General features: G+C 43.7%; 1 protein-coding gene and 2 long non-coding RNA genes across 7 annotated transcripts in view; 2 read left to right on the top strand and 1 right to left on the bottom strand.

Annotated features, from left to right (window-relative positions):
- Window positions 1-35,753: 35,753 nt before the first annotated feature.
- LOC140689145 (uncharacterized) lies at window positions 35,754-56,484 on the top strand. The gene is made up of 4 exons (XR_012064019.1): window positions 35,754-35,978; window positions 50,703-50,900; window positions 54,925-54,976; window positions 56,199-56,484. It is a non-coding gene; the product is annotated as an uncharacterized lncRNA (long non-coding RNA).
- On the bottom strand, window positions 38,264-57,595 carry LOC140689146 (uncharacterized). The gene is made up of 5 exons (XR_012064020.1): window positions 57,355-57,595; window positions 54,879-55,362; window positions 50,682-50,778; window positions 40,379-40,484; window positions 38,264-39,643 (listed from the first exon to the last, which is right to left on the bottom strand). It is a non-coding gene; the product is annotated as an uncharacterized lncRNA (long non-coding RNA).
- Window positions 57,596-68,149: 10,554 nt separating this feature from the next.
- Window positions 68,150-72,089, top strand: part of LRATD2 (LRAT domain containing 2) — a 5,849-nt gene continuing 1,909 nt past the window's right edge. The window contains exons 1-2 of one of the 5 annotated variants that reach the window (XR_012064221.1): window positions 68,150-68,585; window positions 69,130-70,362. Coding sequence is in view for 4 of the 5 variants with exons in the window: in XM_072949702.1 (XP_072805803.1) it covers window positions 69,226-70,164 (939 nt within the window). In the remaining variant the exon portion in view is untranslated. The other 4 variants (XM_072949702.1, XM_072949705.1, XM_072949704.1 and 1 more) reach the window with 4 other exon arrangements.

Genomic DNA, 72,089 nt, shown 5'->3' with positions numbered 1-72,089 from the left:
AGTAGTGCTTAATCCAGGACCTGGTATCTGAGGGCAGGAGGCAGGAGGCAGGAGGAGCAAGGAGGATGGAGAGTCACCATGACATCTAACCTCATCTCACCCCTTGGACTAGGTTTTTTGCAAGAGAAAGATTAAAAGTCACTTACTTTAGATTTAAATAAAATGCCGCATCATTTTATATTAAAAAAGCTGGGGGAACCAAATGACATCTGGGCTACAGAAATTTTATATTCAAAATAAAAATTCAGCAGGCATATGTTGAGAACATGAGAATCTGCGCCAGGGGATTGTTCCTGAGCTGAACATAATAATGCTTCAGTTGTAGATAGTAACTATCCTGTTTCCTAACTAATTTGCTAATTCAGTTATACCTCCTATGCTTGAGATCTGTCACAACTCTGTTTAAGAACCTTCTCCACTACCTAGGAGATCCATTCTAAATGCCTCGGCTGGCATCAAAGGCTTCCAGCTAAGAGCCCAAACTAAATGTCCTGCCTTGGCTGCCTTGGCTTCTAATGTTTCTCTTAAAGAACATTCCATCCCAGTCTTTCTGGTCCCAAAGTCATGCCTCATACATTTCTACTTCTGTGCCATTCTCATCCCTCCGTCTCCCTCTCCCTCTCCCGCTCTCTCTCCTCTTTGCTGGCTGCAACGTCCCCACACTAACTACAGCTTAAGTACACTTTTCTTACTCTCATTTCTCCTACATAAGCCTGACATAACCCTGTCTTCCCATGGCAAGCCCTGTGTGTCACTCTAGAATGTACAGGGACTCAGTCACCCAACAGAAGACAGACCTACCTAGGAGCAATAAAGAGCTGTCTGAGTGCTTTACCAGTCAGAAATCATTGCTCCACTCTCCAACTACATGTTAGCCTATCTGCCTTCGCCCCTAAGAAATATATAGACCGACATGCTGTAGTCTCAGCCACCATGATGGTCCCGTTAGACCATTCAAGACAGTTGCACAGCAAACAGCTCCAAGCACTGGCCAAGTGAGGCAGCTCGCTGGGAACTTTATGTGGATTACCTCACAGTGATCCTCACAACGCCCTGCGAGGTTGGGATTAGGTGTATCCTCAGAGATAAGTAACTCAAGCTCAGTAAGTTTAAGTGACTTGTCCGAAGTCACGTAGCTGGAATGGAACCTGGCAGGCCATGTACTGCTTTACAACCCTTGCAACTACTGAAAGGTGACCCCTCCATCAGTCATGGCAGACCATTCCAACAAGAGCATGGCTCTGAGAAAGTCTCCCAAAAGCTGGCATGGCTCCATGCCTGCAGTGCCCTGACAGAAGTCACAGATTCAGGGAATGAGGAAACTTGTTTATTCTCAGGGCAGGCTGGACTGGATGGCTTCATGCCAAAATTCCTGGAAGAATGTTAACCAACAGATTGTCTCATTCAGAGCACTGCCCTTTTACCTACATTCTGTCTTCCCAAGGCAGTGAAGGCCTTAGGGATAACCTCAAGCAAGATGCCCTTGCAGGCCTCATACATCAATCAAACTGAATGGCCATCCTTATCCACATTTTCAGAGCTTTCTGCCACTTACAAGAACAATGGTAACATTAACTCAAGTGATTCTCACAAGCATATCATGAGATAGGAAGGAACAACGATGTTACGATTTTCAATGTCCTCAATTTACAAGTAAGGAACTAGAGGCTCTGAATGACAAAAAGCATCCATCAGCTTGTAGTTAAAAAGAAAGGGTATAGATAGCGTTCTATTTCTTGATCAGATTAGCCATTATACCATATTCATTCTGAGCTGTGTATTGTCTTGTGCACTTTTGCATATGTGCTACATTTCTAATTAAAAAGGTTAAAGATGGGTATGAAAGAACATAATTTATTTAATTGAATACTAAGACATAAGAGTAGACCTAGTAGACCATATGTACATATGTATATTTATATATTTCACATACACACATCACTCTTGTATTTATCAGAGCTGTGTAGTATTCCATTTTACAGGTTATACAGTCATTTAGTTCACCATATTTTCCCAATTGAATTTGTTGCTAGTCTTTGGTATTACTTTATATTCTACAAAAAAGAATCTATGTGCGTGTTCATATGTGCATGTGTATCAGTAAGATAAGTTATTCAAAATGTATTTAAAATATGAGTCCATAAGCAAGCATTTTTATTAAAGTTTTGATAGTTATTGCAAAATTATCCTCCAAAAATCTGCACCAAGCTTTGATGAGAACACTTATTTCTTCACAATTCACCAATATGATGATCATCAAATTGATATCTGCCAGTCCAACCTGGACAAACTCCTTGTTGGTGTTGTAATGGTCATTTCTTTAATTATAAGTGATGCTGAACATTTTCTCCATGTGCTCATCAGCCAAATCTATTTCTTTCTCATCAGTCAGCCTATTCACATTTTTGCTTATTCACGTTTCTTTTGACCAAATGGTCTCGTATTGATTTGTAATAGCTCTTTATCTATGGGAGAAATTAGTCCTTCATGAGTCATTCTTTATGCTTCTTCTCTTGGACAGAAATGTTCTACTTTTATGTAGACAAATTTGTCAGTCTTTTCTCTTAGATCTTTTGGGTTTCATGACTTGTTTAGAAGAACCATCTTCATTCCACAATTGTTTAAGGAAATATTTTCTCTAATGTAGCATTCTTAAGGGAACTTTCCTAATAAGACTTTCCTCTCTCTGGGCAACAGAATGTTATCAACAATATTCAGGTAGAGTCCACCCATGTTGAGTTTAATATCTAAAGGGTTCTTTAAATTTGAGACTCTGCAAAGATGAGCAAAAGAAATAATTGAACAAGACTAATGCCACTGTATAGTACGACAAATAGACAGGGTTCACTGGACAACTGACTAAAATTATATATTGTGCAACAGACTATATTTATTATTTAGTGGTTTTTCTGCTACCCACCAACAATTCCTCATCAGGAGGAAAATGAGAACAGTTAGCTAATCATAGTCTAAGCTCTCATCTAGTTCCTCTTCTTTTTGACTTTTCTAAGTTATTTTTTAATTGAGATATAACTGGCATATAACATTGTGTAAATTTAAGATATACAATGTATTGATTTGATACATTTATATATTACAATGGAATTGTCATAGTAATCATATTAGCTAATACCTCTGAACTCAAGTCCCACTGCTCTGCTGCTCAAAAATCAATGCCCAAGAGAGAGAGGCAAATGTTGGTAGAAAGGAAAGTTGCTTTTAATCAGAATGCCAGCAATATGGGGAGATGGTGGATTCAGTGTCCCCCAAAAACCACCTCTGAAGATTCTACTTGGCCATGAAAGTTTTTAAAGGGAAAAAGGGAAGAAATCTCAGTTAAACATTGAGACAGGTCAGCATTGTTGCCATCCCCCACTGCGTGCAAGCTTATTGACTTCTTGTGATCTTTTCTTCAGATGCTATCTCATTGGCACAGTTGGGAGATTACTGAAGAAGCAGCTAGGGAAGAGATCTGGTCATCTGTTAATTACTTAGCCTTCATTTCTATGTATTTGATCTACTGAAAGAACCAACAGGTTAAGCAAGGTATATGTGATCAAAAGATCTGAAAGGTGTGCTTGGGCCAGAGATGAGTAAGGCATGGGGGCACCTGGTTTAAGGTTAGCAACAAGACCAAAGGGGCCTCTTTTCTACAAGGAGCTCTTTCCTGCCAAAATCTGCCTATACCTCTAATACATCACATAATTATAGATCCTTAAATTCTTTTAGTTTAACGCCACACCTCCCAGGACATCCAGGATGGACTATTTCTTCATGTGTTGAGATCTTGTTTACTTTTCGGGGGTAGATCCTCAGTTTCTACTTGTGCAAAAGGTTCAAAGTTCACTCAGTGAATAGAGGCTCCACCTCGAGTATTCCAAGGAAGCTTGCTTCCTTCAACAGGCTCTGAAACACCTGTGCTGCTAGTAACGGATTACCCCGAGATGCTTCCACTTGCTGTCATCCCTTCAGCACCTTGCCCTCTGCTGTCTGATTGAGGAAGAGAAAGAGAACGGGCTGTGGATCACGCCAGCCACTGCTGTTCAGGCCTGAACACAAACTATCTCCTCACCACTACTTACATTACTGAGAGAAGAGGAAACAGGCTCCCAGAGGTGGACTAATTTGCCCACCATGGCAAGGCCAAGAGAGATACAGACGGGATTTAAATCTAGGTCAAAATGCAGACTGAGCTTTTAAGCATCAGACAATATAGCCACGTGAGAAATTAAAAGGTACAATAGGACCTCAATAGAGAGGCAAAAAAACTTTGCCTGAAGAGATCCACAAAAAAGAGACCCTTGGGAAGAGTCTCAATAATCCCAGGTGCCCCCCAGGTTTAGCACAACAACACCCTTTACAGAAAATATCCTCCACCTACTAACAGTAACAAACAGGGCGCCGGGGGGCTCCCCTTTCCCTTGCTGGCCAGTTCTCTGATGGCTGCAGATGGCAGTGTGGCTGGCTGACTTTTTGTCTAGACAGAACCTACTCTCCACAGCTCTCATAATTTCTCAGAGGCTGCCAGGCCACCTCCACCTCCTCATTTCCCTCCTCCTCCTATTCTGTATTCTCTGCGCTGCTCCCGTCCTGTGCAAACGAACACATCAAAGCCATATGGAGTCATTCTTTCTGGGCGCCGGTGTCCTTTCTCTCTTCTCCTTTTCCTGGAACATTAATATTAATAGCTTGTTTCTTCGCAGTTGCTTTCTTCTCCAACCTCAAGGGACTGGAACCTTTTCTTGGTCTTTGTGCCAGACGGAGGAGGCCTCGTTTGAAGGCATGGGGAGGCGCGCTGGGAAGCACAGGCGTGGATGGAGTCTCTGATGTAATCCTGGACCATGCAGTGCAAGCACGTGATGCTGCTCCATTGCCAGCCTGGTCCAGCCGAATATTCTCTGCAATAGGTGTCCTTTCAGAAGAGGAGGAGAAAGAGAGATGCAAACAACCTAGCCACAGCCCAGGGAAATCATCCCTAAGTAATAATCACTGGTTTTGCAGCCAGGCTCAGCACTAATTTTGCATGTCTCATCGCATATAGTTATCTCAGTTCTACCAGCTTAATACTGGTATCCCCATTGTCTAGATAGGGAAACTCAGGCTGAGAGAGTCAGCCACTTCCATGTCTAATGTCACACAGCTTGTAAGTAGATATTCAAATTTCCTTCTAACTAATTTCAAAACCCATATTTTAAACCCTCACCATCAACTATTTCCTGTCCTGGAGCCCCTACTGGGGGCTGAATTTCCAGAAAATGGAGACGAAAAGAAAGGGTTCTTTTGTTCTCAGTGGACCCCAGCAGTATCTGAGCCCGAGAGATGGCACAGCAGGACCCGGCCTTTGTGAGTCTGTCTTCTCCTGTCTCACGCCCACACCAGCCAGGCTTGGCACCATCTCTGAGGTTCATGGCAGCCCTGGCCTGGAGAGCTGTGAAGCCAGACACCGCTGGCCAGGTACGTGCTCACCAGCCCTTGGAGAAGGCCCGCTTCCTGCACTGTGCTTTCCACCGTGGGCCGGAGGGCGGCAGCACATCAGGAATAACAGGAGATGTGCCAGACTGACTGGAGTAAATCCCAAAATGTCAGCAGTCACCTTGGTGTGGGGAAAGGTGACAGTGCTTCATTTTCAAGTTCATGGACATAACAAGGTGTGGAAGTAACAAAGATACCACACCTCTGCAGTTTTTTAAAAATTTTAATTCATTCCCTGGACACTGAAAGTCCACAGTGGTCAGAATATCTAGAAACTTCATCATGGTTTACAAAGCTTTATTTGATATGGCTTTGGTGGGCTTTTTCAGCCTGACCATGAACAACTCATTCCGACTTTCTGTTAGTTCTGATCAGGGCAGCCTACTTCTGGTTCCTCAGATACTCAGATTCCTCCCTGACTGAGGGCCTTCCAGCCTCAGGGCTGCTCCCTTTACCATTCACCCAGCTCATTCCCACTTATCTGTTAAGCTTCATTGTTTCTGCCCTGTCCCAAGAGCTGAGTCCATCAGACTGGGCTGCCACCAAGCACTAACTCACACAGGGCACTGGAACAGCGAGCGGCACAGTTTCCCATGAAGGACCAGACAATAAATGTTTTCAGCTCCATGTGCCATACAGCGTCCATCACATCGACTCAGCCTTCCTGTTGCAGTGTGAAAGCCAGCACAGGTGACACACAGGTGAATGGGTGTGACATGAGGGCCAATATGACCTTCTTTCCTAAAACAGGTAGCTAGCTGGATTTGACCTGTGGGCCATAGTTTGCTGATCTTTGCTCTAGGACAGCACTGAAATATAGAATGCAGTTAACTCAGGTTTCCACAGCAAACTAACAAAGCTGGCAACATGTGAACCAGTCTTGATTCCAGAAAAGTAAATCATACCTTGAGTGCAAACTGAAGCAAACATTTCTTGATGGACTGAGCCCACCCGTGATGTGTATTTTTTAAAGAGATGTATGTTACTAGCAGTCACCTGAGATCTGGCATCCCAACAATCCATAGGTGAAATGGGAGCAAATTATTTACTTTAATATCTATATGTTGGATCCTTTAACCTGCTTCCCAAGATACTTTCCATCTTGGGAACTTGCAAAAGAAAACTTAAGTGAGAACAAGATCTACGGAAATTAAGACAACATTTTGCCAGAAATGTTCAAAAATATCAATTCTGTTTCACTCAGTGGAAGTGAATTAATGGGTGGAACTATTCTGGTATGCAATTTTGATTAATTTAAAATAAGTTTCTCAGAAGTCTGGTACATGCATGGCTGTGCCCTCTGTTTATACCGCCCACCTCTCCCAGCCCAGCAGAACTGAAGCTCTTCTGCTACCAGTGTTTTCCTTTTGGATATGCAGACTCCCCAATAGCTTCAGTGTCTGATGGAACCCAGCAAGGGCCAGCAAGAGTAAGTTTTCTTTATTTATTCTTCAACCACTTATTGGACACTTACTATGGGTCAGGGGACACTTGTGAATAAAACACAGACCCTACCTATAAGGAGCTCCCTGATCAGGTGAGTAAGGAGGTAATATTTATATATGTAATACAATTCAAAGGAATCAAAATAACATGTAGCACTAAAGAATGCCCCTACATCTGAGTACCACAGCTACCTGCACCATGTGGCCCTCAACCATACATACACATCTTTGTAGTCCTCTTGCCGCCAGCGCTCCGGGCTATCTGGATACAGGCTGCGGTTAGGCTGGGGCATTAGAAGACATCAAGGGCACAGAGTAGTGGTGCTGCTGGAGAACATGGGTGACCAGAGCAAAAGAAAGAAGTGTTTAGACTTTGCATGAGTTCAGGCTCTACAAGACCTTTCAGAAATGCCCATTTCATCACCTGGTTAGTTGAGTTACGATTCTTCACTGGCCCATGGGTTATCGATGGAGTGATACTGCCAGTAACAGAATGTATTTCTTTCTTCTCTCCCACTCCTGCTAATTGGGATGATCTTCAACAACCTCCCCCCGCCCCCAAATATCTCACCCAGTTATAGTGAGATAGTTGCTGGGAGTCCCTAGCAATGTTACATGGGGCCCAATGGATGCAGCAAGAACTAAAAGAGGAAAGTTATTAGGTTGTGTGAGATGCTTGGAAGCATTCCATAACCTTCCCAGCTACAGCATAGGAAGAAACGGTGCGCCCAGAACCCAGATGTAGGGACTAGGTCACCAGCCTAAACAAAGATGGAAGGCAGGTGGCTAGCAGGTCTGTACTCCTTTGACCCAGTGGATTTGTCACTCTGCACTGACTGCTAGTAACAGATCTAATATTGCCCCCCAAACACGTTCATAAAACCATGCCTGTCCACATCAAACATTATTCTCACTCTCATACATATCCTGAAAAGAGTCTGTTTGCTGTTTCTTTAGTAAAATGGAGTGAATTTTTAAAAAAAAATCAGTGTCTTCCTGCCTCCATTAAATAAAATGTGAACAGGTATTTATTTTAGTCTGTTTGAAAGCATACCAAATTACTAGCCTATGTGGGGCACCTACATTTTTGAGTCTCTCTGATATGTTTCCTCATTGTTTCTTACACTTTTCTTTCATGACACTTTTCAAAACTTCAATTAATTAATGTTTTGCTAATTCTTTCTCTAATGTCTCTCTTCTGATTGTGTACCACATGAGGACAGGGGCCATGTCTCTTGCATCATTTCAATATTCATTTGTTGAATGAACAAAGGAATGCAGCTGACTCTCCATGGCCTTTTTCATCACACCTCTGCTGGGAATGCCTACATTTGGGCTGATTATCTCCGACTTCAACCACAAGCCTGTCAGTATCAGATGCTCCATCTAGAAAACCCCCTCGCTGACGTGGGATGGAAGTATCCCCACTGATCCCTGTAGTGGGAAAACAGGATGAAAGGGCAAAAAGAAAAGGCTGATTGGGAGGAAAGGCACTTACCCACTTTCAAGTCTGATTATTAATACTGGGAAAATAAGAAAACTATTTAATATTCTATGGCAAATAGGAAACCCAACATGATAACAAATAACTTCTTGTTGGACATTTCAAGTAATCCAGACTCTAATTCTGCTGCATGAAAAACTATCTGAGTCCTGGAGTCAGGGAGCCAAGGCTGAGTTACAGTTTGCAAGGCCAACATATTTCTGAGATCACTCCAGGAGACCTAATGGGAAAATTCAAATGAGGCCACCTGCTTTATTACATGTCAAAAGGAGCTTCCCCCCTCCTCCCCGACTGCAATTTATTCCCCTAATCTTACAGCATTGAAAAATGGGATTTTTCAATGGATTTTTTTCCCTTCAAAAGTCATCGCCTTTACAAAGCCACCAAGCTTTTCATTGAAAATGGATTTAGATAATTTGGAGTTTGGTGTATCAGGTTTTTTTTTTTTCTTTCCCTATTCAATTTTCTTTTTCTGTTCAGGAAGAGACCCATTCTGGTGTAGTCATGCCCCACTGAATAGAGCCAAACCTGAATATAATTATTTCCTCTGAGATGAAAGCAGCCTAATATGGAAGAAGCTATTGAAATTGAAATCTCAGAAAACCACCAACCCAAGGCAGGGATATTTTTATCAATGATGCATTCTCCCAAGAGGCAGGTTATTAAAATTTCAACTTTATATGTGTGTGTACATATATATTCACATACATATGTTCACACATATATGCATGTGTGCATATAAATGCATATACAGTTTTATATATATAAATTTATATGTGTATATATATAGTCTTCAGGAGGAAGATATGCAGTAATTAGCAGAGAGAGCAGAATCACTAACATCTAATTAGGATGGAAAGAGAAGTCATTTTAGAGAACCACCATATATTTAATTAAGAAAAATTAGCATTTGGACGCATGGCTACCAGTTGGTAATGAGGTGAAGAAGAGCAGGTTTCAGGAAAACTGGGACGAGTTCTAAATGTACACTCTGCCCCACACTCAAATAACCACAAACAGACTGGAGCAGCCATGTGCCAAGTTAAAACTCTTTTCCTATCAGGTTTCTCTTCTTGTTAAAGAGCCACTGGAAGCACATCCAGCCACACACCTTGGCTTTAAGAGGTTTCTGTCCTTTAGAAGTGAGAACAGCAATGTCATGTAGGTGTGGCACCGTCCCCTGCTTCCTTTCCAGAGACTCACAGAGGCCATGAGATGTGTGAGGTCTGAATGTGAAGTTCATACACAAGCCAGGAGGTCCCCCTGGCTCTCATCAGGCAGGAGTCCCCAGAACTAACAGATTGTTCCTTCTTCCAGCTGTGCTTGGTTGGTCACTGCTTGTGTCTGTTGTATTTCTATCTTACTGTTTTTTTTTTTAAGCCCTGATTTGGCTCTTACAGGAAATCCACCAGGACAGTAACCTCAGTCCATTCAGGCTGCTATTACAGAAGTCCACAGACTGGGTAGCTTACAAACATCAGAAATATATTTTTCACAGTTCTGGAGACTGGGAAGCCTAAGACCAAGGTGCCAGAAGATTCAGTGTCTGGAGAGAGCCCGCCTTCTGGTTCACAGAGGGCCACCTTCTCCCCATCACCTCTCATGCGGAAGGGATGACACATCTCTCTGGGGTCCCTCTACTACAGGCACTGTGCCCACTCATGAGGGCTCTCCATCTCCAAATACCACCATACTGTGGATTAGGTTTCAACACATGCATTTGGCAGGGATACAAACACACAGTCTATAGCTGCAGTGGACTCTAAAATGTGTACCTTGTACTCTGTGCTCTAAAATTTCTTGGCCTAGGAAATGTCAGATTTCCTGGTCCTCACAAGGGGGCAACTTGAGGCCTGGTTAAGGCAGGGCTTAATCTCCCTATATTGTTCCTCTGGTTCTTTTCATTGCCTGCACTATCCTTTCCCATCTTTTTAACCTGGCTCTCCTCTAGGCATCTTTCCAGAATCTGTTCCGGCCTTTTTTACCTTCTATACCCCTCTGGGCTGAAGTCCACAGCCCTTATGTGTGCTCCCATGAGAGCTGTGTTCCTCTCTTTCACGGACCACATGGAATCCAGGTGACTGGATCGTAAGTCTCTTTCCTCAACACCATGTTTGGCAGGCAGAGCGCCTGTCTTTTGAGCCCTTCTATCCCTAGCACCTAACGCAGAGAGGGGGAGTTGTAAATGAGTATTAATTCAATTTAATTGAAGATGCCCTTTCCTATTTTGTAGCTATCACAGTGGGCTAGGTTATGCCGCTGTAACAAACACCCCATATCTCAAGAAAGACCAAAAAAATTATCTTAAAACAAAAAAGTATCTCTCACTTGTACTAAATGTCCTTTATGTGCCCACTGGGGCCTCTTTTCCACATTGACCTCTGAGGTAATAGATAAACACCCAAGTAAATACTCTGACCTAGAAGTGACACACGTCTCCCTTTCACAGCACACTGGCAGGAAAAAATAACATGGTCCCTTCTAACCACAAGTGAAAAGCGTTACAAAAACTCCTTTGACAACCTTATCCAGAACTTTGCTATCAAACCATTTCATAAGTAGCTAATTTTAATGTTAGGATACATAAACATTTTGTGTTATTTTGAAAAAGTAAAATCCTCTTCATAGCCATTTTCTTTTGAGAGTAGCACTTGTTAAAATGAAATTCCAGGTCTCTAAAGTCTTGGTTGAACTCACAACTCAAAGGTCTTAAGGTACCCTTACCTAATCTTCCATTTGTACTCTTGCTACAATTTCCCAGCTAAACAACTTTCCAACAACTAGCTAAATGTTTGAAGTGAAAAAGAGAAATTAACAGTTGTGTGTCTGATGAACATATGGAGAAAGCCAGAAACAGGATCTGGACTTCACTAGTCCTGGCCGAGTACTGAGGCTGCTGGAGTGTCGTGTAAGGCACTGCTGAGAAAATGTTCCAGTAAATCTCATCTGTTATTTCATATGTGTAAACCTGAGTGCATTTAGCAGTTCCCAACTTTTAAATGCATTCAATTCTGAAAGCACATTTTTCTGTCAGATTCTTTTAAGACTTTGAAGCCATTTTCCCATAGAAACAGCATTATAAGTATTTGTAAGTTTTCCAGGCTAGCTCATTTCTTCCATAATTTAGCTGGAATACATGTTCAATTACAAAAGTAGAAAGCAATGCTGTAAAGGTGCCGGCTTCTTTTAAATGCCATAAAATATATCTAGACATGGAGAGTAGAGCAAAATTACATTTAAAAGCCATGATAATTTTTCAGGCCTCAGTGTGGTTAAGATACAAAACTTAAAATAAGGAAAATAAATAAGAATTCACTTTTACGTTGCCTATTTGTATTTGTAAAGGCAGCGTGGAACACATGATTACACCTGTTTCCTAACGTCCAGTCTCTCCCTCTTCCTTTAGAAGTGATCATCTGTACCTGGAAACAAAGCCAATTAGAACAAAAAGCATATCCCTGTGCTTCCAGGCACGGCACGTGACTGATTCTGTCAAAGGGAGGTACCTGGAGTGCTGCTGTAACTTCCAGGTTACGCTCTTAAAGGCCCTTAGCCTCCTCAACTTGCTGGAACACAGAAATACTGGGGGGCCATCCTAAACAGTGCACATGAAGGTGGTATCCTGGGGAATGATGAAGCATAAGAGAAGTTTCTTAGACACGCTTGTGGAGTAAATCCTCCCCATCAGTTCTGAACCATCTACTTAGTGATTGCTATGTCAGAGAAAAATTAATTTCTAGCTTGTTTGATTTTGAATCTCTTTATGATAACAGACACATACATCTTAACTAATATAAAAAAAGAATGATGATGTGGTGGAGAATCCTGTGGAGGTTCTGAAGAAAATATCTCAGAACTTCCAGGATGGGGCTGGTATTAAAAAACTCAAATTTTTTCCTTGAAAAATACAAGATTTTTGCCTCATTAATATTTGTCAAAATCGGTCATGGGGGTATTTTCTCTGGACCATATCCTGCAGACTAAACCAAAAGTTCTATTACAATTTCCTTCTTTCCTCCCTTCTCACTTCTTTCTTCCTTCCTTACTCTCTTCCTTCCCTCTTTCAGTATTTGAACCCCAAGATACTCTGGGCATTAGGCTGAAAGTACAGCTATAAACTTCAATAAGGCACAGGGCTTTGTCCTCAAGGAAGTTACAGATTCACAGAAGAGACAGAAAAAGAAGGGAATAAATGCTACGATGCAGTTATTTCCAAAACCCTGGGGGAGTCCAGAAATAGAAATGTCTTTTGAAAATTATCGGGAATCTTGCCTCAAAAAACTGAGAAAAGGGTTTTTCTGGAAGGTTGGTTTAGCTCAGTGGTAGAGTGCATGCTTAGAATGCACGAGGTCCTGGGTTTAGTCCCCAGTACCTTCATTTTAAAAAGGATTTTGGGGAGTCACAGCTAAATGGTATAGGTTTCTTTTTGAGTTGATGAAAATGTCCTAGAATTGATTATGATGAAGGTTGTACAACTCTGTGAATATATTACAAGCCATTGAATTGTATACTTCAAATGAGTGAATTGTATGCTATGTAAATTCTAATTCAATAAAACTGTTAACAATAAAAAATACTGAGGAGAGATTCAGAGTTTCACTAGAAAGAAATTTTAGTTAGCCTGATTTTTCCAAAATGACAGAATACGTGCACATATATGCATTTGTACATACATGATTACAACAAAACAATGCTCAAAAGATGTTTGTTTTGTATCCAAATTTGTTTGATAAGAGTCAGAGACTCAGGTACCTCCCATAGGCAGTCTGATTCAGAATGTTATGCACAACATATTTAACAGAAGACTTCGGGAAGAACGCACTGATGGCTCCAGTTCCTCACCCTTCCTTGCACCTGTGCTCCTTGCCATGGAATCTCAGGGGGCCCTGCAGTCAAAGTTTGGAAAGCACTCACACACTTAAGACTTATTCTTGCACTTTTTGACATTGTCGAGAGGAACCTTTGTCCTAGCTAAATCACTGACCCAGAAGGATGAGAGACTTGTGGACCAGCTGGGCCCAACCCAGAATAGATGACGCCCAAGTGACAGCAGATTCACGCATCAGCCCAGCTGAGACAGGAGACCAGAGAACCTGTGAGCCAAGCTCAAGCCAGATCAGCTGACCCCTCTCCACTTGACAGAAGGCATGTAAACTAAATAAACTCCACTGAAAGGTGGTTGTTATACAATAGAAGTATGGAAACAGTTAACTGATGCAAGGCCCAAGCAGTATTTATGATCAGACAAGGTCCTGATCACCATACTTCTCTGGTCCTTCCTCCCACCCTCTTTTTTCCTCTCTTAACTCAAACACCAACAACTGCTCCTGACACTCCACATATAACCTTGTCACTTCTGGGAGGCTCGCTGTGCAAGGTGCTACATGTACAATTGATCTAAACTCTGAGACTGGAGGAACTGAGGTAAATCAAAGTCTTCCTATCATAGACAGAGAAACTTCAAGTCATTTTCTCTCATTACCACAGCTGTTATCCTTGGCCTTTTGCTGCTAGTCAACATCCACATCTCAAAGCCACGGCTCTTACGTGCCATACAGCAAAATCGATAGCATTGATCCTAAGAAACAATAGAGGCCTCTGCCCACGGAGACAAACTCATTTTTCTCTTTCTAAAACCCATGTTTCATTTTCAAGTTCATGTGACTTATTCACTCAACATCGAACATGTGCTCCAGTTGAAGTAGACAGAGGTGGCTGCTGTACCATTTTTTCTTTTCTTTTATATGTGCTTTTATCTGGGTCTTCTCCATAAGTAATGACATGGGATCAGTAGCTCATACTGCTCTTCAGATACTTTCAGGACTAACACAAGTTAGGACTCATCTTAATTTACAGCAATCACAGAACTGCAAGTATTTAATTTGATCTCTGTAATTGTTTTATTAGACTGCATCTGAATTCCCAATTTTAGGTCCCCAGTGTTTGCCACAATGTCAAACACAAGCTCAGTGGACACTTATTATGTGTCTGAGGACAAATTAAAAACTTTATAAAGAAAATTTATATTATAGATTCAAGATCAGATATTCTCTAAGCGGTCCTGAAATTCAGATGATGAATGACAATCTCCAATACTATATGTACATATATGTATTTGTCTTTTTGGCAAATTATTTCAGCTATTTATGTCTCTATGTCCCCATTTGTAAAATGGAGACAATAAAGACCTCACAGAATTACTGTAAAGTTAAAATCACTTATGTAAAACACTTAGCATATTCTTCATCCACAGAAACATAATAAATAGTAATAAATTGGATGACTTTTAAAGACCTTCCAAGTTGCTTTTGGTATTTTAAAAAGGAATAGAAAAAACATACCAATTTTAACAGAAGAGTGTATCAGTTCAGAGAAACTATTCCGTTAGGCTTTAGAAATCTACTTTTGATGAATGAATCACTCTAATCACATAACTATGAAAATAGCATACACGTGGCTGAGTTAGAAGCTCCCAGCACCACCCTACGGGAGCTACGAGACTAGATTAATAACCAAAGTGCCTATGGGGAATAGAGGACTTGGAAGAGGTACTGGACTTCCTGGTACTAGATCCACTTTACTCTCAAGATGTTCCACTTTCGTGAACACTTTGTAAATGATGGTGCTAGAGAGCTGAGTACAAATTCCTCCTGACCTCATTGCAGTGGAGCAACAGCCTCTTGACTTGAATGTATTTCCATACTAAATTCAAAGCTTTGGTGGTCCGATATGCCAAAGGTTCAGGCTTTAATCATCTCTGAATCCCTAAAATGAACTTAGTACAGTACCTGACACACAGCTTGTGCTAACTAAATATTTGTTGACTTTTTTATGGAATCAATAAATGCCTTTTATAATAGTCCTACAAAGGTCATGATGGCAAATAGTGTTCTTTTCAGATCAACAATAATAACCTATAACATTGAACAAAGCATCTCACCCTGTATGGTGCTCTGCCTCTCATCTGTGTAATCCAAATGAACTGAGAGCCCCCAACACTGGGCCATATCAAATAACATCTGAGATTACTAGGGCTCAAACCATCAACTCTTTGAAAACAACTGCTGAAAACACGTGTGAACATGCTTACACACACACACACATTCACTCACTCACATATATTTTTCTTACAGAAATAGTGAGCACCTTAACTAAATATTCATCCTAGGATTAGGAACAGACATTTTATTTCCCAAACAGACACAATCTTAAAAGTATTCTGATCCTGTTCCAGGAATCAAACATTTACAGAAAGTATTTAAATCATGATTTTCTAAGGAATATTCCAGAAATGATAATTATATTTTAAATAATGAACAGAATGATGGCATCCACCACAAGAGGCTTGACTGGCTCATGCTTGCCCATGGACTCCCTTGACATGGGGTTTAGTCCAAATGTATAAAAATATACAGATTCCAATCCCTATCTCTTGAGATTGTCCTAATTCTGTCAGTAAGTCTATGCCCTGAGTACCTCTATTTTCGCAAGTTTCTACGTGATTCTTGTTCAGGTATTAGAACCACTAGGCTTGAATCAACTCTAAGACCTTTCCATTCCTAACAGTCAGTGAGTCAGCCAGCAGAGGCTGCAACATCTGTCGCCCCACAGATCTCGACATGACTGATTTTGCTACCTGGGAGCTTCTTTAGCTCCCCTTAGATGTCCATCTGAAAGCTGCAAGCCAGGTATGAGGGGATACCCATCCCAGCTAGATGTCAGCTCTCTGTCAAGTGTATACTTTTTACTGGGATCCCCTGCACAAACTGCAAAGATTTTCTCAGGGTCCATGTGTGAATCTGATGAGTCTAGATGTCAATCACCTTCCATCCTCTGAGTTTCTCTGATAACCAGAACTAAGCCAATCACTCAGAGGCAACAGCTAAAGGTAGACAATTCTGCCCCACTGTTTCCAGGTTCTTTCCTTGTTGGAACTCCAAACCCCATTTCACCTAGATCCGTGATCTGAACATCCCCCTTTGCAAAGATTCCAGAACCAAGAAATGAGATTGCAACTTTGTCATGTGGGATTGAATGAGGCCTTGGAGTAAGTACAACTACACAATTAAACCAATCACCCTGAAGTTTTCACTGGCATCCCACATCAAAATGAGTAAATAATTATTTGCCCAGACATTCTTTGATAGCACCCAACACAGCTGTAATGATAAACATTCATGTAATTTCTTAAGTAATAAGTCTCCCCCCAAAAAACTATAGTGTTAATACGACAGAGACCTTGACTTGTCTTGCTCAGTCACATCCCCAGCACCTAGCACAGAGCCTGGGACACAGAAAGTACTCAGTGAATTCCCACTCAATAATTCAGGGAAATGGGTCTGACTGTTGTTGCAGAGGATATTGGTTTCCAAGCCCCCAGTAAAATCCTCTTTCAGAATCCATTTGTAAGTATTTATTGCTCATCCCAACCATGGGGATTCTGAGTTCCCTTGCCTGGCTTCAAAGAGGATTAAGTAACCATACGATGCATAAGGTACCTCAGGAAGCTGCAGACAGTTTGTTGAGTTTAAGTTACAAGTCAACAATCAACAGAGACAAGCTATATGTACTGGTTGAGGAGAAAGGGTGATAGACAACTTTACAAGACTCCTGTTCAGCGCCTCTGTTAACTACCTCACCCTGGACACTGCAGGCAAGTATGAGGTGTAAACTGAATGTGCTGCTTCTGGCAGAGAAGAAGCATCCAAAGCCTATATTCTGAAGGGTATTGATTGGGACATGAGGGATTAGGGGAAGAACGGAAACAGAGGAAAAGGATAAAAGGAGAGAAAAATCTTTAGGGAGAAAGAAAAGTGAGTCCAAGAGTGTTTAACCAATCAATCACAGTATATTTTTAGCCCGACTTACTCACAAATCACTCCTTCTTCCACTAAGCTAAAGCATTTTCTTAAATCCTCACCTAGTAATTGAGCAATATAGTGGGGAAGCAATCAATTCTTCATATTTTACCAAGCCAAAGAGAGTTTGTAAGAATCCAGAATAATCCAAAATCATAGGTTTTAGAACTAGGATGGATTTTCCAGAAACCCTCTGGTTCAAATACCTGATCTTGCATAAACAATGTTTAATTTCCGTCATTATATAGATAACACAAGCTGGAGCTAGGCCTGTGCTTCTGTCAGAGAGATGTGAGGGGCCGAAGAGAGCACACCTGGTCCACTAAACACAGCACTTTGCAAAAATATGGCCATGACTTTGATAAGCCAGGACCTTATCTAAGTGACCCAACAATTCCCAGACTCATCAGAATTTATTTCAAAAATGTAATAAGTAATTTCCATATGCCAGATTCTGTTCAAAATCCTTTAATCCTCCCAACAAATTGGTGAAGTAAATACTATCAGTATTTCCATTTCACTATTGGGAAAAAAAAAAGTAAAGAGAGGTCAAGTGACTTTCTTGAATTTCACAGCTAACAAGCGTCTGAGCTAGAACTACGAGCCCAAATATTCTACTCCCTCAACCTGGACTCTTAAGTCTTTCGGAGATCTAGGCTACAGTGCCTATCAATTGAATACCCTAACAGTGCATTCCTTTTAAGAAAGAAACCATCTTCTTCTTATTTTTTCCAGAAAACTGTGTTTAGAATGTCCTAATAATCCCATTACTACCCAGAGGAGTGCAGAAATCAAGTACTAAGACAGGCGACACCGGGACCAGGTTTGGCCCACCCCTGCTGAGTTCTTCTCCCGAGTATGGCAGCCAAGAGGGAAAAAACACCCAAATCACTACCCCAGAATAGATGAGAAGTAACTGAGAATTATTTCATTCTGTTCTGGTGCCCATCTCATACTGTTCATTTCCCCATTTTGTGAGCCTGTATCACAAAATAGAGAAGCATATGTAGCTCTCTATCCCAAATGAGAGTGTTCGTTTTCCCCACTTATCTGAGGGGGCAACAGACCAAAATGCGTCCTTTATTTACAAGTCATTGGGAACTTCCAAGGTCAACATGTTCCCAGAGTAACAGGTCCAGAGGACTCCTAACACCTTCAAGCACCCGATTACACCACCTGTTTCAGTGTCTCCCAACAACCTCAAGACTTCCTTTCCCCACTAGACTGAAGCTCCACAAAGACAGGAGAGCACTTAACCTTTTCACTGTCATGTACCCAGTGCATAGAACAGACCCTTCCCAATCAGCTATTCTTGATAAATATTCAGTAAGTGTAAAATCTGCTTCAAGCCAGTGGTTCCCAACAGGGGGCCATTCTGCCTCCCAGGGGACATCTGACAATGTCTGGAGACATTTTTGGTCATCACAAGTCAGGGAGGCAGAGGAGAGGAGTGATACTGTCATCTAGTGGGTAGAGGCCAGGGATGGTATTAAAAACCCCTATGATGCACAGGGCAGCCTCCATAACAAAGAATTACCGAAGCCAAAGTGCCAATCCTGCTGAGATTGAGAAACCCTGTCCTAATCCAGTATAGCCCTTTGGTAAATGAAAAAGACTGAGAACTGAAGAGATGAGATTTGGGGCCCAATCTTGCCCATCAGAATGGTGGCAGAGTCAGACCTGGGACCTGACTCCCAGCCCAGGCTCCATTACCCACTGGTAAGTATTCGAGAAATCGGAACAGGTCTCTTCAGAGCACTCACGTAGATTCTTAGGCCAAACAAGCTCATGCTAAAAAGAGAATCTTAGATTACAGCATGATTTCCTGCTGTCTATTTTTACTTTAAAAAAGCCTACATAGCTTGGTGTATATAAATAAGGCAACTGTTGCATATACACCTATCTTTAACTGCTTTATTCTTCTTGAGTTTTCCACCAACTGATGAGACACTGCTTTTTTATCATTCATTTTTCTAAAGACGGGTTAACTGCTAGTTAAAGAGTGATAAATTAAGGACATGGAGGAGACTCTTGAACTCTCTTTCTCTCTCTCTCTCTTGTTCTGTCTTTAAAGAGAGTGATCTGAAACAAATGTGGGAAAAAGTTAAATCTGCTGACTCTGAACAGCAGCTGCATTACTAATGTTTGTATTTATTAAACTCTAGGCAAGATGACCTTGGCTCGAGCACCTCCTGAAGCTGCTGACCACCCTCCAAGATGACTTGTTTTCACAAGTGTTTGCAGGGTCCAGGAGGCAGAGTGGAAGATGAGGAGAAGCAAAATCTTTGGCTCTGGATAGCTCCGCCATTTATTTGGGCAAGTTAATTAGCCTCTCTGAAACTGAATTTTCTCTTCAAAATGGAAATCTTTTAAAGGAAAATAATTATAGGGATATTAAAAAAATTTAAAGATGAATTAAATTCCTTCTGAGAAGAGTGAGCACACACTTGGTGAAGATAATAGATGTCTGCTTTTTACTGTCGGCAGAGCTTTTACTTTTTTTCTTCTTTTTATCTTTTGTAAGAAGACTAAAAATACCAGGGCAAGAATTAATAGCTAAAATATATTCCTCCCCCTCCTCTTCCTCTCCAGTCAGTAACCCCCAAATCTTCAAGGCTCCACAACATGTTAAATAGGTTTGCTCTGGTAGTTAACTGGGTGATTCTGTTACCAGCTCTACAGATCTCAGTAAACACTGATTATCTGGTGTGTGATGGGCACTGGGACAGACATTCACAAGGATAGAGGGAGGGACAGACCAGCATAACTCAGATCCACACTTTGTCCTCAGGAAGCCTACAACTTAGTTAGGAGACAAGACAAGGGCGCACACACCATCCTAAAATCACATAGAACGGGGTACATGCAAGGTTGAGGCAAGATATTTACTCCATAGTTTTAAACATCAGATTCTACTTCTGGCTGGACATTGGGGAGACACTTCATGTGGTGACATCAGAGGTGACCCTTTAAGGAGGAAAAGGATTCAAGGAGAGTGGTCAGGGAGGAACACATTTCAGCAGGAGAGAAAAGCCTGGTTGCAGAAGGCAGAGGGCATTGGAACATAAGACGAATGGTTTCCCAGGAGGGCAGGCTCTGCAAAGGGGACTAATGTGAGCTGAAAATAAAAGGAAACAGACTTTGAAAGGGAAACATTCCTTTTAAAAATTTATTCCATATTCTTTTATTTATTCCATAGGCAAATGGTAGCTGCTAAGGACTTTGGAGCAGCAGTGGGATGAAATGAGAATAGGCATTCAAGGTTAGTCTGCAGCTCTGGGAAGAACAGATGTGTTGACTGGTACAGGGCATGGAAGAGGCTACAAAGGAAGGCATCACGAAGCTCTTCAACTCTGACCTGTTCATTTATTCCTTGATTTGAATTAGTATTAGGGTCTAATATTTGGAAGAGGTCCTAAAGGTCACCTGGTACAACTTTGGACCCTGTGCAGAGTGGTCTGGGGTTACACACTCTACCCAAACACCTCCCCTGATGGGAGGGACACAGAATGACCCAGGGTGTTAGTGAACAGCTCAGCTCCACAGGAGACAGACAGGTGCAGGGGAAAGACATCAGGCCTGGGCTCTAATCCATCTCTGCCTGATGAGCAGAGCAACCCTGGGCAGGCGACCCTCTGAGTCTTGGTGTCCTAAATTGTGAAAGATAGCCTTCAATGGACAGAGATGTAGTGATACAAAATTATATATCCTACCCACTGTGACCTAGCATGGTATACACATACTCTACCTCTTGGTCTGGGACAAAATATTCCTCCTTATTTCACCCATTCATAGAACCTAATTCTACCTTCTAGAAGCACAGAAGACATGTTTGCTACCAATTTCACAAGACAAATATTAGAGGATAGAAACCATGTTGCCACAAGTCTTCTCTTTGCTAAAGAAGATTAAATACCACCTTCCTCAGATAACATATTTTCCAAAGCATTTATCTTTGCAGTCCTAATATATGCACTGTGATGATGTCTAAATTGGTCCTTAATATAAACCGTATTTCTATGCAGGGTGAGGGGTAGAAGCAGGCTTTCTGTAATGCGGTCCTGATGATCTCACATCTTCTAATAAGCGAGTTCTCTTGGCTAAGAGGGAGAAGGGGGCTATGTTGGTGATCTCTAGAGACTTCTGACCCCTTTTTCATTCCTTCAGGCTCTAGTCTGACAGCTTCTCAAATGTAGACTAGGACAAGGCATTGGGGAAAAAAAATTGAGAACCACTGGTGTAAGACACATGGATCAGTGTTCGGCTGACTACTCAAAATAAACTAAGACTAACAAGATTAAAATAACTTCAACACTTCATGTTAAAAAGGCACGGATGTGCTCTCGTTAAGCAGCACATAAAAGAGCACTGCCTTTTATGAAAGAGTTTTCAGTACCATTAGTCTAGCCTGGGGATCTGAGTACAGCCCATCCCACCAGTGTGGAGAACAGGCTGCCTCTGTTTTAGAAAACTGGAGCCTCTCTGCCAGCTGACCCCATGGCCCACAGCAAACACACTCAGCAGTGTGCACTGACCCCTTGCTCTGGACCACGCTCTGTATGAGGTCTTAAAGGATGACCAGGTGATTAACCCAGCACTGCTGTTCCGAAGCAGCTGGAAGTCTGGTTGAGGAGACTGATAGAGAACAAGAAAGATTAAGGCAATATAATGTGCTAGATGAAACAAGAATAATCAAAACCTAGATTCTGCACTTCAGGTCTAAGCAGGGGGCCGGCAGAGAAAAGACAGCTCAGTTTAATACAGTCATTAAGAGCTAGGATGGAGATTTATTCAAAATGCCATTGGGGGTGGAAAGCAAGTCGGGGATGCCTTCTCAGAGTCGGTGGCATCAAACCTAAAATTTCACAAGGCTGAAAGATAGGGCAGGGAATTCCAGGCCAACGGAATAACAAGACCAAAAGCTTACTGGAGGGAAAGCCCAAGGAATAGCTAGAAAAAGGACAAATGTACTTATGGGCTTTTAAACCCTTAAGTAATGTGGAGAAAGAAAGGCTTTTAAGCATGGAAACTACATGAAATGGATTACAGTAGAATTCTCTAGTAAGCGTGTAGAGAAGGAGTTGGAAGAGAGAGACCAGAGGCAGGGAGATCTGTTAGAAAACCCAGGCCCAGGTCATAGATGAGGTCCTGGGTTAGGGCAGTGGCTTTAGGGAGAAAGAAGACAACTGGGTTTGGTAAACATTTTGGACAAAGAGCCAAATTGAGATGTATCACTTCCCTGTGTAAATATCTGAATACGGTGCTGTGCTGTAACTGGGGCACGACAATTAAAGGATGGGTCTTGAGAGCCTCAGCACAAACATAGGAGAACAGCCATGAAGAAGGGCCACTTTATTTGGGCATGTGTGCTCTGCAAAGATGCCAGAGCAAAATTAAATACTTCATTTCACTAAATACTTATTAAGCACTTCACTCATCCCACATTCTCATTTATTGCCAGGCACTGTATTATGCTCACTGCATGCATAATCTCATTTATTATTTTAAAAAGTATTTAAATATAAGTTTTATTATTTTACATATTTTTAAATAAGAAAACCAAGTTTGAATAAGTTTAAGTACCTGTCTAAAGTCAAAGTTAATAAACTGTTGGCTTACACACAGAGGGAAATAAACCAAGAAAATATTTCAACAAATATTAAATTGAACGAAAAATATCTATATTGCAGGAGACTATGGCCCAGTCTCTGATCATTAAATAAACCCCCAAAGAAAACGATTTCTTTCATGCATTGCTGATGGAAATGCAAATTGGTGTGCTCCATCTGGAAGGGAATTTGAAGATACTTAACAAAATTTCAAATACACCTATCTTTTGACTCAGAAATCACACTTCTATGTGAGACACTGGAAACAACCTAAATGCCCATATATTGGAGAATTATTGAATAAAGTATATAGTTCATTCATACATTGAATGTTATATAACCATTAAAAAAAAAAGAGGACTATTTCCCTAAACTGATACAGAATGACTTTAAGGATCTATTTTTAAGTAAAAAAGAAAAATATAAAATGTTTCATATAGAATGTGCTATAGCAAGAATCCTGTTAGGTCACGTTAGCTAGATCCCCATTCCTTATCCTTAATGTTTCCTCTTACTAAGTTTCCATCCGCTGCTCCACCCCACATCCCATCCTCCTATAAATTCCCACTGGCCCAGGCTGTATACGGAGTTGAGCCCAATCTTGTGTCTCCATTATAAAATCCCACTGCAGTAGTCCCTCTACCTACTGTGACTGAAACGACTTTCTGCGTATACTGGGATTAAGTAAACGAATATATGGTGGAAAATAAAGGTCAGGTTTCTCCCTATCAGAGAAAGGAGTTATAAATAAGGAAAGGAAGGAAGTGAGAATAAACCCAGTGATGCTGTATTGGAAATCAAAGGTATCATAGTTTTAATGTATGTGTGTACATAGATAGATACAGAAATAAACATATATGCATGTTTTGCATGAGTAAGTAAATACACATATATTCTGTAGCTACTTTGCTGAGAAGTCTTAGAAACAATAACATCTCAGTAGCAATTAAGTATATCTAGCGCCCATATTCTCATTTCTAGATACCATTATTTGATAAGGAAATAGAGATCCCTGAAGAAGTGTGAGACTGGAGGCCAGGAGCACAAAAATAAATAAATAAATAAGATGACCCTAGAATATTTATGGCACCAAAAAATAAGAAAATGTTCAATAAATGATGTGGACATGTCAAGAGACTGCACGGGCCAACCTGAATAAGCCCCCATTGACTAAATCTGGGACAATTAGAGCAACAAAATAAACAAGGGTAGTAATGGATTATAACCCACAGACTAAAATAAATACCCACGAGTCAATCTAATGCAAAAATAATTAAATAATAAATAAATGGGGATGAAGAGACTACTCTTCTTTATAGTAGAATTATTTTTTTTAATTTTTGTTTGGGTTTTTTTTTTTTTTGCAGGGGGGATGTTTTATTTATTTATTTTTAGAGGAGGTACTGGGGATTAAACCCAGGACCTCCTGCATGCTAAGCACACACTCTACCCCTTGAGCTATACCCTTTCCCTACAGTAAATTCTATTAATAATTTTATTAAGGAATGATAAAAATTTTAAAATGACCATTAGTAAACACTGCAGTGAATATTCTTGCAGGAAAGTATCACTGAAGGATGCTAAAATTAATGGGCACACTGCAACAAGAAACAGGACACTTGCATAGTCTCAATGTATCTCCCCACAAGATATTTATTAATTACAAAGGTGAAAATAACACAATTACAGTAGAGAATCCTGGCATACAGCATCTCAACCAAGTGATCAAAATCAACATTATCAGTAATGACACAAATTGACCTCCTGCACCTTCTGATATGCACAGAGAAGAAAAGTCGTAACGTCACTTCAGTGGTGATCTTACCAAAAATATTTTAACTCACCTAATCACACAAACCCAGATTGAGGGACAGTCTGCAAAATAACTACTAGGCAGTATTCTTCAAAAGTGTCAAGATGATTTTTTTAATGAAAAAGAAAGAAAAGGAAAGGAAAGGAAAGGAAAGAAAAGATCTGGGAAATCTCATAGATTGGAGAGACTAAAGAGACATGACAGTTAAATCAATGATTCTAGACTAGATCTTGGAACAGAAAAAGGACTGACACAGTCCAGGGGAACAACTAATAAAATTCAAATATGGTCTATAGATTAGCTAATAATACTGCATCAATATAAACTTTCTGATTTTAATAATTATAATGTGTAAGAGGTCAACATTAGAAGCTCATTGAAGGGTATGTGGCAATTTTGTACTATGTTTCAAGTTTTCTGTAAGTCCTAAATTATTTCAAAATAAGAAGTGAAATACATACTCACGTAAAATCCAAAAATGGTCTACAAGGTACTAAATTAATCAGGCTCTATTTGCTTGCTACTCACATGTCAGCTTTTAGTTTTGTATATTGACAGTATCATTGACATTTTCTTCTCCTCACCTGGATTCTCTCGCAGAAGGGAGCCCAGGTACCGGCCCAATATACAAGGATCCTTCTCCTTTCTCCTTATGTTCTCATTCGTATCGCTCAATTCATTCTTAAATTCTGTATCTCAAAAAATTCACCAGCCAAGGTAGTGAAAAAAGATCTCTCATTACAGAGTGGGAGAAAGAGACGTTGACTAACTAACAACAATTATTTTTAATGAGTGGAAGAAGGGGGAAACTTGAATGGTTTCTGTCTCTACAGCACAAGTATAATCAAAGATCAACAAACCATGAACAGATGATACATCCTAAGGGTGGTCAGGAAGGAAGCAAGCAATCTGAGGTGAGGAAATGTGCTGGGCTGGTGGTCATCCCAGTTCTAAGACTAAATTCTCAGTTGGCCTTTAGGTGAGTCATTTTCTCTGTCTCAAATGAGGAACTTCTGGATGAGTTCATAATAAAATCAGTTTCAGCCATCAATTTCTCTGATACACACCATTTACATGCACATAGTTAAAGGTATCCATGTTCCCTATTTCCTCAAAACCAACTCAACTCACTAATTTGCATTGTGTCAAAGTCTTTCCCTACAAGATGCTTATTTTACCAAGGAAAAATTTAAATCTTGCAATGGAGAAATCTGGCAGATAACACCTTAAACAAATGATCAAAGTTTACCTCATCAGTAATAAAATGTATCAACATCATGTACCTTTTGATCACTTCTGTGGAGAGATCTTCCCAACCATCTCATTCACACCAATGAAGAGAGTTTAGTACCCTCTTTTCTGTACACTGTCATTTCTGTACACTTCGTTACTCTTATTCCTTAGTCATAGCAGTGATACCTATGGATGTGGAAGCTGAAATATCTTAAATTTAGCTGACTTTACCAACAATAATCATCACAAAATAGAACTGTGTGGATGCAAAAAAAAGCCTTCATTCTACTTGGGGAAAAATTCAATTAACAACAGAATCATGTAGAGCCACCCGGTGGTTATGGAGATTTAGTGACTCACTGCAATTAAAAATTGCCTGTAGTGGTGGTGGTGCTATTTCTCCTTTATTCTTGCTTTGCCAGCCCCCAGCAACCATGCCTGGTTTCCTCCCATCACAAAGCAAAATGAAACAAAAATCACCAGGGGTTAAAAAAGCCTAAACTGGATTATAGTCACACCATTTAGAAAACAAAATTTTACTGGTAATTGGATTCAGCTGAATAAATATCCTTATATTAGCTTATGGCCCATTAGCATTCTGATGGTAATTATTTTTACTTAAATGTGTCTGCCTCTGAATAAATGGGGAGAGTGCAATGATGTGAGATTTTGAGATGAAATGGATATTCTGTTCAGTAAACCAGAGTTTTGGGCATGGAGCTAGGGCTGTGGGTGAAATTGAAATTACACAGAGATTTATTAACAGTATGTCTCTGCAAAGTTATCTACTGAAGCCATAAACTCATGGTTTTCAAGCTTTGTTGTGTGTATCACAGCCAGGGGCCAGAAATACCTATGCTGAGGCTCTTCCCCAGACACTCCACACCTGGATCTTTAGGAGTAGGACTCAGGAATCTACATTCCTAATATAGCTCTCAAGTCTTCTAGTAAACAATCAATTTGAGGAATACAGTTCTTAATGTTCACAGTCTTATTCCAAGTTACAATGATGATTCAAGTATAAATTGATCTAAAAGGACAGTCCACCACTTGGAGATAGACCAAGAGACAGCAAACCATGGCCCATGGGCCAAATCTGACCCATCACCTGTTTTGTACATAAAGTTTTATTGGAATACAGCCATGTCTATTTGTTTATAAAGTATCTAAGGCTGCCTTCTGGATAAAACAGCAAAGAGAGCAGTTGTGACATGGTGTAAACAGGTAACAGGGACTGAGGGACTAGGAAAGGGGGTAAACTAAGAGGTAGGCTGGTAGAGCAGCTGGCTGCTGCTAAATTGTCAAGTCCCTTCTCTGAATTCTTTGTTATAAGTGGCAGATGCACTCTATTTTTTTCAGTATTGAGTTATAATTGATACATAATATTCTGTAAGTTGAAGGTGTACAATGTATACAATGAAACATGTATATATTCACTTGAATCAATATACCAATGACTTACTACAAAAAAGACTTTAGGATGACAAAAAGATTAGAAAGTAAATGTGCATTTAAATGTATTTTTAGAAAGTAAAATAGAATGTAGATTTTCATAGACTAGCACACACATTAACTAGGTACATGGCAACAACAAATTATTTTTTTGTTTGTTCTAAGAAGTAGTAACCAGTTGGAATTAAAATGTAAATTATTTTACATAGAAGATACAGAGAACTGTAATTATTATAAACTTTAAAGTTTTTCACTATTTATTGTTAAATAGTGATCTTGTTCTGTATAAAATTATTTAAATGATCACCTTCCATCATGAATCTTTGGATAATAAAGAGCTCCTTCAATCATGTCCTCTATACAGATGACTTCCAGCTCTATCTTTGGATCAGAGCAATCTAAATTTTCCAAACGCCCCAGGACATTTTTACCTAAAATGTTTTTCTGTTAATTTAAATTCAATGTAAAAAGTCAAACCTATCATTGCCCTTCTAAATACTACTTTCCTATTTCTCAATGTCATCATACATGCCACACCAATTAAAATGAAAATACTGGTGTCCTTCTGTCTACTTCCATTGGCTCACCTGTCATTTAATCAGTGTCCAAACCCTACTGACTTTTCTTTTGAAGACTGTCTTTCACCTGCTCTCCCTTTCCTGTGCCCTCAGTGGTTCCCTCCAGCTGGCCCTTACCACTCGTGGCTGGATGAGCACAAGAAACTTCTCTTTCACCTCCTTACTTCTTGTATTTTTGCCTATTCTAATTCAACTCAAATAACACCCCCAGGTTAATTTTTTAATGTATCTCTGCTCCAGACAAAACATTTCATTCATTCTCCCTTGAACATGTTTTTCATTTCCTGTCTCTTAGCTTTCACATGATTCCTCTCCCTGGAGTTCCTCCTCCATGTTTTCTACCTCTCCAGTCCTACTCAGATCCCAGGCTGCCTTTCTTGATGAGCTCCAGACTGAGTGCTCTCTCCCCAGGAACACATTTTGCCCACATCCCTCAGAAGGGAATTATCCACGCATGTGAACTCTAGCTGTTGACAGCATGGAATCCAGAAGTAGGAGACCAGGATACTTCTTTATTGTATAATCTTGACTAAAGCTCTCAATGGGTATAATGACTACAAACAGTTGTTATTTACTGAATGCCCATTATGTGTTAAGCGTTTTATATTAACTAATAACAGCCATCATCTATTGAGTTTTTCTTAGGTGCCAGGTCCTAAATGCATATGTGAATCAGTCCATATAAAAAGTTTGTATGGTGGATAATATTATTAGCTCCATTTTTTCAGATGAGGAAACTAAGATTGAGAGAAGATTTACAACTTAATAAAGAAAATTGCAAGTAATAACTGGCAGAGCTAGAACTGAAATACAGACAGTCCAACTCCTGAACCTACATTCTTGACCATTAACCTATATAAAATTACATGTCATTTAATCTTACAGCAACCCATCAAGATATAAATTATTTTGCCCACTCTGAAGATTAAAAATGAAATCAAAGAAAACAGGAAATACAGTAAGAGATAATGCTAAACTTTATACCCAGATCTGCCAGACTCCATCAAATATTATTTTTATTATGCCTATGTGCTTGAGCTTAACACAATTACTTCAAAGGTTATTATGGAAATTAAGTAGGATCCTACACTTGCTTTATAAATGCTAACATACTCTACTGAATGTTGGGTTAAATTTCCTGTGAGCACATTCTTATGTTGCCACCATGCCTATTAGCATTAGACAAATAGTCTCTAAATTTTAATCCTATACTACCATTGGTCTGTTTATTGTTTAAAATAGAGTAATTTGTGTATAAATTAAATATATGCATTACTGCACTAATAAATCTTGATTCTGTCAAACACTAGCTAATTGTTCCTGTACCAGTTTCTTAATTTTCCTGTACCAGTTTCTTAACCTACCTGTGCTTCAGCTTCCTGATCCTTTAAATGGAGACACAAGTATATATACAAGGTGTTGTGAGAATTAAAATAATTAATATATGTAGAACATTTACAGTAGAACCAGATGCACAGTAAAATGGATAAAGTACCAGGTATAATTATGATTGTGTCTATAACAAAACACACAAAAATAAAATTTAACCAAAATGAGAAATATGAGTTACATAAATTTTATTCTAGTTGATTAATGAAATAAAATTTTTTGCCTTACCTAAAAGTACTATTAATATCACTACTTTTAGCAAAAGAAACATGATTGAACATGTTCCATTATTTTTGAAAATCAAAAATGTAACATTTTGTGGTACAGTGATTTGATGCTCTGGTTCTAAATTTATTTTGGTTTTTGATTTTAATGACTGCCTAACTGAAAAATATACTTCACAAAAAAACACAGATCTTATGGAAAAAGCATATTCATACACAGATGTTGATATGTGATCAATATATTTCCATCTTCCATGTTAATCTTTTTTTTGCAAATTAATGAAAGGTATTTAATATTTATATTTTTTACAAATGATCTTAAAACTTATCAAAAGTCTTCATTTAAAAGATTTTTAAACAGATTAGAAAATTCCATTTCAAAGCCTTATTAATATTGAAATATGAATGTTTTATAAATAAAATACAGCAGTCAATCTCAGGAACAAAAACCACACAGTGATGGAAATATTTTTAAACATGTTTTCAAAATTCTTTCTCCAAAGCATGTTTTCTTCAAAAAGCCATTCTTTTCTCATTTATTGTCAAAAACATTACTTTCACCTCAAAAAGATTAAGTGGGTATATTCTGTCATAAAAAATTCCAGCTAGATAATGTATCATCACTAGCCATTGTTTTTAGCTCATGGTATGTCTGAAAAAGAGTCCAAACCAGGAGAGGGCAGGCTGTTCTTCCACTTTTTTGTTGTTATTGTCAGCCTGAATTATTAGGATCAACTTGACTGGCAGATTCATTGCAGGAAATATTTTAAGTCACCTGTACATTTTAAGAGGGTTAGTTTATTAAAATCAGTAATACAGTGTATAAATCCATTTCACCAAGAACAGGCAAACTGCAACATGTCACCGTCTGCTCAGAATGAGACAGCCACCACCGACTGAGTTAGAGAGCTCCCCCTTCTTTGCAGCATCTTTGCAGACCACGTGACACAGAACCACCTACCTTACTGCTTAAGTGATGGAGCCAGGATCGATTACATATTAAATACAAGTAAAGCTTAGTACAGTCCCATTTTTTAAGATAAAATCTAAATAGAAATTGAAATTCTAATATTTTCTTCAGGCACCTCATGGAGTAGTCTTGCACATCCCTAGAATGTACACGCTTTATTTCGGAAACCACAGTACTAAGCTGTCCGTGCCAACAGAGCTACCACGTGGTCACCAAAGAATAATACGATTCATGTTTTTTCTCAGACCTCTGCTCTTCCCATGAATGGGACTCAAGTACTCCTAGTTTTCCTCTTTCTGTTCTTCACTACATGTATTATCAAACTGAAACATATCACTATACACACATGTCCTTTTAAGCTCCATTTCTCTCATGTTTCACTCTATTCCCCCATCAGTGTTCCTCTTCCTCACTTTTTTTTTTCCTATGAGCTGAAAAATTCCTCTAATCATTGCTTGTAAGCATAAAGGTAGTATTAGTCATACATTGGCATTCAAGAAGATAGAAACTAACCATTTTTATATAAAATTAAGCAATAAGTACCAGTGTTCTCAATTTTAAAAGCCTCTGTAGGTTTTTAGATGCCTCCTTTAGAATTACTATTTTTCACTTAAACTTCTACTCATATCTTCATCTTCTACATAATTGTATCTGTTTGCCTAGCATTCAAGACATGTTTCCATCATTTTCTTATTCAATTTTGATATCATCCCATTTCAGGAGTTCCCAGCTCCTGGTAAGATGGAGTAAACACAATCCACTCGGCTTCTCCCACTGAATGCAGTTACAAAACCTGAACAGAAGATGTGAAACAGCTATTTGGGGTCTCTGAGAAGCAAACAGTAACAGGAAGATTGGGAAAGAAGACCAGAACCCAGAAATTGAAGTACCACCAAACCAAAAATTACCAAGTGGTAATTTTTTCATTTCTTTTTCCTCTGGTATCCCCCAGCCTGAGCACAATGCAGCCTGAGACCCAGAAATTAGTGTCAGCACTAAAGGGGGGCTTCAGATGAAGCCCTCAGTTCTGCCTCAAGAAGTGAAAAGAGAACTCTAACACTGACATAAGAGACTGTGTAAATTTTTCTCATTTTTTTTTCTTTTCTGTTTTCTCATACCCCAGTCCCTAAGGCCATGCTAGTGATGGTTGCAGCCCCTATGAGAGCCCACCAAGTGAGGTGGGTATTGGGCCCTGTGTCTCTGACCAGTGAAATTTTAATTCCAAGAAGGTGGAATGACTCTCCCTTGTTTTTTACCCTGCCCTCCCAGTAGTTGGCCCTGTGTAGACGAGTCACAAAAATGTGTGGCAGGGCAGGATTAACAGAAGCCCCAGCTTTCTAGCTAAAGGAGCAAAAGGGGTTCACCCAGGAAACAAGTACCAGTAGATTGTGGACGAAGGAAGTCAAGAAAGTGACCCCATACAATTACTTGGGTACTCTTAGGTATTGCCCCTCTCTGTGCATGTATGGACATGATCCTAATTAGCATTTCAAAGAATTTAAGAACCAAACATACAGACCCGCCACTGCCTACATCACAGGCTGACCCCTGGGTAGCACACATGCGACAGATCTTATTGGAATTGCAAAGTCTCTAAAAATTGAACCGACATTGGAACTACAGTCCACAGAAGGCAGGTTGGAACTGATAAACTGTCTGATTAAACATGAATATCTATGTTCTCAATAGAATTTAAGTGAGGTCAAGAGTCTCACATAACATATGAAACGTGCAAGATAAAATTCAAGGTTACTCAGCATATGAAGAACAAGGAAACTCTCAACCACACAGGGAAAGCCAATCAACAGACAGCAACCTCAAGATGACACAGGGTTATAAGCTGAATGGTGCTCTCCCCAAATTCATAAGTTGAAGCCCTAATCATCTATACCTCAAAATGTGACTCTATTTGGAAACAGGGCCTTTTAAAAGGAAATTAAGTTAAAGTAAGGCCATTAGAGTGGGCTCTAATTCAATCAGACCAGTATCCTTGTAAGAAGAGGAAACTTAGACACACAGAGACCAGGGATGCCAGCGCCCAGAGGAAAGACCACGTGAGCAACACAATGAGAAAGCAGCCCATTGCAAGCCAAGAAGAGAGGCCTTGGGAAACACCAAGCCTGCCGGCACCTTGATCTTGGACTTCCAGCCTCCAGAGCTGTAAGAAAGTAAATTTCTGCCGCTTAAGCCGCCCAGCCTGTGGTGTTTTGTTATTGCAGACTAAGCAGAGCAATACACACTGATATTATAATTTTCTGGCAAAGACTTTAAAACAGCTATTTCTAAAAGTCCACAACAAGCAATAGCAAATGTTTTTGAAACAATTGGAAAAACAGAAAAATCTCAGCAAAGAAATAAAAATGGATCAAATATAAATTTCAAAAATAAGAAGTCCAACAACCAAAAAACATATAAATAAATTCACTAGATGGGCTCTGAGATGACAGGGAAGATAGTCAGTGAATCTACAAATAATCAACAGAACACATTCAATCTAAATAACAAAAACACTGAAAAACATTAACAGAGTTACAGGGACTTGTGAGGCTTAAAAAAAAAAAATTGAGGAAATAATGGCTAAAAAATCCCCAAGTCTGGTAAAAGACTTAAACACCTACAGATTCAAGAAGCTAAGCAAAACTCTCACAGGAGAAACCCAAAGAAATCCACACACAGGCACTTCACAATCAGACTTCTGAAAATTAACAAAGAAAAAAGTCTTAAATGCAGCCAGAGAGAAATGAAGCTTTACCTACAGGGGAACAATTCGAATGACAGATTTCGCATCAGAAATCACAGAAGACAGAACTGGATTCCTAGAAATGACACCAAAAGCATGACTCATAAAAAAATTATAAACTGAACTTCATTAAAATTAAAAATTTTTAGTCTCCAAAAGACATTATTAAGTGATTGAAGGGACAAGCTATGGACTAGAAGAAAGTATTTTCAAATTAGATACCTGATGAGAGAAATAGATATAAAGAATTTTCTAAACTCAACAGTAAAAAAAAAAAAAAGCCCAATTAAAAAAAAATGGACAAAAGAACAGATACTTCCTTAAAGAAGATATAGGTGTGGCAAATATGCATACGAAAAGATGCTCAACATAAGAAGCCACTGGAGAAATACAAATTTAAAGCGTAAGATACCACTACATACCTAATAGAATGACTGACATAATTTTTTTTTAAATACTAGTAATATGAAGTGCTTGTGAAGATGAGGCACTACTGAAACTCATATATTGCTGGTAGGATTGGAAAATGGTACAGCCACTCTGGAAAAGAGTCTGGCAGTTTCTTACAAAGTTAAACATACATGATATGACTCAGTAATCTACTCCTGGGCATTTCCTCTTGAGAAATAAAAACTTGTATTCACACAAAAATCTGTACATGAATATTTATTCTCTAATGCCAAAAACGAAACGAACCAAATGTCCTTTGCTGGGCAAGAGGACAAACTGCAGTATATTCATACAAGAAAATACCACATAGTATTAAAACGAAACAAACTATTGATATGTGCAACAATTTGGACAGATCTCAACAGAATTATGCTGAGTGGAAAGAGCCAACCACCAGAAGATTCCATGTATAAAACTATCTTGAAGTGACAAAATTATAGTGATGAAGAACAAAACAGATCAGTGGTTGCCAGGGTTAAGGACAGGGGGTGTTATTTTAAAGGGTTATCGAACGGTAGCTTTTTGGGGCACTGTTAACTGTTCTGATCCTGATCGTGGAGGTGGTTCCGTAATTCATACATGTGTTAAAATTCAAAGAACTATATACCCAACAGTCAATTTTCCTCTATGATAATTTAAGAAATGAAGTTAATAAATGAAAAAACATACTCTTCTGTTTTATTTAGTTAATCATTGGGTAACATTATTACTTTTGCAAAATTTGCGTTGCCAGTTATCAGTTACATGGCTGGAGAAATGAGCCTTTGTCAGCTGGCCTAGAAATCTAAACACAACTTATCATAATATTTTTAGGGAAAAATATATTTTGAATTTCCATCATTACTTGACAATGAAGGATGACTTCGACTCAGAAGTCAAAGCAAGATGAGGGCCAAGCTAAGTCTGAGATGAAGGTGGGTAAAGAGTCTTGGCAGAAAAGCAGGTCCAGCCAAGGCGAGTGGGTTTGCGTCCTCCAGAAAGAAAGGAGAGACTTCCTAAGAGGGAAAACATCAGACAGGAAGGGAATTTGAGCTCTCACTCAGCGGCTTATTTACCTGAGACTGAAGACACTGTTTTAAAAAGAAAGAGATTGATCTTTTCAGTCACCAAACTTTAGTTTCACAACTCTACCTCACCTGTTTTGGCCTGTTCAGGCTGCTGTAACAGGATATCACGGCCTGGGTGGCTTCTAAACAACAGAAATTTATTTCTCACAGTCCCAGGGGCTGGGAAGTCCAAGACCAAGGCTCCAGGAGATTCAGTGTCCTGATTCACGGAAGACACCTTACCCCGAGTCCTCGCAGGGCACAGGGGCAAGAGAGCGCCCTGGGGTCTCTTTACAAGGGCGCTAATCTATTCCCAAGGGCCGCCCCCCCCGCCCCCTGTCACAACCTAATCACTTCCCAAAGGCCCCGTCTCCTAATTTCATCACCTTGACGGTTAGCATTTCAACATACGCATTTTGGGGGAACACAAACATTCAGTTCATTGCACCATCCCTCAGTATCAGTAGATAAGGCAAATTCTAGAAATAACTTTTTTTTCCTCTTTTTTCCACAAATACAGATATATACACCTATATTGTATATATTACATGTGCCGGGCGGGTGAGAAGGACCGACACCTGCGCCGCCTGGCCGCGAACAGCGTGCGCGGGGCACAGAAGGCCTACCTGCCGCGGTCGTCTTGAGCAGGGGAGGCCCTCGCAGAGGCACGTTCAAGGTGTTCTCCGACCGCAGGTTCAAAGCGATGCTTGGGAGGAACCCGCTCATCATTAGGGCCAGAACGTTCCTCTGCTGACATCTGGGGGTCCTTGGTCCAGTTCCACCGTCTGGCAGGTCTCTGAGGGCCCGAGTGGAGACCCCGCCAGAAGCCCGCGGCAGGTTTTGCGAACAGTCTGCAGCCTGACGCGAGACAGAGCGAGATCCCGCGGACCCCGGCCTCTCTTCTCGCGGTATCTCGCTGGAGCTCCTCAGGAGGATGTGCGGCAGGTTGCACCTCCCGGAGCTGGACCGTGCAACAACGGAGGCTCCCCACGCCCTCCTCTGCTCTTGGAATGTGCGCTCTACCTTCCGTTCCCACAGTGGGAGCCGTTTTCCAGGACGCAGCTTGGAGAGGGCAGGGTGCTGTGGAGACCTCTGGACGGCCATACTGACCGGACCGCTAAGGCCTCTCTCTAAACGAGTCCGGCGTGCAGGGGTGGAGATCGACTCATCTCGCGGCCCAAGACCAGCCTCATATGTAAGTTTCCTTCTTTGTTAACATTCCATTTACCTATCTGAAGTGGCTGCCTCTGCCTCGGTCTCTCCGGCCTGTGTATGGGGCCAGTTTGTTTTATCCCAGGAAGCCCCTGAGGTTTTGAACCAACGCACACGCACACCGTTCTCTAGAAGAGGTGTTGGACTTGCTGCCTGGGCCAAGATGCTCTGTCCATTAGTCTGTCGGGACCATGGGCAGTTTCCTCCAGCAGGCGCAGGCATTGAGGCCCAAGGGGTCAGGGACAATCTCAATACAGTTTCTGCACCCAGGACCCACCAGAGCCCAGCTGTATCACCTGCAGCTGCCCAGACCAGGGCTCTGTCCAGACTGTTCAACGCAGTGAGGAAGCCAGGAGAAGCTTCTGCAGGACCCATGGCTACTCTAAGGAGCTGATGGGAAACAGCTGCACCCACCTGGCCATCAAGCTCATGACCAGTTTGGAGCTGGAGAGAAGCTCCTTGTCCTGGACTCGGGCTTTCCAGACTAGCTGCACAGTGACATAGTGATGGTGCAGGCTGAGGGACTGCAGGCAGAAGGAGGTCACCCTTTATAACTTCCTATTTGCTGTCCCCTGTTTCTTCACACCAGCCATGGACGCCAAGACGCCTGAAAAGGCCAGTGTCTTTTGGCTAATGGGGGCCTTCAAACTCAGGCTGCGGGTCTGTGGTTAACACTGTGACCAGGATGAATGAGAAGCTGGCTAAGTCCCCTGGCCTACACTGCTGGCTCTGTATGTGTACTTTGGACCCAACACTGCTGAGAGCACCACAGTTTTAGGGGCTTAGACTTCCTCACATCTTTCCCAGATGCAGCCCCCCACCCAAGGGCCCAGGCCAGGATGTCCACGGCTCCCTGATGCTCTTTAGGGGTGTGCAGGCCCAGGGCTCCTGCCAGGGGATGAGCCCTACAGGAGCACTCCTTGGGTCCCCTACCACCCAGAGTCTTTGTCGAGACCCAGCTCTGCAGCCAGAGGTACTGGCACCCACTCTGCTGCAGGAGGCCTGCAGTGGAGGTAGGGGGGACCTCTGGGCATGAGCACTCGCAGGTCGATTGCCCACCTAGTGGCTTCCTCCAGGCCCTGGGTTGCACAAGAGATCCAAGAGTATGTACCTATTTGAGGACAGTGACAACAAGGCAGAGCTGAGACCCAGAACAAGTTCCTAGGACAGGAGGTGCCTGGGGCCCACACCCAGTGTTCTGGCCACCCTACAGGGATCTCTGCCAGAGCAGGAAGGCAAGGACAACTGCCAGCAAATGGCTTGTGATTGTTTGTATAAGTAAAAATATTTTTAGTTAAAAAAAAAAAATATATATATATATACATACTATTAAAATTATAATCAAAGTTGATATTCATCACAAGCCTGTCACGGTTCTTTAAAATATATAAGGTCATTGACAGCCTTTTATTCAAGTACTAGAGTCTAAATCCCTTCATCTTGAATGTGGGCTGGACTTAGAGGCCCCCATAGAGCAGGACTGAGGCTTTCCATCAACAGCCAGCACCTATGTGAGCAGGCACATGTAAGACGGCCACCTTCAAAGTGGATTCTCCAGCCACAGCCAAGCCTTTAGATGACTGTAGATCCTGCCAACAACTTATTGCAACCTCATGAGAAACCCCAAGCCAGAACAGCTCAGCCAAGCTGCTCCTGAATTCCTAAGCCACAGAAACGGTGAAGGATGATAAGGAATTATCACTGCTCTAAGCCACTAAGTTACACAGCAGTAGAAAGCTAACACAGAGCCCATGTGCATCCGACTTCACGTACATTACCTTATATAATTCTCATAAAGTAGAAAATCTCATTTTCCAGATAAGAAACCTACTACCTGGAATTATTGAAGAATTTATCACATGGTCACGGAGCTAGTTCACAGCCCTGCTGGGATTCCCGCCCAGGACAGGTTACAAAGGTCATATGACGGGGTGCCAGGCACTGGGGACACAGTCATAGAGACCAGTGAGTGGAGTGCACATCAGAGGGAGAAGCTGTTGAACAGGAGAAGGGGAAACCCCCTCAGGTTCAGCTGGATGAAGGGAAGGAGCTGAATTAGCAAATTCTGTAGAAACTTTGCAGGTCAGGTCAAATTTGAGGCTAAGGAATGAGAGCTTTGACAAAGAGAAGTACAAAATGCAGTGAGAAAAAGGCAGAACTATCAAATGGTTTATACCCTTTTAATGGCAAATGAGAAGGTAGCCAGGAACACAGTAGGAATCAGTCAAAGTGGAATAAGAGTCTCTGCTCATTTTCTATGACTAGTTGCCATGGCAATAGGATCCCCACCTTATTGGAATGATATTTAAATGAGAAAAGCGCATGCAAATGAAGTAACTAGTGATTTTATTGGTGCTGATGCTAACATCTGTCTGGTTACCTTCACCTTCTCAGGAGGTCTGAGTACAAATTTGAGAGAGGTTTTGTCCCAGAAAAAGAATAATACCATAAAAGGGAACTTGGAGAATATGACTCATGGTCTGAGGCCCTGCCTTCCAAGGAGATCTTCCAGGCACCACTGATCGCTTTCTTTCCCTCATGACCCTGGTAGGAGTCAGTGTTAAGTAGTAAAACTTGCAGTTTTACATGCCTGGTGCATTCTGATTTTAATCTAAAGGAAACCCTGTAAGTCAGGGCCCCAGCCTGGCCAGCTGCTTACTCCCTGCACCCTGTGTAAGGGGTGAGAATTCTACAGGAGCTCTGCTGTTTGGACAGCTCTTCCTGCTTTGACATTTCTGAGAGACAGGCTGCCCAGAAAGAGTATATTTATTTCCTAGAGCTGCCATGACAAAGTACCACCAACTGGGTAGCTGAAAACAACAGAAATGTATTATCTCACAGTCCTGGAGGCCAGAAATCTGAAATGAAGATGTCAGGACAGCCACACTCTCTCTGAAGTCTATTGTCGGGGGATCCTTCCTTGATTCTTGCTAGCTTCTGGATTTTTCCTGGCAATCTTGAGTGTTTCTTGACTGCTAGCTTCAGCACTTCAATTCCTGCCTCCACTGTGTATCCATCTTCTCTATATATGCCCGTGTATCTTCTTATAAGGATGATCATATTGGATCAGAGCACCTCCGATGACCTCATCTTAACTTGATTACATCTTCAAAAGTCCTAGGTCACATTGTGAGGTATTGGGGGTTAGGATCTCTACATGAAAATTTGGTGGGGTGGAGGAGACAATTCAACCCATAGCAGAAAGGGAGCAGAACCCAGAGTCAACAGAAATAGGCCAAAGGAGAAATGACCCAAAATGAATATCCCAAGTAGATTCACACTTTATACATACCCATCTGCTCTCCGTGACTGTCCCTCTCCCCTTAGCTCCTCACATCACTTGCAGTCCCTAAAACACCATAGTTAATGGAAGAGATAAGGCATCAGGCTACAGGGAGGAAGATTTGACTTGGCAGGACTCTGCCCTTGACTGAGTGACTTTTCCAAGTTGTCCGCCTGTGCACCTGATCAATGACCTTCAGATGAGTGTCCCTCAAACATACAGCAGCTCATGGGTCACCTGAGCTTCGGTGAGGCATTCACACTGGACAGGAGTTTGATCAGCACAACAGGCAGGCTTCTCCCTAGACAGGCTCTGGGTCCCAGTTGTACCGTCCAGGTCCCTTCATCTCGTCTGCAACTCAACCTCTGGGAAAGAGAACAGGCAAAAGGAACACTAGTCCACGGATTCCTAGGGGACAGTCTGGAAATGGCACACATCACTCCTGGTCACGTTCCATTGTCCAGAACTCAGCTACACAGTCACACCCAGAAGCCAGGGAAGCTGAAAATGGTATCTTAGCTGGGTGGCCATGTGTCCAGTTAAAAAGCAGTTCTATTTTTAAGATAAATAGCCAGAATGGATATCAGTGGAAAACTGTCACATACTTTATACATTTTTTTATATTGTGAGTTTATTTCTGTGTCATAATCTTTGCAAATATTAACTTTTGCATAGTTCTCAATCATGTAGTTGTATAATCATTTATATCATTATTTTCCTCTTGTTGGACATTTACAATGTCAACTTTTTGACATTATAAATAGTGCTGCAGAGAACAAAGTCACCAATCTTTGGTGCAATTCTTTGATTATCTCTTTATGATGATCTCCTGAAAGGCTTCCTTGAGGCCACCTGACCCAGTTCTTTGATACAGCGACCAAATTAGCGTGAAGAACTGCTGGTCCAGGTCATCTTTGAGAAAAGTGAGTCTTCTGTAGTCTTGACATATTCTGCCCCTCCCCCATGCCGCCTTGCTTTGGCCAGCTCTTCTCGGCCCAGGGCTGGCTACTGGCAACAAGTTATTTCCCTGGGAGACTACTTGTTTATAGCCAGATGCGCTATTGCTGAACGTTTTCAGAGGGTTTGATTTAAGGGCTTACCTTGATATTGTGTCCTGTGCATCTGTACTGTTTTTACTCATCAACTGTATCTGCAGACTGCTTTACAGTTTGCAAGACTCATTGACTGGATCCAATGGTGATTTTTCTGAAACACAAATCTGATATTACCACTTACATGGCTTAAGCCCTTTGAAGCATTCTTGCTACCCTCCGATTCAAATCTAAATTCCTTAACATGATTTATAAATCTCTCTGACTGACATATGGTAAAATTAGCTTTTACGAAACAAACGAACAAACCCTTAATGGATTAAAACAACAGCCATTTATTTAGCTCCTGATTCTGTGGGCCAGTAACTTGGGCTGGGCTCAGCTGAGACTCATTCATGCATCCATGGTCAACTGCAGGTCAGACTCGTTGTTTCTGGGGATAGCTGACTGTAGACTGGGGTGACCAAGAAACTCGGGCAAGCATCTCTTCCCATCCAACAGGTTATCCTGGACTAATTAAAATGTCAGTGCCAGGTTCCACGTTTAGTAAAAAGCTTCCACGTACAAGCATTTTCCCAGCCTCTTCTTGCATCACATTTGCTAATTTTTCATTGGCCAAAGCAACTCCCATAATCAGCTCAGAGATGGGAAAACAGACTTCTCCAGTTGACAAGAGGAAAAGAATCTGTGGCCATTTTTGCCATCAGCCACAACTTCTTTCTCTCGTCTCGTCTGGTTTTGTCCCTACTCTCATCTCCATGGACTCTGTTCCAGCCAAACAGACTGCTCACAGCTCCCTCACCCTGCGTTGCTCTCTTAGGCTTTGGCTGATGCTTGCTATGCTCCTGCTGTTCACCTAGCCAGCTCCTCCTGCTGTTCACCTAGCCAGCTCCTCCTGCTGTTCACCTAGCCAGCTCCTGCTCGGTCCCATCCTAGAGGTCCTTTCCAACAAGAAGCTCTTCTCTCATCTCCAGACAGAGGTAGATGTTCCTCTGTGCTTACCATGCTGTGTTACAAATGTCTGTTTTCTTGTCCATTTACCCCACAAGAATATAAGGCACTTGAGAGCAAGATGTGTTTTCTGTGAAATACTTGGTCCCTAGTGTCATAGAGTAGGGAGCGCACAGCTATTCACTTGTGGACTGATTAACTGCATTGAAATAAAAGAAAACAGATATAGGAAAGCCTTTTGCAAATCCATAAGAAGATATATCACAATAATGGAATCCTTGGGTTGGAAGGGACCTTGATTATTTTCATGTCTGTGCAAAACTTGTTAGAATAACATAGTTAAAAATTGCATCGCTGTCCACTGGGCACAGCCACAGGTAATTACCTCATCAGAGGTAATTCTCCCACTGAACTGTTTTTAGGCTTAAAACCTTGTGTCTCCAGTTGAACCCAAATCAATCTTCAAGAAACTCCCACCTGTTGCCCCAGACCTTCCTTCTGAAGTCTTAATATAAAGATAAAGCTTAATGTTTCCCATACATCAGGCCTCTTCATCCAAGATCTAGCAACTGTTGCTCTTAGCATGTTCTCACAGCCCTCTCCATCCTGCTTGCCCTCCTCTGGGCATGCCCAGTGTGTCTCTGTTTTCTTTGGAAAATGACATTCAGAGCGGGACAAGACACTCCCCTGGGATTGGAGATGTGTCTTTCGGCAAACCAGTTGTCAAGTCCATGACAGCAGCAGTGAAGTTTAGGGGTGCTGGGAATTGTAGTCCCCACAGAGGTGGAACTCAGCCCCGAATCAAAACATTAGGATGACATTTCCAAGAGGTGTGTTTAAACTCTATACTGACACTGGCAGGAGGAACACCTGCATCCTTTTCACTCGTTCTTACCGCTTGTATCCAGGTCAAGGGCCCAAAAGGCCAAATTCGCCAGATTTCAAATACCTCTGGTAAAAAGTGGCAAGAGATGTTGAGGTGTGTTTCATGGTGAATAGATCATAAGCTTCAGAAGGAAATAAACATGGATGGAGCAACACGCTCCAAAACGGTTTAGGTGCCTGTGTTAGGAAAGGGAGCGAACCCCCAGGGTGTGCAGTTCCTCACCACCCCCCGGGCTGCTGTGAGGATCACATGTGTGTAGTTACAGCCAGCGCTTGTTTGGGGCTGTTCCTGAGGCAGGCCAAGCATGTACACACGTTTTATATGTTTTAACGTTTGCCCACCTCTACGAAGAAGCTTCTATCACTGTGCTCATTTTGTAGAAGAGGAAATGGAGGCTCAGGAAGTTAAAATCATTTGCCCAACATCACAGAGCGAGTGAGTGGCAGTCCTGGGCCATAAACCCAAGTCTCTCTAGTTCACTATGGGCTAGAAAATCTCCTGTCCCTCACTGGAGCATCAGCTCCTAGAGCTTCCACCTTGCCCTGCACATGGGCAAAGTTCCCTCCGACGAAGAGGGACGGAGGCAGGGGAAGCCACGAGTAGATACAGAAACTGTCAGCAAGTGACCTCCAGGAAGGACTGAGGGAACATGGGTGGGACCGTGACATCTCCTACAGGACAGTGAACCCTCCTACCATATTGGTGCCTGCAATCCTACATCAAAAGTCAGAGGTGATTCCTGCCCCTAGATGGTGACGGATGTGAGCTGCCACAGCTCAGTAACCACAGGGCTCACAGCCCCTGTGCTCAGCCCTCGGTGGGAAAGCCGTAGCAGAGACTCTGGGCTCAGAACAATGCATCAGTCTCTTGGGGTTTGGCAGCGGTGACTGATTTTGCTGCTGTATCGGCACACTTTGCCAGGGATAGATTAGAAAGCAGGAAATTTTTGTCTCTAAAGGGAAAAGGAAAACCCACCCCAAAGTGTTATTTTGCTAACAGCCTCAACTTTGTAATAAATAAAGACTGCAAATGGGAAGAAAATGCATAAAATGAAAATAAGCCGAGTGAATCATGGCAGGCGCTATGTACAGTATATAAATATTCATGTTAAATTACCTTTTACTCCAACTCCACAGTTCTCCTGTGTGCACTTAGGGCTGAGTGGTTTGGGAGGCCTCAGCTACCAACCCAAACGCCTGTGCCTTTTGCAAGAGCAGGAGGAGTAGCTAAGAATGCTTCACAGAAGCCTGAGCAATGTGGAATCCCAGTGTAAGCCCCCGAGCTCAGGCACCCTCCCTGCATTTGGAAAGGGAACAGTCATTCATCTCTGGGTCCTTCCTAGTCAACGGAAACTGAGCTGAGGGAGAAAACGGGGAGAAAATCCTTAATCTTAGCAACAGCAGGATCTGGTGTTTTAGCTGCAGAGCTTAAAGGAAAACAAAACAAAACAAAACAAAAGGCCTTGTTGAAAAGTTCAAATCTAGGTAACCAGTTTCTGAAAGAGGCTTTTGTATGAGTGGGGAGATGGGCAGTGGGGGCCAGAAGGAATGCAGGCCAGAAGGAAAGGGGGCCAGGCAGGGAGGTGCCCTGCTTTCCTGCCTGGGAGGGGGTGGGCTCCCTTCCTGTAGGGAGAATGGGGCTGGTACAGGCTGTCACAGCGCTGATGGGCAGGCCGGCAGAGGGAGACCCGTGCGCCTGGAGGCTGAGCTGGCTCGGACCAGCATTCCCTCCCTACTTCAGCTCTGGCCTTCCCGTGACCTTGGGGTTAAACTACAGTCAGGCCCAAAGGCCACGATAACATTTATCTCACTGTTCGGTGCAGCCACGAGCTGCTTCCCTTCAGAGGCAACTCTAAATGTGAGTTGTTGGAGTTCCCTCATGAGGACACAGAGAGGTGCTTTGGAATCTTCCTCTTCTGGCTACCCCAGCTTTGTCCCCACCTGGGAGGCACGTGGTGTGCGTAGTGGGTGTGTGAATGTGTGTGTTTATACCACATCCGGTAATGGTCTGCGTGCAAAAACAGATCCCACATAAATTCTTTTATATATAAGACCAGAATGACTTTAAGGTGCTAAAGCTGGTTTTTTCCAGTGCCTTATGGATATAAATTCATTACATCAGCCTTTCCTTCAAATAAGGGTTTACAGTCCATGGAGTTAAAACTCTGTAAGTATACCTTTGTGTGTTTACTCCAGTTAATTCAGTAAGCACTTTCTGAACACATGCTCTGGGGCAAGTGTTATACTCAGGGCTAGGAGTGCCAGCCCAGCTAGTGTAGAGAACAGAGCCAGACTGGATTCGAATTCTGGCTCTGCCACTTGGACCTAGACCTTAGGTAAAAAAGCTGAAACTTTTGGTACCTTAGTTTCTCCATCGGTAAAGTGGAGGTAAAAATGCCTCATAAAGCAACTGTGAGGAGTCATTAAGATACATGTAGGAGGCATGGCAACACAGTGCCTGGAAACCAGGACTTCTGTGCAAGTGTTTGCTGGGATTAAATCTCAGATGCTTCCTGCAGAGAGGGCACAGCCTAACAGGGAGCATCTCGGCAAGTTGAAGCCCCATTTCCTGCCCCTCCAATAACCCAAAGAACCATTAGTCTTTCAAGAACCATTACTAGTAAATTATTAGTAACTAGTAGCTTAAATCACATTTTCTTCATAATAGCATGTTCACACGCTACCAGAAATGGCAAAGAAAAAAAAATACGATAGGAGTGCAGGACGTGGGACAGGTTGCAGGAAGTATTCGAGCATCCCTCAGGAGGGGAGAAATGAAACTGCATTTTCCTTTTGTACCAGAGGAAACACAGACTCATCCTTACCCAGGCTTGGGTGGGGACCACATGCATAACCCTCTGTTGCCCCAGGTAGGCCCTACTTCAGGTGCTCAGCCCGAAAACATCGGCAGCTCTTTCACTTTGACCTTGAAAAGGGAAATGCTAATCATCTTAGCCAACTTTCATTAAATACTTAGTGCTAAGAACTGTTCTAGTCCTTAAAGCCAACTTTCATTAAATACTTAGTGCTAAGAACTGTTCTAGTCCTTAATGCCATTTCATTGTTTAATCAGCTCAGCCACGCCGTGGACATGTTTGTACAGGGTCTCCTCCATTTGCCCTACACAACCACCCCCACCCTCCTCCGCTTTGTTCTCTGCCCCTAGAGGCTGGTCTGTACTGATTATACTGCCTCCTCTCCTGTCTTCCAGCTTCTAGTTGAGTTTGGCCAATGGGGAGCCTCAAGAGAGTAGGATTTTGGAGAAGGGAAGGAAAGTCAAGTCAGACCCTCCCCCCACCACCACCACTGCCGCCACCACTACCGCCACCAAGGTCTGGTAGACTGAGGTCTTGGCTCATCTCAAAGGGATCTTTTTTAAGCATTTTTGGTTAAAATGCTTAGACCTCTTCCCCATTTTGGTTCCTGTTCCTTTTCTCGCCCCTCTTTCCTACTGGCTTAGGAGTGCCCACAGCTCCGTGTGACTCACCTGGGTTCCCTCACTGTTTAGATGGTTTCCTAAACGTTTTACACACCTATTATTTCTCCTCGGGTGAACACATTCTGTTTGAATGATCCTTACCTGAGTACAGCACCTATCTCCTGTTGGGATCCTGATGCATAGGTACTGTTATTATACCCATCTTACAGATGGGTCCAGAGGGGTAATGCAACTTGTCCAAGACATCATAGCTAGTCAGTGACAGGACTGGGTTTCAAAACCAGATCTATCTAAATCCATAGCCCACATTCTTAACTGCTGTACTGTAGTTGCGATAAACAGTTCTGGACAATGTGGGTAAACTAGGAAGTCTGGGGGATACAGACTTGAGCAGCTCCTCCTGGAAGCCTGCAGCAGGAGGAACTACACACTACAGGTGGTTTGAGTGCTTGTCAACCTCTTTTCAGGCAGGAGGCTGATGCATATTAACATGGGGTGAAGATGTACATCCTCGTTGGGTCTCCTTGTCCTGGAGTCACCCTATGATATTAAGCAGAAAACATTTGCTGAAGCAGAGGCTGGAGGGGCTGCCAGATCTCGCGCGTATTCCAATCCTGGCTGGTTATCACACCCCAGGGCCCCGTTGGCCTTTCTCTAATTGTCCTGGCTGAACTGTGAGGGGCTCCCATTGGGGCAGAGTCTTATTTAAAACAGCCAACCAGACCAGGACAGGCAATGATCGATTCTTTATTCCAAAGGAAAAGCAGGGCTACTTTTGCCCCTGAATGTCTAATTCATTCACTAGACCCCAGGAGAATTCATAGCGGGGACTGACTGAGGATGCCACTTGCATCTAAGCAGGACTGCCCTCTGCATGCTGCCTTCTGTCCTCCACCTCAGGAAGCTCAATGATCTTTATTTAATGCTGCAACACTGAGGCTTCCTCTGCAGAGGGAGGAATTTATCATCTCAGGCTTCAGATTAACCGGAGAGAATTTTTTAACTAAAATAGTTACATATACACATCTCCATAAAATAGTTTTATGATAAAATAAGGAGTCTACTTCCTTGGCCTAAAGCAAAAAAGAGTTGAAGCAAAGACTCTCAACTGTGCCTTCTTCCAAGGAGTTCTGTTACCTCTTGTCTCCATCTTGGTCCCCACTGCACTGAATTGTGTTTACAGATCATCCCCTGCACTAGAAAGTGAAGTCCTTGAAGGCAGATCATGTGCCTCTTTCATCTCTGGCCCCCAACACAGCACAACACCTGGCACAGCAGGTACTCAGTATATATTGTGAGATGAAGAGATACTTGGGTACCCCCAGAGCAAGGACTGTCATCAGAGTGTATTCTGCAATTATATGTTGACTCTTTAGCCTCATCCACAAAGGCAGACACCATATTTCATTTAATTATATACTTTCTGTGTGTGGCGCTTCATGACTGCTCACAACATGTTTTGCAGGGAAAATGATAATGGAGGATGTAGCAAGCAAGAAACAAAGCTTCATTAACTTCTGCCCTCCTACACCGCTTGAAGATACCTGGCCATCTCCTTGGGTTGGTGTCATAGGATCATGCCCAGTGTATGTCCTACCATTCCGAATAGAGCCACACTTTCAACATGGAATTGCTCTATAGAGAGGACGTGGAATAGAAGAGTCTGGGAAGGAGAACGCTAGTTGAGCTGGTCACTGGAGCAGCAGCCTCTTCCCTCATCTGAATCAGCTCTTAGTTATCCCTAAGATCTCAGGTCGAGTGCCCCCTCCCATAGGAAAGTTTCCCTGACCTGAAAAGCAGTCATGTTGCCTTCCTTCAGAGCTCTCCTCACTGTTACTGTCTATTCATTGTGTGTCCTCTTCGGTGAGTGCTTGACTCTCCTGAAAGTTCCATCAGTTTGGAGTGAATCTATTTTGCTCATTATTCTATTCCCAATGCCCAGCATGATGTCTTCCAACTAGCTGTTCAGTAAATCAGTGCTGAATGAATGACTGAGTGAATGAATGAATGAGCAAATCCTCACTCTATGCTCAGCTCACATTGGACCACATCTTCTCATCTGGATTCCAGTGTTCTTTCCCTAACACCAGCTATTTTAAATGGTGTGTGTGTGTGTGTTTGCGCACACGCGTGTGTGTGTGTCTGTAGGAACTGGGATTTTCTGTGAACCAGTCCCTCTCATCCCATTCCTGCATCTGTTTCTGTGGGTGCTGCCCCTGCAGGGTGACCTATTCAATGTCTTGGCCACCTCAACAAAGAAAGCTATAAACTATAAACCAGTGGTTCTTAAACATGCTTTCTGTAGAAAACTTCTTTTAAAAATCTACACCTAACGAATTGTGGTACATCCATACACTGGAATATTATGCAATGATAAAAGATGAGCTGTCAAGCCACAAAAAGACATGGAAGAAACTTAAGTGCATATTGCTAAGTAAAAGAAGCCAACCTGAAAACTCTATGTGCTGAATGATTACAATTATATGACAGTATGGAAACAGTAAAAATCTCAGTGGTTTTCTAGGGGTTCAGGGGAGGGATGAATAGACGGAGCACAGGGCATTTTTAGGACAGTGAAACTATTCTACATGGTACTGTAATGGTGGATACATGACATTATGAGTTTGTCAAAACCCATAGAGTATAAAACGAAAAGTAAACCCTAATGTGAATTATGGACTTTAGTTAATAATAATGTATCATATTAGTCCATCAATTGTAACAAAGTTACCACAGGAATGCAAGATGTTAAGAATAGAGGAAGCTGAGGAGGAGGGAGGAAAGGGGGTTCGTGGGAACTCTGGACTTGATGCTTGAAGTTTCTGTACATCTAAAACTACTCTAAAAGTGTAAAGTTTGCTCATTTAAAAAAGTCTACATCCTAGCTGGTCACTCAATATGTAAAATATGAGAATAGAGGAGCATTGTTTGAAGTAGGGGTGTAGCCCCCACCTCCCACTTTACACCCACAAACACATCTCAGATCTCACCTTCCTCCACATGGGTTCCTGAGACAGCACTATGGAAAACTCCCCAGTTCTGGGCAGTTACTTGAAACTTTCTCTTGCTTTACCCACCCCTCAGCTCCCACCCCAACTCTTGGCACAAGTGTGCCCAGAATAGTTTGAAAGGGCTCCTGGCTCTGTAGCCCAAACTTGAAACCCACCTTTATAAAGACATGGGTCTTCTTGTGGCTTCTTGTGGACCTTAGCACGATTTTCCTGAATTTAAATTTTTCTCGTTTTAGCTTTTCCTCTGCATTCAATGAGAAATCCCTGTTTGGGTCCAACCATCTCCCATAAATTCCCACCCAGGGCCAGTGGGTAGGGGAGATGGCCAAGGAGTGCAGGGAAAAAGGAAAGTTAATTTTGAGCTGGGTGTATGTGAAGCCAGACTGTTTTCATATGCCAAAGTCTAGACTCTTCAGCCATCCTGCTGATAAACACACCCTAACTGCCAACAAAGAATCTAAAAGAGAACTCAACAACCCCTTGGAGGCAAATCAGAAGGTATTAACTAAAAGCGGTGACACCACAGTTACTGGCAAATGTTTGCTGGGCAGAGGGGTACCTGTGAAATGCCGCAGGGCACCAAGACAGTGAGGAGCCGGGCCCACCAATTAATGAAGAGCATCTGAGCAGGAGCTGTGTCTAGAAGGTTTCTGAAATAAGCCACAGCTGCACAGCTCAGGTCCCTGGGAAGGGGAACAAACTCACTCTTTGGCAGCAGGGAGGGGAGACGCACTGCATCACCATGGCTACCTGGCAGCACCAGCCTCAAAGCCTTTCAGGAATCTCTACTATTTGTGGAAACCAGTAGCATTCCCCAAAGGCCAGCAACATTCCTCCAGTCTCATGCACTCAGTGATTGCCTCTCTTAACTTTCCCTCACTCCAATTAAAAAGCAAGAGTGGTCCTGACACTCCACTCATGCTGGAGACCCTCAGTGATGCTCAGCAGGAATGCCTCCATCAGAGGGCCTGCATGGCAGAGGCGATCCCGGCGATTTCTAGTGGCCACAAATCCCATATAGTCACAGACCCCAATGTGGACCTTCATTAGCATGCTCTTAAATTCCTAATAGGATTGGAGAGGGGACAAAAAAATATCCTCATTGATGTGACCGATGTGCCAATTAAGGACTCAAGGCTCGCTTCTTTTGCTTTCTGTGTTCTGTTTTCCCAATACAATTGCAGAGGAAGGTGAGTGAGGAGATAATGTTATCTCTATTGTATGTTTGCCACAAAGAACATTCAGTGAGCAACCTTCCCTGTGGGGGCCAGCGGTGGATGTTAATCTACATTTTTTCAAAGAAAATCAGGAAAATGTGTAGATTGGTTTCATAAGATCATGTTTTGGAGAATAATAGAAACTGATTTTTAAACTAGTTTAAATTCTTATTAAAACCAGACCCTCCCAACCAACTAACAAAACAAAAATCTAAAAAGAGAGTCTGCGGTTTTCTGTGCAATGGTCCCCAACACCGTGCACATCTGTTTGTCTTTTCTGGCCAGTATATCTTCATTATTCCAGAAGGGACATCACTTCACTTCTGGGTCGCGTCTCTAAAATTGCTCCTTCGGCAACCCTTTTCCATATATGTGGTTCTAGTCGGAACTGCCAATAACAGTATCCCGATTGCTTGGCCTCGGGATGAGCACGTGACTCACAGCAGACCAGTCGAAGTTCTTTCCAGTGATAATGAGAATAGAATTAAAGAGAAGACCCATTTCCCTTTGGGTGGGAGGCTGAAGAAGTGATTCCTAGAACTGAGGGCAGCTGTGATTTCAGACTTAGGGGAAGTGGTTTGTCTAAAGGAATGAAGATGACTTTCAGAGAAAAGCAAAGACATGATAGGAGGAACCCTGCAGACACTCGAGTCCTTGGTTTAAGGTATATGTGGTAGATTGTTACAGTAAGGAGTCCCGATGCCATGCCTCCTTGCACACACAACCTTGCACACTGTCCCCTTCCACACTGATTCAAGTCTTGACCAAGTAACTCGCTTTGGCCAGTGGGACATCAGCAAATGAGATGCAAGCAGAGGCTTGAAAAGCATGTACACGTTGGGACCTACCTTTTCTCTTGCTGCTTTCAGAACTTAGTCACCGTGTGAAGAAGCCCAGGCTAGCCTGCTGGAGACAGATGGCCCAGCCAATTGCCAGCAACCATGGCTAGACAAAAAGAAAACCATCATAAACCACTTGGCCCAGTTATGCCATGTGAGGGACACCAGAGATCGTCAGAAGAACCATCAAGCTGATCGCAACTCAAAACGATGACTCACAGCTTACAGGTGAGCAAATGAAATGGCGGTTGTTTATTTCACCAAGTTTTGGAGTGGTTTGTTGCTCAAAAATAAATAACTTTCTGCTCTCTGAAGCTATTCTACCACTGTGTGAAAAAGGTGACGATGGGGCAAGAAATCATGTAGAAAGCAAGGCCCAGATGTCCCGACCATCCTAGCCATCTATCTAAGGGCACGGAAGTAACACCCTGCCCAGATGACACTACAGGGAGCAGAGAGGAGTCTCCCAGATGAGCTCAGCGCAAGCTGGCAATTCACAGATTTAGAAGCAAATCGATGTTTGTCTAAACTTAAACTTTAAAAACTTAAAAAGTCACTAAGTTTTGGAGTGGTTTGTATTGAAGCAAAAGCTAACTCTTACAGCCTTCTTGAAGCCACTCCGTTCTTGCTTTTCTCTTGAAGGCAGTTTCGTTCCCATTTTGCCCAATGTGCTGTGCATGATTATTAAGTACAGTCCTAATATCCAGTCACTCCTTTTCCCTTGACTACAAAATCCTGATTTTGTGTCAGAAGGCAGTATACTCAACTAACTACTCACTTTATCCATTTCTCTTGCAGTGAAATATGGTTATGTGACACAGTTGAAGCCTTAAAAAGGGATATTAATAATTGATGAAATAGACCACACCTCCTTCCACTATCCGCCCTCTTTCTTACTAGAATACAGATGTGATGACTGGGGCCACAGCAGCCATTTTGAGTGAATGAGTAAAAAAATAAGCAAATGAGCCATGAGTGAAAAAGAAAAGAAAAAAGAATCACAGAGATGCCAGACCTGACATTGTGGAGCTTCTAAAGCAATGACAATGACCATCTAACTCCAGAAGTGTTGTTACACAAGAAAACCAGAAACTTGGTTCTGAGACACCTGTTTAAAGTGGGCCTCTGTTACACACAGCCAAATACAATCTTAAATGATTTAAGTAAGATTTTGATCACTTATGACCAAAAGAGTCCTGACTCATGATTGAGCCTTCCCTTTGGGGAGTCCTGTGGCCAATGCTGAACTCCATAAGGTGCGCTCTGTAAGGTGCACTGTTCTTAAGGTGCACTGCTCCCCCTATATCTCTGGCTTGCCTGTGGAAACAAAGTCATTTCTCTCTTTCACCTTCAAATAGATGAGAAAGGTGGGTATTTCCCAGAAGTATTTTATTAAAATGCGAAGAAAAGCACAAAGGAAATAATTACAAGAAATATAAACAGCATGAAATTGCTGTGTTCCCATATTTGACCCTAAATCACCAAACTGTAGGAGCCCCTATTCTAGTCACTTTCCTATATGGCAGTAGTTCTCAAAGTGGAGCCCCCAGGCTAGAAGCAGCAGCATCCCCAGAGAACTTGTGAGAAATGCAAATTCCCAGGCCCTTCCCCAAACCCACTGAATCCGAACCACGGGGGTGGGGCTAGCAAGGAGTGTTTTAACAAGCCCTGGGGGAGATTCTGATGTAGCTAATGTTTGAGAGCCAGTAATTTAGAATAATTATTTGCCAGTTTTTTGTGGATTATTAAGCCCTGGATCCTTTTCTTTCAGGCAGTGTTGGGTAGAGACAAGGATATGGTATCAAAGAGAACTTGGTGCCATACTGGGACTCTGCCATATTAGCTGTGACATTTTGGGCCAGTTGATTAACCCCTAACTCGTTGGGGAGGGGGTCTTCATTTCTTCACAGGTAAAATGGGATATTACTTGATAGGACTGTTTAAGAATTAAATGAGACAAGACCTGCAAAATGCCGACTCCCTGTCCAGCTCAGTGCAGGTACTAAAGAAAGTCAGCTAGATCTTTTCAAGTCTGCATCTCAGCTATGAGATCACAGGTCGGTCCAGCAGCAAATGTCTGGCATATGCAGCCATCTTATTTTCAAAAATTAAAAACAAAACAAAACATAAGTTCCCTAAATTCGATTCAAATCTCCCAGTACTCCTAGATACTCACTTCTGCCAGGTGTCAAGATGAAGAGTCCAGCTTATTTCTTCACTGATTTACTAGAATTACCGACACTCATCACTCCCTAGTGTTTAATCTGGCCTTTCCAGGCTGTGGCTGGAGGAATTTCCCTCCTCTAGAGTGGTTCTATCCTCCTCATCCCCAAGGGTCTGCCATCAATCCGCCTCTCTCCACTGAACTGTAAACAGCCTCCAACCGTATCATAAGTACTCCAAGAGTTAGTCACATTCAGAAACAATCATTCAGTCTCAGGAACCAATTCAGAAACATCGGGGTGTAAGACAGACACTGGAACATGGTTTGCTTTTGTTTGTGTGTGTGTGTGTGTTTTGTTTTGTTTTTTTTTTTTATACTTTATTGTTTTGGATAAGGAATCCACATTCATGATTCAAAAGTACAAATGCTGTAAAAGAGAATGTTATGCAAAGTTACTTTCTTTCCCAACTCTGGCTCTTAGATCCCTCTCAGAGGCAACCATGCTTATCAGCTTTTTGGATAAACTTACAGAGATGGCCTGTAAGTGGAAAAATCATGGAGAAGAAAATCACGAAAGAAACAGAGAGAGAACTCTCATCCTCTGTTTTCTATGAAATGTGTATGTGTGATTTACTCTGCACACAAGTGTGGCTACACATATCTTTTGGGATCAATCTGTTCTCCATCACACCTGCCTGGTCACTCATCCTAGATTGGATTTCTGGTTCCTGGGTTGAATTGCCACAGGAAGGCTTTGTGATAGTGACCAGCTCCCTGTTAATTTTTGTCATGCCCAAGTCTGGGCGACAGCATCTCAATGTATTGGAGACTCACACTTGACACTGCTCAATCCTTAAAGCCCAGTCTCCTGGGCTGCACCCTCTCTCCTTCTGCACTTCTGACACCCACTGACAAGCAGCCTATGGAATCTTAGTCCATCCCTTCCCCAGTTTTACATTTGGGGAAGGGGCCCAGCTCTAGGTTCAAGGAAGTCCCTGAAGGAAGATGGAGGGCAGTATATCCTAGAATCGGGATTCTAGCATCAACAAAGCTTGGGCAAAGTAGGGTTGGGTGTCCAATAGTAGCAGGTTTGAATCCTGGCTTCCTTACATGAGCAGTGTGCTTTCTTGGTTCTGGAGCCTAAGTTGCTATATCTATAAAGTGGGGTATTAATAATTACATATAGATTCATTCCAATTAGTTTTTAAAATGCAGAACACCAAAGGGTATATATTATAGAATGATGATAATTCTCCAAATTTTAAGTGGCACTCCTGTATTTCTTAAAGAGCTTCACCCTCAGAGCTCTGGCTTTCTTTCTTATTTCTGTAAATGTTATGAGCACATAGAGAACAGCTTACACATAAGGGATACAAAGATTATCAAGACATTGCCTTTGTCCTCTAGAGGTGGAAGGTGTGGCCGAGACAGCCAGCCAGTTCCTACAGCGCAGTGAGGGCTTCCTTCCATGGAAGAGTGATGAGAAACTCTGGGAACTGAGAGCACTCATATACCTGTTGTTGACAAAATCAAGGGCAGAGGCAGGTCCAGGATGGGCATGACTGGTGGGCCAAGGCCAAGTATGGGCTCAAATGGAAACACAGGTTTCCCAGCATATTTCCTCAGTGATGCCCAGGGATCACCCAGTTACTCAGTACCACCCTAGCTTCCCTCCAGGATTTTCCAAATACTGTAGCCCATGCCACGGCCGCTTTCATTTCTGAGTTTCCAGAAGTGCAGGGACCCAAGAGACCCCCTCCTCCGTACCCAGGCATGTCCTTCCACCTTTTACCTTTGTCCCCGCTGTGACCTTCGGACGAAGTCTCCTAAAATAAGCTTCTGAGGATAATCTGTCAGGCACGTGATTCGGCAGCAGGGCAGGGAATCTTCCCTGACTTCTGCAGATAGGGTCTTACAGCACAGCGTGAAATTTGTTTACCCTTATCTTAGCACACAAGAACAAATGATCCCGCCCCTGGTATAAATCCAGCAGCCCTGCGTCTGTGGGTAGGTTTCTGTGTAAATCTCCAGCAAACTCTTACCTAGGCTGACTGTTCACTTTTGTTTGCTGCCTTTCCCTGGCTCCAGGCTCACCAGCAGACACACTGGCTTTTATCTGTAGCAGTAACAGAAAAGAGAGGTAAGTAGAGTCACTCTGCAGCAAAAACCCCACGCCCACCCCGGGGTGGTGTCTTCTCTCCCAGCTGAATTGCACTGGCTCCCTCCCCTCGGCCAGAAAGACCTACCAAGCCTGGGGGAGCTCTGTCCTCCGCAGCCAGGGAGATCAGAACTTACTAGCGTTCGGAGCCCCTTGTAGGCTCACCCATCCAAGGTGGTCAGTACCAGCAAGGTTGAGGAACCTGGCCAAAGGGGTTTTAAGTGGCATTAGTAGCCCCAGTGCCAAATGACATGGATCAGAGAGGGGAAACGGAAATCTTCTAAACAGCTAAGGGCTAGTTCAACTTCAAACTTCAAAGTAAGCATCCTTGGCCTGGGTACCGAGGCCTCAAAGACAACAAGGATGGCCTAAAGAAAATTAAAAAAAAAAGAATCATTAATAATAAAATCAATACTTACCTTCAAGTGTACTCCCCTGTCCTTAACTCTCCAGGTGCGCTACCTTGCAGTGCTCACAGCAGCCCCGAGAGGGAGGTGCTGTTAAAACTAGGGAACTGAAGCAGAGTGGTTAAGTGATTTCCACAAGGTAATTCAGAGATAAGAGCCAAAGCTTAACTCGAACAGGTGGTCAGACTTTGGAGCCTCGGTTCTAAATCAGTGCTTCCCAGGAGTTAACACTCACCAGAATCACCTGGAGATCTCGTTAAAAGGCAGATCCTGGTTCAATCAAGCAGGGGTGGGGCTTGAGATCCTGCATTTCCTGCAAGCTCTGCCCTGAGGCCTGTGCTGCCAATCGGAAACCACCCTTGGAGAAGCAAGGGTCAGCCTGTGTGAAGGGGGAGTACCTCTCCTGATTCACCAACTGCTTGTTATGGGTCCACAGAGAAAGAATAGAAATAGGGAGGGAGCTGCTAGAAAGTTTATAACTGTTTGACAGTTATTTTATATCTGCTAAATGGAATAATAGTAAAAAAAATTGGGCTCGTATATTGTTACAGTCTTTATTCGTCTAGTAGTTTATATCTGTTATTTCACAGGGGTATCAGCTCACAGAAAGTTGGGAATTATAAACAAAAACAAAACAAACAAAACAAAGAGCCTGGCCCTTTTCTGCAGATAATTTTGTAACCGAGCAGGACCCTTTGGGACCTTCCAGGGTCAGACCCCTCCCTCATGTCCTCTGCTGTAGCTCCTCTCTGAAGGACCCAGATAATAGTATCTTGTGCTTGTGTATTTTTCCGGAGTTTTTCAGATGCTTAAGACCACCACCAAAGGGAAGAAATTAACTGCTTGATTGAGAACTTGTGGCCCCAGACGTTCTGGCACCCAGGGGTAGTGTTGACCAGCCGCCCCGTTACTCCCACATCAACCAATTGGAGAAGTGTGCACCAGCTGATCACATACCCTGTGACCCCTCTCCCTTACCTGGCCTTTAAATATGCTTTGCTGAAACCCTTTGAGGAGTTTGGGGTATTCTTGGGCAGAAGCCATTCCTGTCCGGCCCTGCAATAAACCTTTCTCTGCCCCAAACTCATGTTTCAGTTTATTTGGCTTTGTGGTGAGGCAGGTGCATGAACCTGCCTTTGGTAACAACTTGAAAATCACTTCTCTAAACTACTACACTGTACTGACTCCCCATCTGTTGGGGATGTGTTACCAGGATGTGTGTGTCTCTGTGTGTCTGTCCGTCTGTGGGTGTCTTTGTGTCTCTGTGGCTGCGTGTATCTATCTGTGTGGGTGGGTCAGTTGTCGGGGGGACACGACCAGTGTTGTGGGCAGTAAAAGAATTTAACAAAGGCAAAGGATGAAAATAGAAAGGGGTTTTATTTGTTCACGCTGCCATAGACAACAGCAGGCCACACAGACAAGAGGTGCCTATGTGAGCCCCGTGGGCTGGCTGTTGGAGTGTTTTAAAAGGTCGGGTCACAAGGTGCTTGATCAGCCTGTTACAAGTCTCTGATTGGCTACAGGTGAGGTAAGAGGTTTAGGGTCCGTGAAGGGCGGTAGGGTTTACAGCTCTGATAAGATGGGCTGAAACAAGCCAGCCTGAGCTATTGTGAGATTAGGCATTACCTAATTACCTGGGGCTATTAGTTTGTTAAGGGGAACACGCCCAGTCAAGAATGTACAGTATCTGGGATCTCAGGCAGACATCTGAGAGCCCAGGAATGGGGGTCGTTGGACCTTGAAGGATGACAGCCCCACGTGGGTGCCTGTCCTACCTCAGTTCTCATTTCCTGTAGGTTCCATTTCCATATGGTTTTAGGGGCGTTCCCACCTACCCAGCCTCATATGCAGATGGAGACTACCATCCATAAAGCTCAAGTAATGTGAATTGTAGTTTGTCGCTTCCTGGTTTTGGAACCTCAGCCAAAATCTCTCAACCTCCTTGAAGCTCACCTGTGGGACAAAGCCGCTGTCTGTGTGGCAAGGATGAAAGGATAGAAAACATGCAGAGTGCTTGGCACAACCCCTGGAACCATCACTGGCAATCAATAAAGAGCAGATACAACTATTATTAGGGCGAAAAACAAAACAAGAGCAAGAAATAAAGTCATATCAGACATTCCTCAACTTTATCAGCATCTTTGAGGAAACGCCCTGATACTCTGCTAGGCACTGGGAAGGCAAGATGCAACACTTCTCTCCACAAAATAAAATTAAAATTTCTTCTTCAACGTACAACAGTTATAGCCCCATCTCTCACAGAAGTCTACAACTACGATGAAATTTTAATCCTAACCACCGTTAGGCAGAATAGTGCCCCAAGGGGCTGCAAGATGTCTGATCATCAAGCAAAAATGTAATTATTTTCATTCTGCTCCAGAAACTTAGGCAGGTGAGTGAGCTAACACAGTTTACAAAGGTTTTCAATAACAAGGCATGAAACATGGCATGTTTTATTTAACCTTCAGTTAAGCAGAAATCTAGTTAACTAGAGATCAGCAAGGCGGGGAGTGTTCCTAGTTAATGGCTTTAGATTCTGCCTGTAAGTTATTTACATAATGACTCAGGAGGCAGAACCCGCTAGGGCTTGAGAAGGATGGAAGTAAAAGGGCTGAGGACAGTTTTGGTAGCTCAGTCTAGTCCCTGACAATGAGGGCACGAATTTGTAAATCACTAGGAGAAGGGGAATCATTTTGACCTTGCCAAGATGGCAGACTTCAAGCTCACGTTAGTGTTGTGTTTAAGTGCCTGCTAGGATGTAATGATTCGGTACAGCATGCTGAAATCCAATTTATTTATCTTAGTTGGCATGTCCCCAAAGCTCTAATGACTCAGACCGTCCCACCGTAATACATTCATTTGTCAAATTAGTCAGGGTCCCCAGGTGGGTTTTTTTTTTCCCAATCCGTGGGCCATCCTTGTATAGAAAGTTCAGGTTCCTTTTCCCAATGGGGCCATCAGTCTGTTTCTGCAGTCAGTATGGGCGTGCTAAATTCTAAGAAGCTTGTCTGAAACCCTTGGGCTAACTGCCATGGGTGAAGCAGGCCCCACTTAAAGGAGGAGGAAGAGGAAAAGAAATCACTGAGTTAATCCCTGCATTTTGCCTCACCGAGAAGCTCCTTCCTGTTGTTTGTGGCCTCAGTGGGCCATGCAGTGGTCAGAGTGCAAAGGAGCCGTGTCCAGTGGGGCTTGGATTCAGACCTGCCCGGGTCCATATCCAGTTGGTTGCATGACTTGCCAGCTCTGTGACAGGGACAAGACCCTTCTGATGTTTCCATTTCCCCAGCTATGAAATGCGTATTATGATAATTATAGAACTTACCCTGTGAATTTGTGAGGAATGTTAACCCGGTCATGATTACTAGCAGTTAGCACAGTATCAGGCACAGAATAAATCCTCCTGCCATCGGAGACAAGACCTCATCTTTTTGCTGGTTCATAGTGAAGGATACCAGAATATACTACCCCAAAATAGGCTGTTTTGGTACAAGGATTATTTTGAGTTAAAGGCAATTGAGAAGAAGCAGATAGAAGGAAATCTCTCCACCTTGTCCCTATCTAGCTGAAAACAGAACATAAATTTTCCCTGTTAAGTTGTCTCTTCCCCACTTCCATGCCAGGAAAGGGATAACAACCTTTTCATTGGAGACAAAATGGCACCTTGAAAGGGTCTACATAAACAAGGCTTAGCAACAAGCTTTTCTCCATCATTAGTTCCCCCGTATATTTGCATTCCCACAATCTGCTGCCCCTAGAAGCTCAAGGTTGTTTTCCTGTGTCTTGTCACTTCTCTACAAAATCCTTGTTCTTGCTGAGATGCTATGCAAGCCCAAATTGAACCACCCCTCTAATCTACCCGTCACAGAGCGCTCACATGTTAATAAACTCCGATTTGTTTTTCTCTTGTTAATCTGTCCGTTGTCAGTCTAATTTGAGGACCCTAGTCAATGAACTTAAGACAGGTAGAGTAAAAAAAAATTTTCCTGCCCTACAATAGATATATGCAGAGTGGTTACAGCCCCTCTGATTTGCAAAAGCTAAGTAACATAGCTTCTGTACTTAACGTTTTTGTGCTCAGTCTCTGAATACCCCTTGTTTGACATTCCCAACTGCATTTAGGGCTCTTAAGACAAAGGCCCCATTCTATGCACTCAATAATCCATTACAAAAATGCTAAGTTGGGGTGATGGGTCTTTGAGCTTCCAGAGGGCAAAGATCAGGTTTCAGTCCCTTTGTACAGCAAGTAGGAACAATGAGTAAAGTAAAGGAGGTGTTCAATAAGAATTCCTGGAATCGGATGGCCAGGCACAGCAGCTGACTGCCATGTGAGGTGGTGCACATTGAGCTCCTGCCACGGGGCCCAGGGCAAGGCTAGACCAAAGGTAAGTCCTCACCATGTAAAGGGAGACTCCATCCCGTTCTTCACATGCAGTCCTGCCAAATCATTCATTCAATCAACTGGAAATCAACCCCTAGTACAACAAACTTCAGAAAAAATCATTTCTTGATATCTGTTCTCCTTAATACGCCCTTATGGCTTTCTTCTTGTCTTTGTTTTTCTTTCTTTCTGTTTCTCTTCCTGGACTTATTTTATTCCATCAAGCTTCCTCCTGGTTCCACTTAACACCTTAGTTTTGCAAACCTGAGCATATACCTGGAACTCAAAAGCGCTTTTTTGAAGAGATGTTTCTCTTGCCACACAGAGTATCAGGCTAATCCAAAGAGGATTCATTTACTCAGTGCATACTTGTTAAGCTTCTACTGTGTGCAGGGCACAACACTGAACACTGCGGACGCCACAGTGATATGCCAAAGTCTGGACTCCTGGAGAGACAGGGAATGGTGAGCAAATAAGCAAAGCCATCCCTACTGTAATAGGCGTGTATAGGAAGTAAACAGGGGCTGGGGAAGAGAGGTGAGTAACAGGCTAGTTAGCAAAGTTCTTGCTAAACAAATCATTGGAGACAATGCAAAGAATTTAGCTTTGTGAAGAGTGGGATGAAGAACATTCCAGGCCTAAGGAATGGTTACGTCAAAGCCTAAGACAGTCGCAAGCTTGGTGTGGACAGGCCAAGGACTGGTGTGGCCGGGGCATAGAAGGCAGTTGAGAAACTGGCAGATGAGACCAGAAGGATGGTGAAGAGTCAGACTCATGAATGAAAGCCCAGGGTGATGGCTTCATCGCCTGTAGATGGGACCAAGAGGTGTGTGGATTATGAAAACCACTGAACTCAGCCATATGGGTTACTGTCTGGGCAAGGTGGGTGGCTGAGGTTACCCCTACTCCCTGGCACTGTCTTGTTGCTGATTCTTGGCTCTGCAAATGGCTAGCAGTGTTTCTATGGGCAAGATGTTTACATTGGGGAGCGGGGGTGGGGGCCATAGCTCAGTGGTAGAGTGCATGCTTAGCATGCATGAGGTCCTGGGTTCAATCCCCAGTACCTCCACTGAAAAAAAAGAAAAAGCTTAAATTTACCATACCTCTGTTTTCTCATTTGTAAAATGAGCATAATGATAATCACACCTCCTTCCTAGGTGAGGATGCGGTGAGTGAATACTTATAAAGCTCTTAAGATGGTGCTGGATGCCGTAAGCACTCAGTAAATCTTAGCTGCCCCTACCTTGTCTGTTGGTTTATTACCACCTTCATGAGTTCTCTGTCATCTGAGATGAGATCCTCAAGCTCGGAAACCCAACTCTGCCAACCCACTGAAAGCTGCAAGACTCAGCCCTTTTCATTTTTTCGTGTAACTACAGTTTATTGAGCCTAGCACATGCCAAGTACTGTTGTAGGAGGCGGGGGAAACTCCATAAACAAGACAAGGGGCTCTGACTTCATAGAGCTTGTAGTCTAAATGGGAAAAGTAATAAAAATAAACGAATAAAATATTCAGAACACTAAAAGGTGATAAGCGATTGAGAAATGGAGCAGGAAAGAGGATAAAGGGTATGACGGATGAAGAATGTCACCTGTCACATCAGTAAACAAAGGATGTTGCAGCCATCAAGCCATCAGCCACTGCAGACACCCCAGCAGATCACCCTGAGGGGACTCAAGATAGGAAAGAACAGGATACTGGCCCTAGATAGTTAAGGTGCAGATCAAAGGTATGATTTCAATGAGCCCAGACTCTTGAATTTTTCCATACATAGAAAAGTGCTAAATTCATTAACTTGAGATGTCTGGTTTTTCTTTAACTAACAGTAATCTTTTGAAGTTCTGACTACCTGGTTTTTGTTGTAAAGATGCCTATGCCTCCTGGCTCCTCCCTTACCTTTCTGGAGCAGTCCCTCAGAGCTATCTGAGAGGCCACCTCCTGGGCTTATGTCCTTGGCAAATCCGCCAAATAAAACATTTCTCAACTTTTAGGTTGTGCTTTTTTTTTTTTTTTCGGTTGACAGTATGTATGGGAGGACATTTGAAATTTTAAATAGGGCTGTTCGGGAAAGTTCACCAAGAAGCTAACATCTGAGTCAGGAATAAAGAGCACACCATGAAGATACTGGGGAAAGTCTTCCAAGCAGAAGGAACAGCAAACGTCGAGGAAATGAGCAAGAACCATGCCCTTCATGGGGGAGGAACAGCAAGGGGACACTGTCTGGATGTGAGCGAGGGGGTGTCAGACAGGTAAGGGGGGAGGCAGGCAGGGCTGCAGGGTTATTTTAGGGAGTTTTGACTTTTCTCTAAGGGAGATGGGGGGCCGTGGGAGAGTTTTGAGCAGAGGGGTGGCCCTGCTAGGGTCCCAGTCTCAAGGATTGCTGGGGGATATTGTGCCATGAATAGACTGTAGGGAGGTGAGCCCTCCATGGGGATCCCTTGGCCCCAGGACTAGAAGTGGTTTGGGGAAAAGCAGACAGAAATTGACCAACCAGATCTGGTGAGCCCAATGCCCCAGTTACTGGTCCCCCTCATCTGGCCTGCAGAAAGCTGTGCTGAACGAATGCTATCTTCCTCTCTCTTGCTGGAGCTCTCCTTCCCTGGGAGCATGAAGGATGCCCAAGGAAAGAAAAGGAGGTTGGGTTTGTTCTGCCGAAGCGTCTCTAGTTATTGACAGCCTTGTCTCCTATCTGAATAGCTCACCCTCCCCTTCTTTGCACAAGAAGTGCAAAATAAGATTCTTAGAATTTAGATTTTTTTTTCTGAAATCCCTACATTTGGATTTGCAGATATGCCAATATTTGGATTTGTGGAGCTGTAATTTAAGCTGGTCTCTCCCCTGGAACTGCCTGGTGAAATGCATCTTTCATGAGGCTTCTGCAGGAGCCCAGCTCCAAGCTCAGACTCCCGAACACAAATCAAACTCTAGTTCAGCATCAACAATATGATGTCAGGGGCCTCCAAAAACAGCAAGCCTCCAGGAGGGACAAGCCTCAGTGTTTCCCAACTACTGAGCCCGCTTCTAGTAAGGGGTTAAAAGCTTCCTTAATTTAGGCACAGGATGGATGGATGGAGAACTGATGGTTTGGAGTGCGCGACAGCCCCAGACCTCTTCCCAGGGCATCTCCTCCTCATCCCCAACCCACAGGGAGACCAGCTCTGGCCCAGCCTGCTTGAGAGAGCCTGTTCTGGGGCTCTTGGGGGAAAAGGATATAACACACAGAAGCCAAGGAAAAAAATGACATTCAGCCGCCTCTGCGCTCCCTTCCTTAATCTGGAGCTGGAGGAATCATTCAGCCAAAGTGCCAAACTCTTTCTGTGGGTTTTTAAAGCCCAAGATAGGCAGGCAGGGAGAGTGAAGAGAGAGGGAGCAACTTCAAGCCAGTACCTTTCAAAGGTGAGACAGACCCAGCCCTCACCTCCTGGAAAGAATCCAAGTGGAGAAAAGAAGAAGAAAAAAAAAAAGAACCCCGAAAGCAGATCATAACATTTATTGTCTCTTTTATTGGATGCCCCAGCTTATGTAACTGCTGCTGTAGGTACAACCTCGCCTGGAGACGGGCCCCTTTGTGAGAGTGACTGACGTCTGGACTAAAACACCTGACTCTCCTTTCTCCCCTCTCCCTTCCCTGATGCGCCCCCAGCAACATTCCCAGCTCCGAGTCCATGAAATCCCTGTGTGTAGAAAAAGCCATGACCAGGATAGGGAGCCACCAAGGTAGGGCAGCCCAGTGTTCCAGTCTGCCTAGGACACGGGACTTTCAGTGCTAAACCAGGACAGTCCTGGGCAATCCAGGATAGGTTGGTCACTAGATCAGGAGACATAGCAGCCCCCTGGTCCTCAGAGTGGCCTGTGTCTGGATGAATGACACAAGTGCTGGCACTCCTGAAGCAGCTTGACGGGGCGTGAAATATGGACTTGGAGCCAGCCAGATTTGGATTTGAATCCGGCTTCTCCTACTTAGAATTGGTAAAATTCCTACCCCCGGGCCTTTCTATTCTTATCTGGGAAATGTAAAAAAAAAAAAAAAACAAAACAGGATTGGTGTGGAGATTTAGTAAAATGATGCCCATAACAATGGTTATCCTTTTGCTTCCCATGTTAAAAATCATTATCTGGCTCTAACATGGCTCGAATCCAGGGCTCGGTGGGTGTAAATAACACGTCTACACAGCCCGCAGGATTTTCAAGATACTTCCACGGACACTCACTGTCTCGTGTGAGGATTCCCAAGTGAGGCAAATAGTAGCCTCAGCCCCACTTTAGAGGTTGGAAAAGGAGGCTCAGAGTGGGTCAGGGACAGCTCCAGGGCATAGACCTGGCGAACAGGACACCACCCCAGGTCATGTTTTCATTCTGCTCCCGCTCACCTTCTGTGTCTCAACAAAACCCCAGCGGTGGGTAACAGGCGCAGGTCAGTCTGGGAGTTTCCTAACATAAGGAAGGTGTGGAGGAACCTGTTTCCCAGCAAACTCACTCAACTATCTAGGCCCACCATAAGCCTGGAGCCCAGCCCCGGGAGTGGGCAGAGCTTCAGGCGCCTAATCAGATAATTCTGCCCTCCTACTCTTGTTTTGTACATTCTTGGATGGAGCCACTTAAACCAAGGTCTCACTCACACCTGCAGAGTCAGGGCCAATGCTCTGTCAGGTAGAAACATCAATTCTCAATTATTCCTCACTGCTCTGGAAAGGATTACTGTGAGAGTGACCAGCTGGCATGCAACACAGCTTGTTTTTATTGAATGCCTCCTCTTCTGATGTTTGCAGGACGTGACACTTGGGTCACTGGTTGGAGGAGTTGGTGGCTGACAATTCAACTCTAACATTATTTTATGGCTGCTGTTAAGGAAGGTGCCTTCACAGTTTTATCCTTTGTTTACCAGGCTCCATCTGCAGGGAATGCCCTTCCCCCACAGCCTGGTCACTTATGGGGCCGGCTTCCTCTCTCATCCCTTACAGTCCATTTTCCACAGGGCAGCCAGAGTGGCCACCCTAAACCCCCAAGGCTCTCCCACTGCTCCAACTGCTCCCCCTATCTCAGCCCCTCTCACTTGCAACCATGTATTTTTCCTTTTTCCTAAATACCCCAATTCCTTCTCACTTGGGGCCTTTGCTCTTGGTATCCCCTGTGGAGGGAAGGCCAAGGCAGTCTCCTTCTCATCCTCCAAGTCTCAGCTCAAGTTCACTTCCTCAGGAGTCCCTCTCTGACCAACTTATCCAAAGTAGGCCACTCCCCACCTCCTCTCTGTAGCAACAGTTACGAATCTCATTACCCTAGTCTAGTCTCTTTGTGGCCCTAATCTCGCCCAGAAATTATTATTCATTTACTTAAACTTGTCAATTGTCTCCTCCCATCAACATATAAAAGCTGTTAAGAGAAGGGACTTAGTCTACTGAGTCCGAAGCTTTATCTCTGGAGCCCAGTAAAACCAGACATTCAAATATTAGTCAACTATTGAAGAATGTCTTTCTTTTTATAACAAAGTGGTTAGAAGCACAGGCCCTGGGGCCAAGCAGACCTGTGAGATGGTCCCACTTACCAGCTGGGAAAAGTCACTTAGCCTCTCTAAAATTAATTGTCCTTTATAACAGAATTAAGAGCTGACTCGGTGGTAGTTGTCATTGTTAATTTTAGAGTTGTGTCACCCTACTAGTCCAGCCCCCTGATGGCAGTCACTTTAACATTCACCTTTGCATCCACACATCTTGAAACTTCCCCTCAGCATCCTTCACTTCCCCTTCCTGCAGGACATGTCATACTGTCCTAAGGAGTCTATTTATTTCTCTGTCTCCTCACAACACTGAGATCTACGGGGACATGAATATCTACAAAACCTAACACAGTGCCTACTCTAATTGTAGAACTAATGTGTGGTACATAAGACTAACAGGTACCTAGTAGGTCTTCAAGAAATATATTTTAAATCAAGCTCTCTTTAAAAAGGCATCTTAGATACATGAATTAATAGTATTAGACAGTATATGATGAAGTGCTGAATTACATCTAATCAAGTGATACAATGTGTACTGTAGAAATTAGATGGCAGAGGTGGCCAACACAGAGGCTCCCAGGGCCAGTCAAGGAATTAGGTAGGTGAGATGGGTAGGACAGGGACTGGGGCCAACTGGAGGCTACATCTCATCTCCAAGACAACTGCTGCTCAGCTCTGGCTTTTGGTTGCCATCCTGGAATGTCGGCCCTATGGTCTCATCATTAGCGCTTTCAAGTGAAGCCGGAAATCTGAATTTTTATGTGAGATCCCCCAAGTTTCCAAATTGTTGACAGTTAATTTAAATTTATGAAACAAGTATTTGAGACAAGGAAAGCATGTCTGGGAGCCATTCTATAACCTCTGATCAAGGGCCCTAGGGGATCAGATGGCAGATGGGCCCTAAACAGGCATTAATGGAAAAATCTACACAGAAGGCAGGCTATAGATATGGCCAAGAATTCTCCTCAGTGTCCATCAAGCATGTGTTGAGAACTTACTGAATGCCAGGCATTGGAATATAAAGATGACTCGAGCCTGTTCCCTCTGAGACTTTATGGTTGGTCAGTTCAAGAACTGTTGTTGAGCCATACTGTGTACCTGAACAGAGCTCATCAAGGCAAGAGGACAGACACCTGGACAACTAGATGTTTCCTTACTCACTAGATCTTTGTCCCAGAGCGTGGGCAGCAGCCACCACACTGCTGTGTCCTCATATGGATTCTTCTATCACAGGCAGCTGACTCAGTACCACCTAGGGGCAAAGTGGCCTACCGCAGCTGATGGCAGCAGAGGTTTCCCAGTCTAACAGACATGGGATGGCTCACCATTTCCTCTCTCAGCCTAACTCCTCCCTGAAAAATGGGTATCTACATGAGCTCACATGATGGTGGCAAATACCATTCAGGTAAAACAGGAGCTCCAAGGCATGTGTTATCAAAAAGTTCAGGGTGGACTCAACTGGTCACACATGTCTGAGGCTGGTCAGAAAATACTTAAATTTAATCTACAGAGCAGACACACAGAAGTCTCTTTTTGGTCTAACTTATACTGTGATCTTAGACTTGCTGAAGGACTAACTTCCATCACAGCCCTGCCAATATTGATTGTTGGGGCTCAAAAGTACCTAAGTAGATTGATTTCTTTTTTTCCTCAAACTAAAAAGGATCACACTAGTGTTAGTGTATTACTGTTTCCACTGGTCAGTATACACACTGAATAAATAATAGTGTTACCTGGAAAAATGTAGTCAAGAGAAACAGTGATGGAAAACAGTGCAGAGGAGGTCTTGAGTTGCATTCTTAATTTCACCAAGAATTACTTTGGGTGTTCCAATGAAAGCCTGATCCATTATTAAACACACACACACACACACACACACACACACAGAAAAAACACTTTGGTGGCTTCCACTTTAGGTACAAGAAACATAATCAGCATGGAGGGGAGAGAGAGGAAGTGCCCTCTTGTAGTGGAGGTTAATAGGCAATACTGGTCTCCTGTCACTTCCTTCTGTAAGTCAGCAGGAAGGAAATATATCCACCGAGGGCCTCAGCTTATATGTTCTTAATTTAAAGACAATTAGGCAATTCCTACATCCTCTACCCCAGAGGAAAACCAGAGCTGAATGCTTTCTTTCACTATCTGATGAACTGGGTACTCTCAAAACAACAATGTAAGTTACAAAATCAACTTTGTGCTAACTTCGAGGGGCATTAATAAATAGAGCTCTGGTCTTGGAAGCAAGTTGGTAACTAAGCCTTTGTTCTGGTTTATACTGTTTCCTTTCTGTGAATTTTTTCTCCTACCTGAAAGTTTCACAGTCCTTATTCTGAAAATACCTCTAAACTGAAGCACTTCTCCAGCTGTCCTAGTAAAAAATTCTTTCCTGTGACCTTTGCCAAGAAATGGGTTCTAGGAAAGAGAAGAAAGAAATAAAAGTCTGCTTGTTTCCTAATGGCTGTTCCTCCCTCCCCAGGCACTCTGGGAATGAAGAGGTGAAGGGGAAACGGAACAAACACCAAACTCTGAATTCCTCTGTCATCTCTACACTGGTAGGTGACGTTTGCTTTCCAACTTCTTTTTAAAGCTCATAGCTCATAAGAAAAAAAAATAAAAAAGACCTGAGCAAGCAGTGAGGACCCCACAACAAGGCCTTGCTCTAAGAGAGCAAGCGGGGTTCCCACTGATTTGGAGCACACAACCACACATATCCTGCCAGTCCAACCCGCCCCGTGGTTAGTTACAGCGGGATTTAAACCCGCTCCGTAGCGGGGGCGTGGCCTGGGCGGAGCCCGGTGGCCCAGGTGGGCGGGGAGGGGCGGGGCCGCCCGGGGCTCTGCGCCGTGTGGGAAAGACCCGGGCTCCGGCAGAGAGCGCCTGTCTCTTTAAATGCCAGGGGCTGCGCTCCCGCCCTGGGAGCCCGGAGCCGGATCTACAATCCCGTCCCTCCCGCTCCGGCGCTTGTTGCTCGCCCGGCCCGAGCGGGAGCTGCCGCCGCCGGGCACCGAGGCTGCTTCCTTCTCCTGCTTCGAGACAGCCCCACCTCCCCGGAGAGCAGGTGGAGGGGGAGAAGCAACCCCAGTAGGAGGGAAGGGGTGCGGTGTGAAGAGGCACACCTTCCCACCTTCAAGTCTTAAGGAGCTACGTAGCCGCGGGGGCAAGACATGCGCCGCTCCCCACTGCCCAGCCTCCCAGCTGCCCGCGCCCGGAGAGGAGAGACTGCGGAGCCCACACCTGCAAACTCGCCCTAGAAGTCTGTGGGTGCGGCGGGGGGCCCCTCCCCATTCCCCACGGCCTCCACCTCTCGGCGGGTGAGTTTGCGCAGGTAACCCGAGCCAGAGGGCGGGCGCGCGGGGGAGGGGCAGGAGAGAGGGGAGGAAGAAGCACCGCAGGTGAGCCAGGTAGAGCGGCTTACCTGCCCAGGCCGCGCTGCGGGATCCTCTCCGGTTTTGTGGGCAATGGATGGGGGAAGGGGGGCGTCTCAGGGGCTAACATAGGGCCCTGGCGTGAAAGAGGGGTCTGGAAAGGGGAATTGGAGTAAAGTTTCTTTTCCTACCTCCCTCCTGCTTGGGCTTGGCAGGTAAGGCGCTGGCGGAAGCGGTAGGAGTCGCTGATGCAATGGGCTTTTGCCCAGGCGAGGTGAAGGGTTGGGGGCTGGGAAGAGCTGGAGTTGCCTGGCCTCCTATGACCGTGACCCTGGAGGTGGAAAAATGAGGCAAAGCTCGCTATATCTGAGACTCCCCGTAAAATGGCTCGAGGTTCCCGGCCCGCAACCTTTCTACCTCCTCTTAAGAACAAAACGCTCATTTCACAGAGGGGCTCCTACATGGCTTCCTTGCCTTCCTCTCCCAACAGGTGGTCTCAGCCCCTGTCCGGGCACCTGTGCCAATGACCCTAGTGGTGGTTTCGCTTTCTCCTGTCTCGGCGGTGTGAACGTGTGTCTGCAGCGTGATGGGCAACCAGGTGGAGAAACTGACCCACCTAAGTTATAAGGAAGTTCCCACAGCCGACCCGATGGGCGTTGACCGAGACGACGGGCCCCGCATCGGGGTCTCCTATATCTTCTCCAATGACGACGAGGACGTGGAGCCGCAGCCGCCACCCCAGGGGCTGGATGGCGGTGGCGGCTGTTTGCCCGACGGCGGGGATGGGCCGGCACTACCCCCGCCACAGCCCTACGACCCGCGGCTGCACGAGGTGGAGTGCTCCGTGTTTTACCGCGACGAGTGCATCTACCAGAAAAGCTTCGCCCCGGGCTCCGCTGCGCTGAGCACCTACACTCCCGAGAACCTGCTCAACAAGTGCAGGCCTGGTGACCTGGTGGAGTTCGTGTCGCAGGCGCAGTACCCGCACTGGGCTGTCTACGTGGGCAACTTCCAGGTGGTGCATTTGCACCGGCTGGAGGTGAGCAATAGCTTCCTGACGGACGCGAGCCAGGGCCGGCGCGGCCGCGTGGTGAACGATCTGTACCGCTACAAGCCGCTGAGCCCCAGCGCCGTGGTGCGCAACGCGCTGGCGCAAGTGGGCGCCAAGGAGCGCGAGCTGAGCTGGCGCAATTCCGAGAGCTTCGCCGCCTGGTGCCGCTACGGCAAGCGCGAGTTCAAGATCGGCGGCGAGCTGCGCATCGGCAAGCAGCCCTATCGGCTGCAGATCCAGCTCTCTGCGCAGCGGAGCCATACGCTCGAGTTCCAGAGCCTGGAGGACCTGATCATGGAGAAGCGCCGCAACGACCAGATCGGGCGCGCCGCGGTGCTGCAGGAGCTCGCCACGCACCTGCACCCCGCGGAGCCGGACGAGGGCGACGGCGACGCCGCGCGGACTACGCCGCCTCTCGGACGCCCCCCTGCGTCGGGCAGGGAGGAGGAGGACCCAGAGGCGGTGGTGCACTGACGCGCGGGCTGAGTGCAGAGCTGTGTGAGGGAGCTGTTTGCAGCAGCCGCTGCCCTCTCCCTCCTCTCACTCCCTCCTCCACCACCTTCTGGGCCCCATCTGGGCTCCTGGGCCATTTGGAAAACGGAGAGTTGGCGAAAAGCGCTGCCAGCTGTGGCTTGAGTTTGTTATCTTGGACGGAGGAGGAAGAGGGAGCAGGTAGGAGAACTTTGGCCGGGGGACGCTTCTTGGCTTCTTGCCTGTCCACTCAGTCTGTCTTCCTTTCCGAGACGAGGTGAGGCAAACAGTGGACTTGCTAGACACTTAATCCTTCCTGGACCTGGGTCCAAAAATCGACTCTTAACGCACGCAGGAGTGAAGAAAAGTTTGGAGTACTAATGCTTGCTATTGCCTTCTGCCCGCTTCCCTTCCTACCAGGGCCAGAGCAGGTTTGTGGTGGTGCTGCCCCCAGGTAGCAGTGTGTAGGATCCGGGAGGCTGAGGTGATTTATTTTATGGTTTTCCTAGGGTGCAGGGCTGGCGAAACCAGGACCAGATCTGGGAGCAGCAGGCAGGAACCGAGCAGCACCCTGTAAACTGTTAACGAATAGTTGAGTAAACTTGGGCTACAAAACAAGGATTTCCTACCTTCCCCCACCACCCCGAGCAGTTTATCTTCTGAAGCTGGCTCCTAGCTGAGTCTCCAGCTCCCTCCTTCACCACCTACCACTTTCCAGGTTACAGGTAAATCATTGTCACCCGCCAGCAAAGGGAAGGATTCCATTTTGGTTGTGTTTTGCTGCCTTTGTCTCTCGCCTCCTATTGCAGGCGCTTAACAGCCGCGGAATTTGTTATCAAAATTTTGTGTCTCTGATCTGATTAAACCTGCTTGGCCATGTTCATCGGGGTCACACGTGAGGTTGGCTGTTGCCACCCCATAAAGTATCCACTACAGAAACAGCCAAACAGGGTTGCCCCAGCAGGAATTAGTCAATTAGTCAATTTCTTGTCCATTCCCCCACCTAACCCCCTTCCTGAATAGTGAAGGTAACTTCTCTTTCTCTCTTTCTTTCTTCCTTCCTTCCTTCCTTCCTTCCTAACTTTTTTGAAAATGTAAGGCTTTTGGTGGTGAGGCTGTGAGGTTGATTTCCTTCACTGCCCCATCCCTCCTCTCTCACCTTTGTTCTGCTGATAGTAAAATCTTAGACTTGAGGCATATTTCAATGATAAGGTATCTATTTTGCTAGCCTCACTAGATGCAATTTAATTCAAGATGTAAAATCTTGTATTGCTGCAGTCTCTTTGTCGCTTGAAGAACATCCCTTCAGAATGCTTTCTCAGTTAAGAGGGGTGACAGCAATCACAAATAAATGCCACCTGGTGTAATCAGCACCAAGTCTGGCGACAGCCCTAAAGCATGGGTTGGTGACTGCGGGGTCTCTCTGCAGCAGGCTGGCCAACACTGTTTGGATCTGCTGCTAGGTTTGCTTTACTGTGAGGCTTTAAAAAATGTGTACAATCTGTCCCTTGTTTTCATGTGAGCTCTTTCATGATGTGTGCCCTTGATTTCAGAATCCTTCTCTGCTGCACGTAGGCGTTGCTAATGCTGTCTCAAAAGTTGAGTAAAGTGTTTTTTTTTTCCTCTTGGGAATCAATATAGATTACGCCGAACAAGTTTTGTGACTTGATTCTTACTGTTGGAGTAGAATCATGGGTGAGTGTTCCACAGCCATGGCTATCCTCAGGCCTCCTGCCTGCAGATCTTTAAATCAAAGCAGCAAAGCTTGAAGGATTAACTTATGTACCTGCTCTTTTCAAACTTGGGAGGTTGAAGGCCATAATTTTTAAAAACCTAAACCTTCACAGCACCGCAACATGAAATAATTTAATTGCAAGGGCATTAGCTATGTTCCCTGTTTTTACAGGGATCCCCAAACAGGTCCTGTC

This window comes from Vicugna pacos, chromosome 25 (assembly GCF_048564905.1).
Source record: "Vicugna pacos chromosome 25, VicPac4, whole genome shotgun sequence".
In the NCBI taxonomy this organism is placed as follows: Eukaryota; Metazoa; Chordata; class Mammalia; order Artiodactyla; family Camelidae; genus Vicugna; species Vicugna pacos.
The sequence above is the reverse complement of the archived record's forward strand: the minus strand, read 5'-3'. Positions and strand labels throughout refer to the sequence as shown.